This window comes from Lepisosteus oculatus, chromosome 13 (assembly GCF_040954835.1).
Source record: "Lepisosteus oculatus isolate fLepOcu1 chromosome 13, fLepOcu1.hap2, whole genome shotgun sequence".
Taxonomy (NCBI): Eukaryota; Metazoa; Chordata; class Actinopteri; order Semionotiformes; family Lepisosteidae; genus Lepisosteus; species Lepisosteus oculatus.
Genome location: NC_090708.1, coordinates 17555033 through 17627121, shown reverse-complemented (window position 1 = coordinate 17627121; position 72089 = coordinate 17555033).

The window sequence follows — 72089 nt, the reverse complement described above, 5'->3', positions numbered from 1 at the left end:
AAGTTTTCTTTCCATCTTCTCAATAATACCATATCCTTTCCCTTTGTCAGAGTGACAAGATGAAGCTTAGAAATACTGTAGATGACTTAGATGAGATGTTGGTCTGTAAAAACTCTTGTACATAAATTGTTTCTGAGATTTTTGGAATTGAAATCATTTTTGATTGTACAGAAATGATGTTAAAGGTTTGTGTTAAAGGATGCAGAAATGCTTTTAAAGGATTTCATTGCAATTCAACAAAAATGCACTGTTGGCACAAAGATGCATTTAACCAAATAAAAATCCTTGCACTAATTATCATATTGCTTTATTTAATTATCTTTGAGTGCTGAAGGTTCTGGCAAATAAGTGATTCATACTCTACCTTCTTCAAAGTCTTTGAAGTCGAGCTGTTATAAATAAAAAACATGGTCTTTCTTTGCATTTAATTTATGTACCACAGAAAAAGTGATATATCAAGTCAGCATTTGATGCAGAGATATTTTGTGCTAACTGGATGTATTTTCAGCATTTCTTCAATTGTCTCTTTGCTCACTGACTTTTAATATTTTAGAGGTTTCCTGTCTAATCTCAATATCAGATTCCAATCCACTGACCTCCTGCCCCACATTAAGTGATAACCTGTAGCAGGACAGGTAACTTTAAAGCAGCTGGTGGCAATGAAACCGTCTCTGCTTGTTACAGCACAGACAGGACAGGGGTGAGCACAGTGAGAGGGAAAAGGCAATTTGATAATAACTGATCAAGGTTGCTGTGAATCCAGGGGAAATACAGTGTACAGGAGAAGACATACTGTAAAAAACGCAAATTTTCCATGCAACTTTTTAATGCAGTTTAATTTTTATTTTATTACTGTGGAGCTCATGTCATTCCATTCCCCCACGTCGCACAGGACAGATACAGGCATGTGGGGGCCCAGACAAACAAATGGCCAGGGGCTCATGGCACAGGCATTGTCACATTCTTCTAGGACTCCTGCCACTCAGAAGCTACATGACAGGTAGACAGAGGCAGAGAATGACAGGTAGGAATGATTCAGCTTCTGCAGAACCTGGGGGCTTTTCCTAATAGGATAGCAGAGTCACTGGAAAAGCAGAGTGGCTTTAAAGTAGTGCCTTTCCCTTTTCTGACTGCTATGTCACTCGCACACCTGCAAACACGTGAAACCAGGTTAAAGACTGACTCATAGTGTGCAGAACATATATCTGACCATCCATAGCTCATTTGTTTGATATGTTCTGTTCACCTAATGATTTCTTCATCAGTACTATCTTGTCAATCTGGAAATGAATCGTGATTGGGAAGCTGTGTTTACTATGTCCACAATATAATTTAGGCAGCCCTGTCAGTAAATCACTGTTCTTTTTCCATAGTATATGACCCAGGCCTTATCCTCAAATACTAGAATCATTGTCCTTTGTCAAAGTATTGTTATAATCTTTGAGAGAGAAACTGCTTTTTCTAGAAAATAGAATACAATCCCTCACTTCAAGTGTTCCAGTTATCTTTCATGAAAGGCGGACATCTTTTCTGTGCCGGAGTTGCTTTTTTTTTAGTTCCACTGTCTTAATTATCTTATAGCATTAATAACCATAACCAGGTAAAGTCTCTGTAATTTATTTACTCTACAATACAAATTCTAAATTTGTAGTTAACCAGGAATACAAAGACAAGCTGGAAAGTATTCATTTACTGTATATTGTAAGGCACTCAAATGGAGCAATCTGAATGAAGTTCCAAACTCAAACTACAACAGCAGTGTCCAATCCAGTTTTTAAATCCTTCACCAAAAGGTCAAAACTTACAAACCTTAGCCACTAGCCCACACTAACGGGGTTCTTTGTAGAAATCTCTTTTCCTTAAAGCCTCTTCCTTAGGTTTACCTCCATTGTCTGTAACAGGAGATATGCTCTTATCTGTGCAGAGACTGCTTCCTATTCTCTGGGTTTGAGCAGAAAAGGCAATCAAACTTGGCATTGTTGTGCAGTGCTGCATTCATGTAGAAGCCTGATCACAATTAATGAAATGATACTCCCCCCGGTCAGCCTGTCTGGACAGAGGGCTCAGTGGCGATCTTGTTATGCTTGGCTCAGGAGTGCAAGGCAGTAGGAGTCAGAGCTTGCTGATTATCAAGTCCCCAGCAGGGGGCTGTCTGCAGACTTAGTGCTGACTCCCTCTGTTACTCAGGAATGAATGATCTCAGGAAAAGCAAAACCACAGAACACCTGGTCAGTCAAAAGGGAGGGGCTGCTTCCTGCCAAACTGAGAGCCCACTTTTCCTCAGGGAACGCCAGTCATGTAATTACAGAAGATTGTTTTTTTTCTCCTCATCTTAAATTCATTTTATTTTGCTTTCACCATGCTTTACTGTGGCAATACCACACTTTCATCCATCCGTTCATTTCCTGAGCACTTCTTCCAATTCAGTTTCACGGGGCAGCCAAAGCCTATCTCAGCACGTAATGGGCACAAGGCAAGGTACAGTACACCCTGAACAGGACATCAGTTCATCACAGGGCACATGCACACACTCACACACCTAGGGCCAATTTTACCAGAAACCAGAAACATTACCCTCCCAGTATGTTTTTGGACTGTAGGAGAAAAAACATACAAACTTGATGCAGAGAGCACTCATGTCTAGAACTGAACCCAGGGTTCCAGTGCTGTGAGGCAGCAATGTTAACTACTGTGCCACCATATCACACTTTCCATTTCTAAAATATTCAGCTAACAAAATACCTTGACATATTTTATAGCTGCACAGAAATGGTAAGCATTTATTATGGTAAGGTTTACTATTTTTGTGGAGAGACTGACTTCATGGAAACAGAAGATGCTTAAAACTGACCAGTGTAAACTCCCCCAACCACAAATACAACATGATTAATTCTTAAATCAGGCTTTTAATTTACCCCAATAACAATCCTCTCTCTCCCTGCAGCTGGGCTGTCGTGCATTTTTGAGGGTTTCATTTTTAATTTGCCGTCTGTGGGAACCCAGGCAGCGCAATAAAAGATTGGAAAATAAAACTCACTGGGGGAATCGATGGGAATATATTGTTGTGGAATTTGCTGAGCTTGACTAGAGCAAAGTGCTTTTTCTTCATATTAACTGAAATGAGAGAGAGAGATCCTTGAATGTTTTTTTTTTCTGTCAAGCTCCTACACCTTAAATAAAGCTGAGCTATTCCGTGTTCACTGCACTCTGTTAGGATTTTGTGTGATGCACTGTGTTGTTAAACTGTGCTTTGGTGAACTGTGGTGTGTCTGACTGTGCTGTGCAATGCTGCAGTATATTGCAGTGTAAGTGTACCTTAATGTGTTGTGTATTGTGTTGTGCTGAACCTTTAAACACACTCAGTCAAACATCTTCCAGATTATCCCTAGGCTTTGGATTCTAAGTACACTTTGAGATAGTAGAATGACAGTAGTAGTGATAACAGTAGTGGTAGTAACACGAATAGTGGTAGATTATAGTAGTATAGGGTAGTAGTAGATAATAGTGGTAATACTAATAGCAATAGCAGATAATAGAAATAGTGGTACACAGGGGTACATACTAGTAGTGATAACAGTAGTGGTAGGTAGTACAATTAATAAGATAAGATTACTTTATTAGCCATATACAATTTCTTGCATTAGGAATTTGTCTTTTTCACATACCTAGCTTGCTCCCCATGAGACACACAGAGAGAAGCTTGGGGTCAGAGCGCAGGGTCAGCCATTATACAGCACCCCTGGAGTAGTTGGGGTTAAGGGCCTTGCTCAGGAGCCCAATGGAGAAGGATTCCTCTGCCGGCTGTGGGATTTAAACCAGCAACCTTCCAGCCACAGGCAGTAATGGCAGAAATGGTAGATGATAGTAATAGAGGATAGAAGTACTGGTAGATACTGTAATTTCAGTTTTGTTTGATAACTGTAGTTGTGGTAGATACTAGTAATAATGGTAGATAATAACAGTAGCTGTAGATAACAGCAGTAATGGTAGATAACAGTAGTAGTGGTAGATAATTGCAGTTATGATAGATAATAGTAGTGGTAGTAGATAATGGTAGTTTTGGTAGATAGTAGTAGAAGTGGTGCACTGAATAGTAGTAGTGGCACTAGATAATAGCAACGGCGGTAGATAATAGCAGTAGTAGTAATAGTGTAGAAGTTATTAGTAGTGGCAGATGATATTAGTAGTGTGGGTTTCCCAAGCTTCTTCTAAACTCAAATCCATTGACCTTTCTTTAAGCTTCAGTCTGGCATTAGTGCTTTATCACATAGCAGTACTGTTACTAAAATACAATGTTTTGATAAGGAGTTAACCACAAAACAAAAGTGAGAACTGAGATTCTCATTATTTCTTTGTTTCCTTGTTTTTAATTCTTACACACATTATGGATTGACTGTCAACCTCCACACACAACTAGATTAACCCCGTCTACAAAGTTTTTTCCCCAGAAGTGACCAATCCCAGTCAGACGTTCACATGCTCAGATTGGTGGTTGGTGAGGATTAGGGGAGGAAACTAGATTGTGTTGAAACACATACTGTATTTCACACATCAGCTTCCATTTTAAAAGCACCGTGTCTCAAGGTCATACAGTCTTCTTAATCTGCAAGGGAAGAACCCTTTCAGTTTCCCTGCAATTTTTTTTCCATGAGTTTGAGCTAAACAGGTTTTTAAACAAATAGGAAGCACAGATGACAGAAAGGAAGGTATTCAAACTGTGTTAAGTACAGGATGACCCCTGCTACCATATTGTGTGTTTTCAGTCCACAGAGAAAGCAGGCGCTATGCGTGAACACTCAGCACAGCCATTTGTAGTCAAAGCACATTTGCTCTGTTGTTTTCACATCTGGGAAACTATTGCAAAACAAAACGTTCTTGGTGTAGTGACTAAGATTGCTTTGACTGAGTGTGAGCATCCAAAATAAAATGTAAAAGACGGCAGGAATCTCTGCAGCCTGCCAGCAGCGACGGATAATCACTCGAAAGTGTCTCCTGGAAATCTGAGTAAGACAGCTGCGCACTCTGTGCTAGTGTGCATGAAACTGTTTCTTTAGGCAATTAAGAAGCAAAGTTGTGCTGAACTTGAAATTTGATCTTATTCAAGTTCAGAGTCTGATCTATATGTGTGTCAATACTGCTGTGGCTCATAACTAAATTGGTACGCATTCATTCCAGCAACAAAAAAAATCATCCCTAGTAGATTCTGTGGCTCTTTTATTCCAATCATTGAAAAGACACTTTTGTTTTTATTAAGTGCACTTGTCCGCTATCGATAATGCAGAAACTGGCTAGATGCCATGAAGTTTAAATAATACTCAGTGGCTTTGAGCACGTTAAACAGAAACTTTTAATTTAAATCCATTTGGAAAAACTTAAACAGTTACATCCTGCTCTGTCTCGTAATCCCATTCTTTAGACATTTTGGAGCACTGAGTGAGAGAATAGGTTTTATTTCTCTGTCTCAGGGGTGTCTCCTGACTGGATCAGGTACTGAGCTATTCTGAGTGTCTTTCTGTGTCTGTGATTATGTGCCATATACTGAGCTATACTGAGTATACTGCATAACGTATAGGATAACAGACACAGAAGGAAACTCAGAAAGGCTCAGAATACTGTAAATGGTCAAACAAAAGAAATACTGATATATCATTGAGGCATCTCTAGTTCTTAAGCCCACTGGATATTTTGCTTAGATTACAATCTTCTTATATATTGTATCCAATATACTCAATTTGAAATACACTGATTTGATTCCTTTAATCTTTGGTCTTTTAGACTTAATACAAGCTATGTATGCTCTTACCTAAGTGTTATTTGGGAATCATAAAACTGTCACTTCATTCCTGGCAGCCTCACTCTGTGAAATTCACACCCCCTGCTTCTAGTGGACTGTGGGAAGGATACCAAAACCAACTCTGGTTCCACTCTGCCTCCCTCTCATTGATAAAGAAGTCCAGCTGTAATGGGAATGAAATCACTGCTGTGTATTATTGTGACCATACCGAATCATGCCAACAGACAAAGAGAGGAGCAGGCCTGTCTTCTCAGATCTGTGCAGACAGATCCACTCCCATTACACACCCAGACACCCGCTGCCTTCTTATGTTTTTCTGTACCAGGAGTGGAAAGGAGTTTTGTGCCGAGAGTACCGGCTGGTACATCCTGCGCCTCCTGCCATGTAATTAGCTCCTACCTCATTTTCACGCCTCTGCCAAGCAACCTACCCAGCACCAGCTGGTTGAAATATCTCCAGGTGTCTACAGACTGCCACAGCCAGATAATTACACAGTTTCTAAAGTGCAGGCAGCAGGCCCAAACATGTCTTCTTCCCCACATGTTGCAAATGACACACCTGTATTTTTTTCTCTCTGTAGTTCACATCCCCGCACTGTTTCTGCACTGAAAAGAGAAGGCTCCTTTCAAAGTCTCACTACGCATTCGCAACTCACTACTCTTTTCAAATCACTATGCACTTCCTCATGCCCTGTGCTGTATGTAGTATGCAGTATGGTGAGGGGAGTGACATGTCCCTCCAAAAGATTGAAAGTAAGATGACAGTTGTGGTGCTTCAACGGTTGCTTTTTGCTCTCCCAAAAACTTCTACAATTGCATCTCTGATTTTGCAGTTTGCTTTCTCTCTCTCCATCTCTCCCACCTCCTCTCTTTTAGTCTTCCCCCCTCCCTCTTGCATTCTCCATCTTCCTCTGTCCACAGCTGTGGAAGTTTCTGTTGTTTATTTTTCCCCTGGAGGCCATTGTTTTCTTTCTAAACACGACGACAATAACAAGCCAAAAGTGCGATGAGTTTGAACCCTGACCCAGGTGCCCCGGAGGTGGGGGGAGGGGACTGGAGGGAGATGATGCTCCATCTATCACCGGTGGACGAGTGTTGAAAGGAAGGGTGTGCTGATGAGGCCAGTGGCTAACCGGTGTGGGGTGGGCAAGGAGTCTACACAGGCTGGCAGGTGGCTGTTGTGTGAGTGTTTGTGTAACCCCTGTCCTCGCTCTGTGATGGAGAGGCCTGTCAGAGCCTTTCAAAGGGGCTGCTCCTCTTCCTCCTGCATCCTCCTCTCTCATCACAGCCTCGCCCGTTCCGGTGCCGTTCCCCTCTTCTATTCACACCCTTTCGACTCTTCAGAAACTCTCCTGGAGTGGCAGCCCATGTCACCCTTTGCTTTTGGTTGTAGTGCACTGTATCTCCTCATTAGTGGCTCTAGATGATCCCTTAATTTAACTGCTTTTTTTAATCAATCATGTCATCGAATCTTCAGTGATTTAAGACCTGGCTTTCCGGCAACAGCTCCTACACCTGCACAGGGAGAATGAGGACCTCTACAGAAGCTACTAGGACACACCTACTTGTCTGGCTCCAGAATGCCTCTACTTGCCTATCCTTCTTAATTCCTGTTTTGGGTTTTAATTTTCAATATAACCTGAGAAGAATTATACACAAAACTCTTGGCATCTACTCCTTAATTATCTTTTTGTTGTTTTTTTTTCCCCGCAAATAGGTCTGCTTTAGAATAATAAACATTTCTGATCCAACTATTTCATCCTGTTTTGGCAGGAGTGATAAATTTAATGACGATAGACGTTTGTCATTTTATAGACAAACTTGTTTCCAGGTCAGCGAGCTTTATTTTAAAGACGTCACCATGTTTATCTGACATTGATCACATGTTTATCTTGGCTCATTGGAACGTCTTCTCAAGCACAAAAACAGATTTAAAAATTGAAGAAAACACAAATCATAGAAAGCAGCTTGGGAAAGGATAAGGATGAGTAACTCTCTCTGCTGCTATCTCTCTGAGTGGCTCTGTCCCTGTGTCTCTTCAGGTGTGTCCGTAGTTCTGTGTATTGGATATGTGTGTCTGTGTCACTTTGTCTCTTGTATCTACATCCCTGTGACCCTGTCTCACTATATATCTGTCTTCATATCCGAATGACTCTATTTCTGTATTTCCATCTCTGTTTCCTCCCTTTCACTTTGCTTGTCCATATTTCTCTTCCTCTGTGTCATGTGTCATGAGGTATGTATTTGTCTCAATGTCTCTCTGAGTTGTGACATGAGTCATGAAGGTGTGTGTCTCTGTGTCTTTCTGGCTGTCTGTCTAAGATAATGTCAATCAGCACCTGAGGCATCTCTGCGTCTCTGACAATCTCAGAGCGGTCATTATGTATGTGAGATATGTACCAGTGAGCGCTGCCTGATTGGTTCCGACAGGTGAAGTGTGTTTATTGGAAGACATGAGCCACACCTGAATTCAGTGTCACTGTCCACACACAGCAAGTGCAACAAGGAGGAGGGACAACAACAAAAGCTACTTACAGTTCAGTACGTAAACACGGACCACAGCACGTAGCTTGCATTCAACAGAGCAAGCATCATTCAGATACAAAATAATTTACACATAGCTGTGGAGCCAACTATCTCATCAAGCTGTGCTATGGGATTTGCATGGGTTTTTCAATAACCACTTAGGCAAGTTTTTTGGGTTCATTTGCTGTGGAACACCGAAACGAAGAAAAAGGATTGTTCTGTTTTTGTCTAAAGCCTCTCTCATGTTTTTTTTCTGCTTTTAAATACAGCTGCCTGATCAGAACAGACTCTTCTTGTACCTCTGATGTATTGCTCTCAGTAGTTCAGCAAATAAAACCATCAGTAATGCTGGCTTTATGACGTAATGACACAATCGGGATGAAGTGTCACTTCAGTGTCAATTGGGATGAAATTCAAGAGGGTGCCGCAGAGGGACATTCTGTTTAAGGAACATAAGGTAAAGTGAAAGTAGGGAAATAGTAGTTAAGTGAAGTAATCAACAAATAAAACAAGATGAACTAGTGAAAGCAGAGTAAAGCATTGGGATGAGTACCATTAAGCAGAATGAGCCACAGAGAAAGCATAGTCAATCACTTTATCCTGAAAAACACAGTAGGTAAGGCACAGCATGAAGAGAATATCAGAACAAAAGAAGAGGTCCAAAGGTCATATATGGCCTGTCTTGCTCATTTGGTGGCTCTTAGCTTAGCATGATGGCTTGCAGCTGGCTTCACTGATCTGAGGATCTCGTTAAGTCATTTCATGAAGGCTCTTGGGGGATATGCTTCAGGAATTTGACTTGGGCACCTTGTTTTAGCCATCTATGACACCTGATTTCAGCCCAGAGCACACATCCACTTAAATTCCACTTGTGGCCTCAGGTCTTCATTTCACCAGTGCTTCAGAAATAGTAAAATTCAGGGTTGATTTTGTCAGTACCTTTCAAGTTTTGAAACACTTGTGTCAAACCACCTCTCAGTCTCACCAGATACTCTATGATCTCTAATCAGATTGATCCACTGGTACTTGGATTTTCAGGTCGTGGTTCAATCCTGTGACTTTACGGATTACAGTGCTGCACAGAATGCTCTAAAATAGATCTTGTTGTATGATCTTGACCACATTCTTTTGATTTTCACCTTATACCATTGAAACATTGCCTTGGTAAGAACTGTGAAACACCTAGTCTACTTAATCGTCTGTCTACAGGTTTTCTAGGTCTCTTCAGTGCCTGAAGAGTTGTGAGACATTGTTCAATTGGTTCCTTTAAACTGATATTGAGTTAATTGCAGCTGTTATGAGGTGATTTGGAATGAAAACCCAAACAAGCACCATCTGTCCAGAACCAGGATTACCCCTCCCTGAGCTTGATCCTTTCACGAATCTCATTTTCAAATTCATTTCTTTCTAGCCTGTTTTTAATATGTACTATATTTTTCATCTGCATGTAACTTAATTGACTACATGAAATTCATTTTTCAATTGCCCTAAATGGTTGCTAATTCTTTTTATAACATCTCTATGGCTGCTACAGTACTTACTAACTCCTCTGCACCAGGCCTAATACTGATTCCCCTACTTTACAGAGGATGATGAAGAGGTTAAAGCAGGTCTGCTCTTTAAAACGGGGTAGTAGGGCAATTTTCACACAACAAAGAGGTACAATTAATGGTGTGATTGCCTCAGAGCACTTTCAGATGAAACATTGCCAGAAGTGCGTGTGGCTCACTGAATCAGAACGTGATTGTTTAGTCTGTCTCTCTCTTTCATTAATAGCTTTATGTTTTCTTGGACAATTTATTTTCCCTTCACAGTACTATTTATAAAATAATTAATTCTGGTAAATCTGGTTTAGAGTTTTCTGACTGATTGATTCCCACATGAGCCATCCAACATGGACGACAGCTATCGGGAGCACATAGCGGTGATGATGAGATTTACTTATCATTACTCACAGTATTTATTCAATAAGAGGGCTGGGAGATTCGAAGGGACACAGTAAGTTGACTGTATGAACACTGTCATCCCCAACACATAGCATTTTAAAGTTTCTTCTGAAATGCATTAACCTAAATTCAGGCTTCGACCTCTGCTAAATTGATGCTTTGGATTCATAACAACCACTAGGAAAAACCACAGTCATGCATTAAAGTAATATGTAATAAAGTAAATGTACCATGGATATTTTTTTATACATACCCATAATTTAACATTTCTGCCTTCTTTTAATTAATAATATATTGCTCTAATTTTAGCTGAGCAGTCCGTTCTTCGCTAAATATTCAGCTGTTCATTCTGTCTGATAGGTTGCAGAAAAAAAATGGTTAGTGTGAACTAGGGCAATATAATATTAATTAATGGCAGATGATTTTTAAAACATTTTTAAAACTGTAGTTCCATAGTGGCTCAGCCAATAAATGCTTTGATGGAGTGCAAGTGGAGCCGTTTAGTTCACCTCTTGGATTATTCAATCCTTTATCTATTTGAATGTTCTATTTGGCCACCATGCCCAGAAATCTCCAAGAAGCAGCATAGTCTTGGTAAAATATGAATAGCACTGGGTGGGCTTAATTAGGGTATCCTGGGTTTGCTATCCAAGTGTGGCCCCAGGGTCCTGCTGGGCATCTGTGAACTTACCTTGCAGTGCAAAGATGCATCACTTTTCAAACAGTCACTTATTCTCCCATAAGGCTCCATGGCACTCATGCCAAATGGCCAGCAGCTAAACCTGTGAGTGATCCAGAGGAGAGAATACACAGTTTTTAGTTCCCCAGCTGTGGTTTCGGGACTGGAGCTCTGATTAATAACTAGTGATTCAAAATCAAGATGTTAAGATACATTTCTAATGCAACTGTGAAATAATTATGAGAATATGTTACCAAGGACAATAAAAACATTTACAAAACGTTCTTTTTAATGAAAATTGTGGTCTTGCTAGCTGACGGTAAACTGGGAATGAAACCCTGTGAACCCACAAGAACTGCTTTGTCAGTGAACCCTTTTAGAATGTTCCACGGCTGATTTTATGTCCGTCCATTTGGTGCTTATGTGCTGGTGTAGCTTTGATGTTCCTCCTCACCTGTCTGTCAGCACCAGCACCTGACTGTCTTCTTCCTTTGTCCGTCTCGCCCCAGGACACTTCTGTACCAGGAAACTGCCGCTGTGAGTGCACTGAGTGATGACTAAATCAGCGTGACGTCATCCGCACAGAAGCTGCTGGTGGCAAAACCGCAAGGAAAGCAGTCAGTGGCTGCTTCTGGTAAACAGGAGCTCGCCGTGAGGAATTCAGGTGACAGATTCACTTTGAAAAACTTACTGTGGCTGTTGTCATTAGACTGCTGCCACCCGAGCGGCCTCTTTTCATCTAGGTCCTTTCCTCTTCCCTGAGGTTCCCACACCCTGTCAACCAAGAAATAATTAGAAATGGTATCAGTTGTTTACATTTGTTAAAACACTGCCAAATATTATAAATATTCTTTTAGCTTAATCATTGTTGAGCTTGACTTAACATGTGCTTCCCTGTGCAAAATTACAGTCAAATGTTACAGTAGATTACAGTTGAATGTCTGTATCTATATAACATTTACAAAAGAGGCAGCCATTAGGCCCACTGTGTACATTTCAGTTACATATTCCCCCACATACACACCTGGAAGGGAAATTTTGGATTACCCAATCAAGCCTAAGTCTGCTACTGTTTAGGAGGAAACTATAGCACCAAAACACAAGGACAAAATGTAACAAACAGGTCCCAAAGACATAACTGACCACAGGGGTCAGAAGCTGCAAGGCAGGAGTGCTATAACCCACACCACCGTACCACCACGTGTCTGTCCTACAGCGGTATGGCTAAATTGAATCCAATAGTTGGCTGAATTAAGTGAACTATTACAACTGTGTACTGATCACCCTTAACAAAGTTTCAAGTGGTGAATTTGTCATGGGATTTTTGCATTTTGCCATGATTTCTACCCTGTGTTTTTCATGGGTTTCTATCTTTTTAAGGCACTTTCACCATGCTCTATTGAACTGGCACATAAGAATGTCACAGTGTACCACAGTAAACATGCCTTTGAAGATTAATCATGGTTTTTCCACCATCTTCGTGAACATACTGTATTCTGAAAACATAGGAAACCACCACCAACTAGTATAAGCTCATGGTACAGACTGTATGTGAAAACACAACTGCAAATTATTCAAGCTAAGCCTTTATCAGGGCAAGAGTCAGAGGAAAGGAAACCCATCAGACACACAGCCCTCAATGATCAGAGTTTGAAAAGACTCATAGTTTAGGAAATGCATGAATCTGAGAGCATTGTCATTGTGGTCACATTGAGGAAGGACACTGGGCCCGTCACTAACCACTTTCAAAGGTGTTAAGAGGATCCGAGGGATTCAGAGACAATTCGGCTGTCAGATATAAGGGGTCGCGATGGGTCGACATGAATGTTTCAAGCCTCTGATTGTGACTGACAGCAATGTTAACAAAAGCTCAGTAGCAATATTACTTGGGGGAGGGGTAGCAGTCAATGTTGTGGAAAATATTGTCACAGAGAAGTAAGACTGCCAAAACAAGCCAAAAACACTTAGTCACAACTTTTCCCTTCCTGGATCCCTATCTCCTGATGGAAGTTTTCAGGCTTGTTAGAGGTGCTTGCCATCTACTAGTGATTCTCCATAAACCAGAAATTCTCCAAAAACCTGTCCTTGGGGTCCTGATTTCTGAGGGGTTCAAAATGTAGTTTAATCAAAACTATCACAAGCAATACGACTTCTGATCGAATCATTAATTCTGCTTATGTGAGTTGTAATGAAAAATGTAAGTGTGTGTAAAAACATTTAACTGGCGCAGAGCCTCATTTGCAAAGTGGTGTAATCACTGAAACAGCCTATAATCACACCAGTGAGTTAATCGCCCTGGAGCAGTTCAACCTGTTTTGTAATGTCTTCACACCCCTGACCGATGACCCAAGCACTGCAGGTCCTGATGTCTGTTTGGTATTTTTAAAACAGCCCAGAGGGAAAATATTTATTCTTCCACTGTTTCTGTGAGATGCTTAACGCTTTTCTTTTGTTGTCATTGCTGTCCATTCATCATTCAGGCAATTAATGCCATCACTTTAATTTGTATTTCCAGTCTTTTCATGGCACATCTTCTAACTCATAAAACATGGCCTTATTTAACAGGGATTGCTGCAGGCCTACTGACATTTAGCTCAGCCTGAGAAATCATATCAGGACATGACACTGACTAACAGGACAGCTAAACATTATTAACTGTGTAGCCAGCATGTGGGGGCTGTGTGTGTATGAGGAACTGTTTGTGTGAGAGAGACTATGTATGCGAGAGACAGTGAAAGAAAGAGAGATGTCCTAACAATTGCCTTTAAGAAGAATAAAATATGTCATAAATCCTTCAAGTGAAAGCTATTGTCTGTCTCCTGGCACTAAGAGAGCTTGAGGCAGTGGTGACGTGGCATTTTAAGATGCCAATCTGCATGTCGACATCCGGGCTGTCTCTGGACACTCAGAAATGTATTTTTTTGTTTGTAGTATTAAATTACTTTTCTAGGAAAAAAAGAAGAAAAAATGTTTTGTTATGGAATGAGAAAGAAAAGGGTATGAAAGTTGACATGTAATTACTTTCATGGTGTCATTAATGTGTCTTATCAGGGATGTGTTGATATCCCCTAAAGACTTTATATAAGTGGACTTGCAAGGACACAGTGACACGTCACAGGTATGCTGTTACTGTATACAGTATGTGTGTTAGACCTGATGCAAAAGTGCAATCTGTTCTGCATTTGCTCTAACCACTGAGACATAACTTTGTAAAACACTCTGTAGCTTCTTCTTCTTTATTCCTGAAGGAAACCAACATACCGTACAGCACTGCTTGCAACTCAGCAAGCTATTGAACTCCAGTCTGATTTGAAAGCCAGTTTTGCCACTGGACTGCTTGCAAGTCAACTACAGTAGTGGGCAGATTTCTCAACGTTAACCCATTTGTCTTTATCCAGCCATAACAGTTTTCTCCCTAAACTCCCAGTAGCGGTAACCACCTTCAGTTCTGTCTCTTTTCAAAAACAGCCAGGCCAGTCTGACCTCCAGTCTCCTTTTAAAAAACTTGCTTGCTGGATTTTGCCTTCTGATCAGCTTTGGCTCTTACTGCTGACATAGAACCTGAATGGACCTTCATTGCAACCACCCAGTGTCACTACCTATGCCCATCACTTGTCCCTCTGGCTCTCATCTGGTCCCTTGTTCTCATTTCCTCCTCTCTTTTCTTTCAAGACTGGACCACCTGAGTCCCTTCCTACTTCCTAACCAGCTACTGTTGGTTACCCTGTGCCCAGCTGAGTTGCAGCTTAGTCTTTGTCTCCTCTTTCACAACCCTCACAGCCCCAAACAGCTGTCCCTCTCCAAGATGGTGATGTACACAATACTCCAGCAATAAATGCGCTTTCATCTCTATCACTTAATCCTCTGTTTCTCCTGGCCACATAGGAGCCCACTCCACCCCCTCTTACACTTTCTGCATCTTCCCTACTCTACGTAATCATTGACTGCACTATATCTGATCCTAGCAGCAGAGTGAAAGACTTTGCTTCTGACAACTGAGATCACTAATGCCGTTAAATTTATGCCTATCTTGACTATATCCCAGGAACCTTAGCGCAATGTTGAGATATTATTTCACAGACTGTTTTGGATTCAACAGCCACACCAGCCCAATGATTTTTAATAATATTAATTAATAGTTACTTACTAATAATATATTGATATAGCTCTTTTCTGGATACTTTACTCAAAGTGCTTCACAGAAGGCAGACAAATGGTACCAGTAAGCCCACCACACATCAGCTATCAGTGTGTGTGTGTGTGTGGGGGATTTCAGCAGGACTATAAACAATTAACGCCCCTTTTTAACACTTTCAGAAGCTCACTTCTCATTTTTTGGATAGTGTTCTCTCATTATGTTCCCTCTGCTAGTGCTCTGTTGACAATGACTTGGAGTTTTATAGATAAGTTATTTAGACAAGACCTTTTTTGTTTTTTGTGGGTTTTTTAACAAGTCTGTCTACACGGACAATGACTCATTCTGTGTCCTGGAAAGCGCTATATACAGTGCAGTAAGTGTAAGGAATTGTTATTAATTATTAATCTCCCGAGTCTTGTGAGGTGCCACACAATTCAATAGATATTTGTGATATCCATGTATGTCTTCAGGACATGACAGTTGTCCAGATAATATTAAGACAAGATAATAATATTAAGAGCCAGCCATTTTGTGCACACTTTGAAAGTTTATAGATTTGAATAATGATTATAATGTTTTTTAATTTATTTTTTATGCATATGTTTTTTTGGCATCTGCTGACTTGGAGAAAAGGGAAATCTTTGATTATATGGTATATCTCTGTATTTATCCACAGTATGTACTGTGGATAAATAATTAGGAATGAACCAGCAACGTTGTAGTTAATGTAAGCCATTTTTCTATTCTTTTCAGAATAAAATCTACTGTACATTTTGTATTTTGCAATGTGGGAGATAGCCTTCCTTTGTACAGGTTCTGACTATTTTTTCTATGACCCTGCCTGCAGATGTTTTTAACTTTGCAGATGTTTTTAACTTTGCAGATGTTTTTACCTTGTTAGATTTTCCACTGTTTGTTTTTACTGCTTTGCTCATTGTACACTGTATTTAATTGCAGTTATTTCAAGTAGCTCAGAGCTAACTATAATAGTTTTCAGCTTCTTTAAAGATTTCCATTTCAATTGGATAATAAAGACCTGAGTAATTCATATGCAGGATCCCTTTATGTGGAATACAAGGGAATGGGACAGAAAGGATGGGAGACGTGTGGATCAAAACTCTGTAAGGTTCAGGGAAGTATTACAGATGTTTTACAAGCTCTACGGTGGCAGATATCTATCTATCCATTTTATAACTGTTTAGTGCAATTCAGGGTCGTAGGGGGGCCGGAACCCCTCCCAGCAAGTAACAGATGCAAGGCAAGGCACATCCTGGACTGGATACCACTCCATCCCAGAGCAGACAGACATAAGACACAGACACACAGGCACTCACACCAGAGCCTGTTCTCCCAGACTTAACCCACTAGTATATTTTTGGACTGTGGGACGAAACCAAAGCACCCAGAGGAAACCCACACAAACACACTGAGAACATACAACGTCCGCACAGATAGCGTTCCAGGTCCAGTGCTGCCAGACAGCAACAATAACCACTGTGTCACCGTGCCCCCCAGTGTCATTGGTGTAATAGTTTATTATTACAGTGTCAGTGAAATAACAGTTTTACAAGCACTTCAGTGTCAGAGATATAATAGTTTATTTAACATTACAGTGTCACAGAAATAACAGTTGCACACTACAATGTAAGAGAAATAGTTGTTCTTCAAGCTTTATGTTGTATATGCTTACAGAATATGCCTCTGGGGTTGTGTCTCTCACAGTGTGTTGCCATACTAGGAGTAATCCTGCCTAAGCCCTGTAATAAATAAAAGGCATTCAGTCACTCACAACCAGCTGTGAGGTCAGTAAAGTGACTGTAGATCACCAACTCTAAAAAGAAATCTACTACCTGATTTGTTTTCAGCCATTCTTTTAATTCTTTTTTTGTGGCATGATAGTTAGTACTGCTCCATCACAGCTCTCAATTCTGGGATCATTGTGGTCTGTGTGAGTTTGGTTTCTGCGGGTGCCCTCCCATCTTTCAAAACAGTGATGGAAAGGTTAAATTATTGGTGTGTGTGAGCTTGTGTAAATTTGTGCGTGTGCCATGTGATAGACTAGCATCCTGTCGAGGGTGTAGTCCTTCCTTGTGCCCTGTGCTTCTGGGATGGACTCTTGGTTGTCTTGACCTTTGCAGGGATTATAATGAATAAATGGATGGGCTGATTTCCATTAAAGACCACAAAAAATAACCCCTTGTACATTTAAACTTTCATTTTTGAGAATCATAAATTCAGTTTAAAAGATATTGCTAAAGGGTTTGAAAATCAAATGCCACTTTGTTGTACCATTACAAAACACAATATTTCCAAAAAAATCTTGATGAATAATGGAATTGCAAAGAATACCATAAACAGAAACTGCAGAAAACTGTGGCAAAGCAAAGAATATGCAAGTTGAAGTACAGGAGGTGTTCAATGAAGTAAATAAAGAAGGAACAGTCCTGTGTTAGAGCTGGTTCTGCTCAGTGCCAGAGTACATTTTAACACATGTGCCAGGACACTAAATGAAATAAGGAAAGGTCAAGTATCTCAAATGAAAAAGAAATGTCAGTTCACAGAGGTTGTTTAGAAAAGCAAATATGGAGGAGGTGTATGTTGTGAGCCGTCAAACCTGTCTCTCAGATTGTTGACTCATCTGGACATTTTTAACATTGTGTCAGCATAATTTCAAAAAGGATTCCCTATAGCTGTGCAAATTTATATATAACCATACCAGTGCCAGGCATTTACTTTTATCTAGCTTCCATGCTTTCCCATGCTATAATTTCACTTTGTTGTATTACACTATACACTGAAGTGACAATAATATACCTCTGTTAGGTCTTAAGAACAATAACAAGAACAAGAGGTGCACATGAAGGTACAGTAACTGTATAACTTTTGTCAAACCTGCATTATAGCCTCAGTCCCTCCAGTTAATTAAATGTACCAACTGACCAAATCTTTAGGAGTACTTGCTTAGTAGCATTCCCTGCATGTTATCCATGGTGATATGAATGGACCAGGACCATGAGTGATGTAATCTTCCAGTTGCCAAATCAAGACTCTTCCTTTCCTTTGTCAAATCAACATTATTCCACTTCTTTCCTTTAGTGGTTTGCAGATGTTTGCAATGTCTGAAATTATTATATACTGCACGCATACACCAGAGAGAGTGTCACTTTTCCTGGCTGCTCCATGGTCATTGCTATCCACTAGTCAGGCTCGTACTGCAATCACCCTTTTGATAAGAAAGATAACTCTTTATTATTCTAGTATTATTGAGTCCCAGTGCTCTTTGCTTAGTTTAGCCATACTAGAGATCATCTGATGCAGTCATGTGACTTGATCAAATTTGTACTGCAGATTTAGTTTCAGCAGTTCCGTCAGACCCCAATTTAAGTATGATTTGAATTTCAACACTTTGTTGGCATAACTTCCTTAATGGATGAGAATGATGAGCTAGCGGTGGGGATGAGGCTTTCGGGATCCCCTCACACACACTTTTGGACTGCAACAATGGAAAAGATGGAGTAGAGGGAGGAATGTAAAACATACTGCAAGGGAGTAGCGTAGAAATATGACATTTATCCTTAAGTTGGCAAAAGTGGGGAACATCAGGATTTTACTTTTTCATAAACTCCATTAGAAGATTATATTGCATTTGTTGTGGATAGTATTTCAAATATTCTTGGCCAGTCAAACTATACCAACACAGGAAGAGAGGCTCCTGAATGGCATCCCTATTACAGAGATTCGCATTGAAGCAAAAGAATAAAATATACATGAAAATTAAATAGTTTTTTCTACTTGTCTGGGCCCTAACTTCTTATTTCAATGGTGCATAAACTTCAAAATAAAAAATTGCAGTTTGTCCACTTCAAAAGCAAATAGGAGATTCATATGCTGTCTTTTTAAACAACACTTTTTTTAACTTTATTTTACTTTATGTTTTTAAATCAAAAGCTGTATTTCCCACTTCCTGCCTCCCCCGCAGGGCAGTTTTCTGTTTTCATCTCTGGCTTTGGAGCTCACTCAATCTTACTTGGGCAGAACATCATTCTTTAAAGGTGTTTTTCTCACCTTATCTGCATGCCTTAATGGCCTGTAACTTGTCAAAACGCCATATTAATCATTCCCCTGACAGCCCTCTACGCACAGTCGCTGCCATTCCCCTGTGATCGATGGATCACTGGGTGCCGACTGACATAATTGCAGGTGGAAACCATTAGAACTCAGCCGCCGACTGATGGTGTATCGTCTTTTTTCTCTGTCTGTCTCACACTCTTCCTCTCACTCATCCTCTTTTCTTCAGTCTGTCTCACACTCTTTCTCTCACTCACCATCTTTCCATTGCTCTCTCTTTTTCTCTCACTGATGCTATCCACACTCTCCTCTTTGTCTCTCACTCTTTCCCTTGCTCTTTCTTATTCACTCTCCTTTTTTCTGTTTTTGTTCTACAAAACCATCAATTTTACATTTTGGGAGACTCTTCTCCAGAGAAAGAGTGCACTGATACAGTTCTCTAGTCACTGTAGAGCTAGGTCATGGAAAACAGGAGACCTCTCTACCTCACAATCTTACAGGGCTGTCCTGATTCCAGACTGTACCTGTGATTGTAGCAGGCTAAAATAAAGAAATATCTTTGTAGATACTATCCTGTTGATCCTCTATGATCCTAAGCAGAGACCCAGATAATATATATTGCACCCTTGTCCCACATCCCAGACAGTATGACAATAGTATGTCACCCTCACTGTGAAAGGAGTCCTGGAGGTGTCTCTACATTGATTTGTCTAGCTGGATGAGGATATGTTTTGATTTGCAGCACTGAAGTATAGCAAAAACCCAAGCAACACAGACAGGATCTAATAAATGCTCAGGATAAAAATATGAATGTTTATGAGTGCAAAAGTGGACTCACAAGTTGCTCCGGTGATGAATCAAGCTTAAATTCTTAGGGCGCAGCCCTGCTGAGATGGCTCTGTGAGAGACAGAAAGCAGAAGCCGTCTGCAACCTAAGAGCTATCTCTGATAACCTGTTACCCTCCCCCAGCCTCCACACATACTCTCCCGCCTCACTAGACGAGGTTAATCTGAGTTTGTAACGTTTTAACCCTGGTACAATAATTCTTCCCAATCTCACATCCTTTTTTAAAAATATATGTGTATACTGGGCACAGAAATATGGAGACCTTGGCATAAGTCCAAAGAATTTCCCACAATGTTAAGAAAAAAAGTAGAAAAACAGTACTCTCATGGCCTCACATTCTCTGACGCACACACATACTCAGTCTCACACACAGAGGCACTCTCTCTTTCACAAGCGCATACATGCACATTTGTATTAATGTATTGGTGGGGACTTCCAGGTGACTAATTCTGTTTTTATTTACTATTCCAGACTACTGAAATGAGAAAAATAGACCCAATGCAAATAATGTCAGATATTTTATCCCCTTCCTTATAGTAAGACTTGTCTATAAACATACACTATCATACACACACAGACCCTCATACAGTATACACACTGTCTCACACATTCTTCTACATACACACATGCACAAATATACACTCATACACATACACCTTTCTCACTTACAAACACATACCCTCTCTCACACACACACATACACACCTCTAGAGTTGAACAGAATACACTGAGGGATGTTATGCTTATGTTAAAGTATATGGGAGAACTGTTTATCAGATAAATCCCATATCAAAGCATTCCAGTCTGGATTTCTCATTGTGATGAATAATGTGCTGCCTGTTGATGTTCCTCTTTTTGTGCCTCATTCTCTCTCAGAAGCACAGGGGCAAGCAAGCACGTGTATTGAACTGCTATGGGAGCAGAAATGATAAGCGCAGTGTGGGTCAAAGGGACAGGGTGGGCTGTGCTCCATCCCCCCAGAACCTCCACTTCCTCAGTGTGTCAGAACTGCAGAGTGGGTTACCAGAGCCCTCTTCCAGAGCACCCTCCACTCCAACAGCCACATGATGGGCAGGGCATCACCTCCCTCCTACCACACAGTAGTAAAGACTATGCCACAATGGAGATGTAGTGTAAACTGGAAGTAAAACATAAAAAGTCATAGTTGAGTAAAGTATAATACATTTCACTATATAAACATGATCCAGCTGCAAAATTTACCACATTTTACATCTATGAAGACGAAATGCTCACATTATATCAACCATGCCATGTTCAGACCAGGCTTTAGATCTTGAAATTCTTGTTTTAATTCTTCAAACACCATTCACGTTTCAATAACAGTTCACAAAATCCTCTGAACTCTACTTCAGTTTGCAAAAAATACACATACAATTGGCAAAATGCTCTACCTTGCTCAATACATGTACTACATTTTGCAAAATCAATAAATCGCACCAAAATAGATTCATACTGTATGTCCTCTAGTAAAAAAGCTATCTTTATCAGAACTTGTACAATGGCCCTCTACATACTACCTACAACCATCAATATGACATGGTCAGCCCCCAGTGCTCCTCTTGTCTATAGTCCACTTGATATTGTAATCATTGACACAACTGAACGAGAAATATTTTATCTCATCAAGACCTCTAACCGATTTTGCTTAATTGACTTGACCCAAAAATAATCTTTCAATTAAACACAATGCTCTCAATACAATGCTTTATTGACACAAACATATTCATTTTGAAGTTTACCTTGAGATATAAAATGACATGCTCATAGTGTAAATTGGAAATGATAGAAATGTAATTAAGCACAAAAATATACAGTGCTCTACATATATTTTTCCCTGCTCTCCAGTTTTTCTTATAGGTCAGGCCTTATGTTGGCTGCTTCCTGAGGCACATCTGCTGTACTTTGCCTCTAAAAATTCCATCATATACAGTGCCTTGCGAAAGTATTCGGCCCCCTTGAACTTTTCAACCTTTTGCCACATTTCAGGCTTCAAACATAAAGATATAATTTTTTTATTTTATGTGAAGAATCACCAACAAGTGGGACACAATTGTGAAGTGGAACGAAATCTATTGGATTTTTGAAACTTTTTTAACTAATAAAAAAATGAAAAGTGGGGCGTGCAAAATTATTCGGCCCCCTTGCGTTAATACTTTGTAGAGCCACCTTTTGCTGCGATTACAGCTGCAAGTCGCTTGGGGTATGTCTCTATCAGTTTTGCACATCGAGAGACTGAAATTCTTGCCCATTCTTCCTTGCAAAACAGCTCGAGCTCAGTGAGGTTGGATGGAGAGCGTTTGTGAACAGCAGTTTTCAGCTCTTTCCACAGATTCTCGATTGGATTCAGGTCTGGACTTTGACTTGGCCATTCAAACACCTGGATACGTTTATTTGTGAACCATTCCTTTGTAGATTTTGCTGTATGTTTGGGATCATTGTCTTGTTGGAAGATAAATCTCCGTCCCAGTTTCAGGTCTTTTGCAGACTCCAACAGGTTTTCATCCAGAATGGTACTGTATTTGGCTGCATCCATCTTCCCCTCAATTTTAACCATCTTCCCTGTCCCTGCTGAAGAAAAGCAGGCCCAAACCATGATGCTGCCACCACCATGTTTGACAGTGGGGATGGTGTGTTGAGGGTGATGAGCTGTGTTGCTTTTACGCCAAACATATCGTTTTGCATTGTGGCCAAAAAGTTCGATTTTGGTTTCATCTGACCAGAGCACCTTCTTCCACATGTTTGGGGTGTCTCCCAGGTGGCTTGTGGCAAACTTTAGATGAGACTTTTTATGGATATCTTTGAGAAATGGCTTTCTTCTTGCCACTCTTCCATAAAGGCCAGATTTGTGCAGTGTAAGACTGATTGTTGTCCTATGGACAGACTCTCCCACCTCAGCTGTAGTTCTCTGCAGTTCATCCAGAGTGATCATGGGCCTCTTGGCTGCATCTCTGATCAGTCTTCTCCTTGTCTGAGCTGAAAGTTTAGAGGGACGGCCAGGTCTTGGTAGATTTGCAGTGGTCTGATACTCCTTCCATTTCAAGATGATCGCTTGCACAGTGCTCCTTGGGATGTTTGAAGCTTGGGAAATCTTTTTGTATCCAAATCCGGCTTTAAACTTCTCCACAACAGTATTACGGACCTGCCTGGTGTGTTCCTTGGTCTTCATGATGCTCTCTGCGCTTTCAACAGAACCTTGAGACTATCACAGAGCAGGTGCATTTATACAGAGACTTGATTACACACAGGTGGATTCTATTTATCACCATCAGTCATTTAGGACAACATTGGATCATTCAGAGATCCTCGCTGAACTTCTGGAGTGAGTTTGCTGCACTGAAAGTAAAGGGGCCGAATAATTTTGCACGCCCCACTTTTCATTTTTTTATTAGTTAAAAAAGTTTCAAAAATCCAATAGATTTCGTTCCACTTCACAATTGTGTCCCACTTGTTGGTGATTCTTCACATAAAATAAAAAATGTATATCTTTATGTTTGAAGCCTGAAATGTGGCAAAAGGTTGAAAAGTTCAAGGGGGCCGAATACTTTCGCAAGGCACTGTAGATGTAATGGTATTATGGTCTAATCATAGGGATGTTGGTGATGACACCACTCACAGAGATGGCCACACACATTGTTTCGTTTCACTCTCGTTGACCTGTCATATTGACATTATCTCTTAGATATTAGTTTTTTTATTCTCTCTTACTCTGCTTCGCACCAACACTGCCTCACTGTGTGAGGTGCCCTTCTTTATTTGTGATTTAGGACTGAATGTTGTTTGAACAAATAGCTCACCACTTTAAGGGAAGTTTTCTTTTTGCTGAAAAAGAAGTGTTTAGCTTGAAGAGACTCACATTATTGATTTTTGATTCTAATGCAGAGATCTGCATTCATTGTCTTGCAAAAGTGTGTGTAACATTTGCATTTTTGATGAAAGCAATCATCAATGATGAACTGTTTTGCCATACATGATAGAATTCAAAGAATTGTTTCAACTGTTTTGAAAATGAAAGAATGTTTCAAGATCATGTTCAACCAATTAAGAAAAGAGGTAAAAATGGTGTTAGTCAATGAACATGAATTCATTGCGTATATATTTTTATCTGATGACATATCCTTTCTTATTGTATTACATTCCTATAATGTATTGCATACTTCCATAGTTAACTCATGTTGTTGCTGTTTGCTTCTTTTATGTAACATCCTTTAAGACACGCTAGCATAAAAGGCACTACATAAAAGTGAGCAGGGATTTGATTATGGAAGGCTGTATGGCTCTATATCTCTTTATTATAGAAAGCTACAAGCTAACTGTAAGCTAATGTTAATTCTAAAAGGCAATACAACTAATTGCATACAGTCCATTGTTCCAGAATAATAACGCACAAGAAATCCTAATAGTAGTCATTAATCACTTCATTATTTATCCCATTAGTTATCTAAATCCTCCTTCTAGCTTTGGACTAATCCCTACCTCCTAAATTCCCTTTTTCCTCCTTAGTAAACAGCATTGTTGCACTGTTATTTTGTGTGACAACAGTGCCATACAGTCCAGGAGACTTAATTCTCTCTGAAGTCCACTTATGTTATTAAGGTTAATATGCAGATAATATGATTCCCAGTTTGAGCTCTGAAAGGTCACATCAAGCGCCTGGCGCAGGCAATGTGAGCAGGCGGGCTGCTCCTTTCTATGTCGTGAGATTGTAATCTCTCTCTCTCCGAAGTTATAAAACTGCTGCCTTGCATGTGACCAGGTCACTGTCTCACTAAATTCCTGATGCAGTGCGATACTTAACCCATTCAGGTACTGGCTATTGTAATTACTGGTATTATTAAACGGACTAAGTATTTTACTCATATCCTCATTACATGATGTTAAGTGCTTGATCAAGTTTCTAACACAGGTTAGGAGCACATTTGCAAAGTGTGAAAGACTTGTGTTGTCTTTTCTTAATTACCCTGCAATTAGTGCTAATGAAGCTACACAGCCCCCTGCGGGAAACAGCGCAGAAGCAGACGGTCGGAAATGCTGGGAAGAAGCTGTCAGCACAGGTGCACATTCCTGATGTGCCTGACTAAAAAGAAGAATCTCAGCGCATTTTTACAGGAAGCTCTAACACTTATTGCAACCCTTAACCACCAATCCAGTGGGCTCATGAAGGAAAATTCAGTTATTTGGATTTTTAGTTAACTGATTTATTTAACTTTCATTCTAAGAGATTCCTAGAGAATGGAGAGTAAATGACACATTAGCAAATGCTGCTGTAGAAAAGACACTGTCCAGGGCAATCCGTTTTGCATCTGTATAATAACCTGAATGCCCATAACTCATAGGGTGCATGTCAGAGACAGTTATCTCAGGGGCTGCAGCTTTTATTTCATTATTAAGAAGATAACTTTTTGGCAGCTTACTCCATGACTGACAAAATGCAGCCCACTAGCATAGTTTTTACTGTCTCTGCTGAGAAGATGTTTTGTCAGGTCACTGGGTGTGATACACAATGACTCCACGGTGGAAGTAGGGTGTGAACTAGAAACCTCTTATTAAACCTTGCCCCTGTATCTTAACACCTGGACCATCTGACTTCTCTTTTTAAAGTTTTTAAATGGCTTCTTGCAGCCAAGTTGTTAGATGACAATTCACGTGCCAGGTCTCCAGCCCCACACCCTAGCTCTCAGTGGGAGTCCTGTCCAGCTTGAAATTCTAGGTTTGCACAGAGACCTGAAGCAACTGTTTTGACTAGCTGTCATGCAACTCAACGAGCACAGTCAATCCTGTATGCGTTGCAAAGATCCCTAGACATCTTGCAAGGCAGCTAGACACCATTGGAAAATAAATCTACTGCCTAACTAGCCATGACACGCAGAGGGGGGGAGGAGTAAGAAAACATTTAATAATACATCCTCTCCATCATTTGAATGGGAAGGAAGCCCATGGGGGATTTTGCTTTGCACTGTTAAACATTGGATGTCTTTGTTTGCTGGTAACACTAGGTACTATGCATTACGAAGCGAGTTGTGCAAGGGGCTGATTAATCAGGCAAGGGCTGACACTAGCTGGCAGTGGATCCAGCAGGGAATGTGTTTACTTTGCACAGAGTAGATAAATGGCCTGAACAAGGAAAGTCGGGAGTAAACGTGTCTCTCCAGATCACTCTTTCCTTCCCTTAACTTGGGAAATCAAAGTTTCATGATTGAATACTCAGAGGCAGCTGCAGTTTCTTTTTAAAAGGCATTCTGGATCTGAAGTGTTGGTTAAATCCTGTATGTAAAATCCTCCTGGCTTCACACTCACCTCAATGAGCACTTAGCTGCTCTCCCTTACACCTACAGTACAAAGTGCAGAGGGGAGGTTAACATTTTGCTCCTCTTGCTCATGTGAACTTATTGATCTGAGAATCTCATTCAGACACCTTCTTGAAAGATTGGCGCTTCATCAACATGGCTTGTTCCAGTCACCTACCGCTTTTTGCATGAAAAGTGCTTCCTCTTGATAGTCCTAAATGAGCTACCTCTCAAATTCTTTTGTGTCCTCAGATCCTTTTCCTCTGGATTTTGCATACTAACAAGTCCCCTCATAATCTCCTCTGTTAAATACTAAAGCTATTAGTTCCCTTTAGCATAGCTATGCATGACATGCCTTTCAGACCAGACATTAATTGGGTCGCAACTCTGTAAAGGCTGCAATGCCTCTTTTATAATCTTGGTCTTATTTTTGTCGCAAAACCTGAATACAATTTTCTAAATGAGGTCCTTCTAATTTACTGCATATTTTGACATTATTTCCCTAGATTTGAATCCCGAGTTTACATTACTGTGGTAATTAGTCATCTGTTGACCTTTTTAATGCTTCCCCCATTATCTAGTAATAATACTGTGAGCAGTGTCTTTTAGCTTCTGTTCTGTACCCAGCCAACACATACTTCACTGATTTGTTTACATACCTGAAATACTTTACTTTTCTTTTCAGATCTGTTCTTAAACCATTACATTTTCTGAAATAAAACTTTGAGAATACTGTCTTTGTCCTTCAGAGCCTATAATAACCCTAGTGTACATACAGGTGCTCTAATGTGCAGTGAGTGCAGTGAGGTTCCCCTCTAGGCCAGAGACAGTCAGCCAGGCTTAAAGTGAAAGACTCTCTCACAGGTGCTGGCACTGACAGGGACACCATATCGTCTCTTGGCAACAAGTCCCAGACTCAGTATTGTATTTCTCTCCTCTGCACAACAAGGTTCTTCTCAAGACAAAGGCTGTGTATTGTCTGGGCAGGCTGAGAGCTGGGTGACAGGTGACAGCACAGACATTGGGCTTGATTCGTTAAGAGCTTCCTGACTCTCTAACTTCATCATGCTTTTTTCCTTATACAAGCTTAAAGGTCGTGATACAACATTGCAAATGGAACACTTACTTTTTCTTAATGCCAAAAGCCATGAAAATGGAAAAGAAACCCATTATTACACTGCTAGTTTAAAGCCTTGTTTTGGGTTGTGTTTATTATGTATATGTTTGCAAATTCATGCAAATGTAATTTTCTTTAAAGTTAAAAGGGTACGATCCTCATCTTAAGGTTTTCTGATGTGTGATATCAATGCCATGGAGAGTAGAGGTCAATATAACTGAGCAGCAGAGCTCAGGCAGCCCATGCCATCATGATGTGTACTTCTATATCAAGACAGTAGAACAATCCCACATACCCAAAGTAACCCACTGTACAGTTAATCTAATGGAAAGCTATTGATACAGTAGATCACACTGTCCTGCCTGTCTGAGTTTCCTGCTTTGCAAAACTGTTGCGTTGTCTGTTCCCACACCTTGAGGTTCAGCTTTTCAGTTTAATGTGACCGCTTTCATAGACAAACATCCCCACCTTTCCATGTGATCCAATGCTAATGGTACATGTAACTCCATTTGAAGAAAATGGCAACAGTGGGGTCTCCTGTCTGGCTTGACTCGTGAAGGTGGTCCTCTGCAGAGCAGGTGGAGCCATGTGTTCCTTGTGTCACAAGTAGCATTGACAGACAAAGGCATGCTGGAAGAGCAAGTCCTCATTCCTTTATTTTCCAAGCATGCAGCAGGCTTTATAGCAGTGTGCCAAGCTGATGAATAGTGGAAGTCCTCAAATTGGCACAGTAAAAAACAAGATAGCAAGAAGATCAATTAACAAATATATAAAATAATTAGCAAGATGAAGCAACACTACTTACTTAACTTCATGGTGCAACTTATTTATAGTCACACTGCCTGTAGCTGTACATTCATAAAAAATAAACCTTACCTTTGTATACTGCAGTGAAATTCCTAACAATGTCTCAAATTATCATACAACAAAACGAATAAATACAACAGACAAAATGGCAAAGTTAAACAAATTAAAATTGTGGTGGCTTTAACTATTGAGATAGACCACAGGATAGTTTTAGGTCTATATTTAAAGTCCAGTCATGTTTTAAAAACATCAGTGTTGTCCAAGTCTCAGATAACCTTGGGAAATGTTCCTCAGCAGAATGCCTGATCACCCCCATAGCACACTGTAGATTTGAGGACACAGAGCATTCCAGAGGCCACAGACTGGAGTTTAGATATAGATCCCTGCAGCATGACTGTCAGATGGCATGGAACAGGGATATTTAAAGCAACTACATTTCAAAATCAGTCCTGTCCTTAAACTGTGATTGGTATAAGAGAACTAAAAGCAGGAACTATTTATTAATATGATTTTATTTCAACTAAAAAACAGGAAACCAAAGCTCACCTGGATGGTATACATACTTGTTACACAATAGCACATAACAAAAAAGGACAATTTCAAAATAAATGTAAAAGAATCCAGTGTTTCAGCATTCCTAATGGCATTCCACTCCTAGATAGCATGACATTTGGAAGGTTTAGCACCATAAGAAAGTTCCAGCCACTATGCCACACTGCAGCTTTGATATTTCTAACATACAGTATATACTAAGCAATTCATGGTACATGAAGGACTCTAGTCTGTGTTCTAATTTTTATTTTAAAAGCAGTTCAAAAGTTCACTGGTAACCAGTACAGGGATGTGTGCACTGGGGTGATCATAGAGACATAGAGACAAATATGGGCAAGTCATTAAACAGCTACATTCTGAAAAAGATGGAGCCTGTTGAGTTTAATGTTAAATATGACAGAGAATAGCCAGTTGTGACAGCTGTTTTGCACCCTATATGGTATTACAGAATTTTATAGCATTTGTACATTAAATAAATGGATTGTAATGGACTTCTTTTTTAGTGCAGAAATGTCTGAAAACCCATCATTCAGACTGGGACTACATGAGGTTGGTATGAGCCCATCAGACATTGGAAGCTCTTCTACGGGTTCATATTTTATGCCCACCCCTAACAAATAGCAGTATTTTTGTATGTGATATTCAAATTCAAATTTATTCTGAAAAACAGTTATTTTTATTCACAGTAAATAACTTTATGATTTATTATAGAAGGCTAAGTAAATCATAATAAATTGAGTTTTTAGAGAAGAGCTTCTAGAATACTCTTCATCTTAAATAATTAAATTAAGATTATTGTTACTTAAATACTGTATGTGCATCACAGATATGGTGACGCTTTTATTTGTCTAGCTCCTGTACAGGCAATTTCAACCTGCTGAAAAACTGAACAGCAGTGGTATTTCTTTTCTACTTTAAGCAGAGGCTTTGTTTATTTAAATACAACATAGCCCATTGGAAAGCTTCTTATCAAAATAGACATTATGTTCTATTATGACTGTAGAAATAGCAAACACATTTTTGCTGCTCCGCCATCCTTTGGACTTTGGACTGTCTGCAACACTTTTAAACTTGAGAGTCTGTGTACTAGTCCTTTCTCTGAGTTATGGAGTGGGATGCATGCTGTCTAGGTGCATGATGACTTTGAATATGTCTCTAGAATTAAGAAAGGGGACATTGGGTCAGCTTGAATAAATGTAATAGGACTGTTTGCCCCACAGAGTTTAATGGACTTTATTAGGGTGTGCTTAATATTATATATGCTTAAATAATATACACCATCAGTAGGGCAGCAAAGAAACAAGTAAAGGTTTGTTCCATGCTAAAAAGAGAAGAAAGGAACCACAATGTTTCGGCTATGGTGTCTTCTTCGGTTTTGAATGGGGTAGTACTGTATTCCCCATCCAGATGGAGGATTCATTCACCTGCAAGTCACTCAACACCTCTAATAATTCAGTCGTTCAGTCAAACTCTAATTTTAAGCATAGCAGATGTGTGATATGAAATAGTTTGCTTTATTAGTGTTACTCGCCTGCTTGAGGAGAATGACAAGCTTTCTACATGAGATTGTCTGAACCCCGCTTCCTCCCATTAAGAGAGATACAGAATAAGAAGGGGGAATAGGATTTGACCTCCCGAAAACTTGTTTAAGACCCTATGAACTACCATGCAAGACTTTAGTCAGACAGGTGCACAGATCATGTTTCCTGGCCACCAGGAGTATTTGTTTCAGAAGCCTTGTGGTTGAAATGTACTCAAACTATTCATTGATTCTGATATTGTTTCTTGGGAGAAGGTTAAATGAAGTAATTCACACTTAAAACTATTCTCTAGACTCTGTGGAAAGTGATGAAATGGTGAGAGAACAGAGAAACAGAGGTCTGGCACCAGCCTACATTTGTGGATTTTATCTGAGGGTCCTAATCAACCTCAAATGTGTTTTTAATTAAAAGAGCAATTTTTGCTCATTTGCTTAATTGGAGTAACTGACAGCTCATACATAGAAGAATCTGTGCATAAACACTCCCCAATCTGTCATTCTTCACTATTTTTTTGTGAAACCAATTTGAATAATCGAATAATGTTATTTCTTTGCAGACCAGAAATAAACAAAGGTGTTGCAATACAGCCCATTTCTAACACTGGAGCTGCATAGTCATGTCTGTGTCACACAATGGAGCTGTGAGTCAGCCTCTGTATCCTCTGTTATCTCGTTTACTTGCAGCATACCTAATGTGCATAATAATACAATATTGCTGCATACATGCAGAATACTTCATTGCTCCAAAGATGTTTATCAGGTTGGTCTCTGACCTTTTATTACATTACACTTTTTATTTTTCAGAGAGAAAAGGGCATATTTTGGTGTAACTGGACTGCTTCATATTCCCCCACAGCAATACTATCTTATTGTGGACGTTTTCTCAACACATGGAAATAATTGGAGGCATCGCTAACTCTGTCCATTTCTGCCCAGCTGTGTTCAGATCAGGCCACACATTCTGAGCTGCCCTTTCATCATGATCTTGCTATTTATTCCTCCATGAATAAATAGAAGGGGAGAAGAGGGTGCAGGGCCTGCTCGTCTGTTTTTTTTCTTCTACCTTTGCAGCGTGGGTGGAGCATCATGTCTGATCCCAGCCATCTGGCAGTTTACCACCGCAGTACTATCTACATTTGCCCTGGAAACTTGTTGCGCCATGCATTCATATTGTTTTCCCATAATTACCACGCATCTACATGATTTACAATAATAATTTTCTTTCTGTATATGTGTTGGCATGATTTGTACAGTTACAATGCTATGTTCAAGGAATCTAATATGAATGCAACATTCTGGTCAGGGGTCCAGGCTCATGCCTTTTTGTGCTTTGTCATGGTTTTACTATCATTCCGTAGTGCTTTACTTTACCTTTCTGTTTTTTACCCGGCTTAAAGCTCCACAAGTTCAGAAAAAGCTCAACTGCTATTGTCAGTTCCTGTCACACTGATGCTGGACTCTCAGCAAGACCTGAAACATATCACTCTTGTGTGGGCCACATGCTGACTTTCAGTGAGGCTCAGGTGTGACTTCCCAGTTTCCTGTTGACATTATATGAATCCCAGAATGACACAATACCTAAAGATGCTCAAAGTTGTCTATTGATGTCTGCATGTCCCCTCAGAACCGTGCATGCAGTGCTGATTATACCTTCAGTGACAAAGGGGGCAGAGTTTCCATCTCCAGTGCTTTGGAGCTGCAGAATAACCTGTTAAATTCATACTGGAGGCAATGTCATTGGACACATACCGTATAAGTCAAGAGTAAATTAATGTCTAGAACAAAGCATGTCCATTCTAGATTTGAGATACCTTGTTTTGTATTCATTTTTAAGGACGGATGAAAGGAAAATGGCTAATATAGTAAAATAAATATTTCACTCATGTCTTTATCAAGAAATCAAAAACATGCCTCAGGCAGTAGAAAGAGAAGTTTCTCCATTAAATAGTATTAGCATAGAAGAGGCAGAATTGTTACAGATACAGTATTAGACACACTTAAATAAACAAATCTAACGTGTCTGATGGTTCTTACCAATTGTGCTTAAGGGAACAAGATGTTATTCATAGATCATTAGCAGAACTCTTCCACCTGTCACTCAGGGCACTGATGTTAACTATTGAATAAAAAAATGCTAATATAGCAGTCACCCTAATAGGATGACAAAACAATAGGTCTGATATATGTTGGTCTGTTATAGAAAAAATCCTAAGAACTGAATTAGGGGACCATCTGTATGGCAGTTGGATTCTAGGGAATATCAATATGGATTTAGAAAAGGTAGCTTTTACTCACCTAACATGTTATAGTTCTTTGAACCAACAATAACAGTAGTGGTGGTATAATTTACATTATTCACCAAATTAATTAATCTCTGACCCACATGGTGAACATACTCTAACACAGTAAAAATCATTAAAAACACAGTGACTCCGAAATTATATCTTCAATAGCATTTTTTTACTTGATAAGTCTTATTTTATATAATGAACACGTTCTTATTTTTATTCATAGATCTCGTGAATGAGATGCTGTCTGTAGTTTTTAATGGTATTCATTTTGTTTCTGTAAAAAGCTGAAAGGAGCTACACTGCGAAACCATTATGAATTCAAGAATGAATTGATCAATTGGTTGAATCTTCTCAGTCACACATTCCCTTTCTTCCTCAAAAGAACACAGATCTGCTGCTCAAGCTGCTATGCTGTCTGCTGTCTCCAATGAACTGAACTGTCAAGTCAACTCTCTGCTGTAATAAACAGGAGCAGGTAGTTTTTTTTTATGAATAACTTGTTTGTTAATGTCATTCGTTAACGGTACCCCTTTACCTCAGAGACCATGGGAAATCTTGGAACCATGTTTACGTCTATATTCCTTTTTAAGGAGACATTCTGGTATGCAGGAGCCTGTCTGTGTCCTGCTGTCTCTAAACCACTAGACAGCTGGATTGTGGATAGAATGACATATATTGCCTGCTTCTCTTGTTGATACACAGTAATTTTGAAGTAGTTCTGTTTGGCTATGGAAGCATCTTTAAAGAGATCTTAAATATTCCATATGGATAGCATGCTTTGAAAATTACGTAAACAGATGGCAAATAAATAGATCTGTCACGTCAGCAAAGATTGGTTCAGAGAGAGGAGTAAAGATGACAGTTCTGTTTTTATAGAGAAAAGAGGATCCAACCACTTACACTTGTGTGGGGCTGACCTGTCTGTCTCTAAGAGAGGTGGAGGAAAGTTTGGGGCTGACCTGTCTGTCTCACAGAGAGGTACAAGTATGTGTGGGGTTGTCCTGTCTCTCTCAGAGAGGTATAGGTACAGTATGTGTGGGGGTGACACCTACAGGTGTTTGTAGGGCTGTCTCATAGAGAGAGAGGAACATTTTTCCATGCTTGTGTATATTTGCCCTGTATTTGTATCTGTCTGTTGTGTTAGAAATATTATTTATGTGAGCTCCCGTCTGTTTCTCATTGCCTCTGCTGTCTGCTCTGTGCTGCTGTTTTTGTGGCTGCACAAGGCTGCCTGATCTTTTGTGCCCAGTGTGTGTGCATGTCTGGACCTGTGAACACTAACAGCAAACGGGTTTTTCTGCTTTCTACATCTTGCTGTCTGTCTCTCTGTGCTGCTTGCCTGTTGGAAAATGAATTTATTTTTATCCAAGTAACTCAAAGTGGTGAAGTTGGTATTCTGCCTGTTTCCTGTTGGTGTCTGCTTGTCTCTCAGGCCGTCATCTCTCCATGCTCTCTTGGTGCATTTGTGTGTGAGAGAGAGAAAAGAGGGCGGGAGGGCGAGAAAATCTCAGTGTTGTACTGCCTGGAGCAATACACTTCCCATGAGACGTACCTGCTTCTACACTGACACTGTCAGAGAGAGAGGGGAGAGAAAGGAGGAGGAGAGAAAGATATTGGTCTGATAAAGGGAACTGCTCACACTGTATCACTGAAGAAGGAAGAGAAGGTGGGAGAGGGAGATAGAAGCAGAGAGAAAGAAAAATATGCTCTCCGGTTGACATTGTCTGCAAAAAAGAGAAAACAAGAAAGAAAGGAGAAAGGAGGGAGAGAGAGTAGGAGGCGTGAGAGATAAGGAAAGATACCTGCCCACACAGTGACACTGCAGGAGAGAAGGAGGGCAATAGAGAATGACAGTAAGAGAGAAAGAAGGAGATAAAAGAGAGGTTTTTCTCAATTCCCTTATTATGTCAGAGGGAGAGGATGGTGTGAGCTGTTGGTAGAACAGATACTACAAAAACTTTTACTAAGGTGTTAAATAGAAAGCAAGGCAGTCCAATGATTAAGACAGAGACTCGTTACCAGGAAATTCCACTCTGAAGCCCCAGATCTGCCCCTGACTCATATTGTGTCATTTTGAGCACGTTCCTGAGCCTCTTTGTACTCCAGTCAAATCGCTGTGACTCCACAGCAACTGGTGATAAAGAACCACCTGGACATCTACAGTCCCATTTACATTTACATTACTGCTCAGTTTTTAAAGTTTCAGAAAAATACACAATCTTTCTATCACATTGTTCGCTGTTGAGTGAGCACAAATGAAAAGAAAACCAACAAACAACTCCCAAAAGGATCAATCAGCCCGGAGCACCAGGTGAACTCTACACTGCAAAGGTAACAGGTTGGAATGTGTCTCATGTCATTAACAGACTGTGACCAGGATTCCCCAGATGACGGCACACAATTAACAGTGGGCCACTGAGATAAAGTTGGGAGTCGTCTAGGGATCTCCAAGCTTTCCAGCAAACAACAGCTGCTTACCAGGAGCCCATAGACTTTTAGTGGTGTCAGTTGGAGAGGAGTAGCCTCTCCAGTTGGTGCCATGTCTGCTGTCAGGTCCTGTGCAGTTGGCAGGAGACTAAAATATAGATGGCTGAGGAAAGAGATGAACACACTGGAGCACACACACTGCCAGTTGCTACTTCTAAATATATTTTGCTCAGTGCAAAGCCACTGGCAGCACAACAGTCTAGAGTACTGCTGGCAGTAACAGGGACTTAAAGGTAGAGGTCAAGCAATCTCCTTTGAGGCTGGACCTGGCATCACCCAGGAGAGCTGCCAGCCATGTCCATGGATTCTCCTGAAAACTCTTAGAATTTTGATTCTGGTGCAGGTATCCGAATGCCCTATCAAAAGCCTGAAACTCTCTGAACCTCCTCTATTATTCTATCTCTCTTGTGCCAATGTCCTCCTTTCTTACTCTCCCAACTCTCTTTCACTCCTTGAGTTCATACACTCCCATCAAGTCCAAGTCATGTGAAAGCGGAAACATTAGGATAATGAGAGCAGCCATTCGAGACTCCCAGGTACGGTCAAACCATCAGGGAAGATCTGAACCTGACATAATGCACCGTTTCCATAAAGTGCTGCAGGGAGTCCTTTGAAACCTCTATTACCAATGCCACTGTATGGCTGTCACAGGGTTAGGACTGACTGTGGGCTGATTGGCTGACCTGAATGACTATACTTGTTGAAATTCATATAGTTTTCTATTCACATACTCCTCATGCTCCACTTTGATTATACAGTTGAATGCCCTTATTCTTTTATTTTATCAGGACAGACAAAGGTAGGAAACAGGATTTTCTTAGAGAGATGTGACCAAATGGCTTGTTTAATACACAGAAGTGAATTTCAATATGTATAGTTGTAGTGCTTTTGGATTTTCTTTCCTTCAAGTATTACCGAGTCTGTACTATTCAAACTGTTGATGAGCTTTTGTATCTAAGGAGAATTAAACTCCTGCAGTTTAAGCCATTTTGTCTTAAGAGTTCTGTACACATTGAGCCTGCACACAGTGTATGTTATGTTAATATGTTAAAACTGCAAATACTAAACTTAATTACATGGTGGGGTGTTCACTGGTTCTTCTGTTAGTTTGGAGACCCCTCACCTTCATCTCTTTTCTGTTCCCTGACTTGTCTTCCTCTGCTTCTCAGTTCTGATCAGGTGATTAACATGCCCATGCTTGTAAAAGGACATACAGTAGAAAACAAAATAGATATCTGGGATGAAGGCAGATCACATACAGGTTTATATTGTTTAGTTCATTAGCTTAGAGTGAACCATTTAAATTCACTGCAATTAACTTAATTTTTTCAATTGCATTGCACCTGAAAATGATGCAAATGGTCACCGTAAGACCCTACTGGTTTGTTCAATAAAAACTTGGAATAGCCCACATTCTGCAGGTCTTTTTATTATCATTAAAATTTAACCAATGCCTTCATCAAGAATAAATGATCCGAAATAATTACTGAACTGAAGAGCAATTAATCTGTTCCACCTACACTGTATTTTATTACCTAATTGTCTTTAATTACTTAATTGGCCCTATTGCTGGAGATCACTTAAATAATTAAGGGTTTGCTGAGAAAAAAGACACTGGAATGAAAAGAAAGAGCAGAGACATCCACACCAGTACCTCATCCCACTCTGTATCCCTCCCTTATTACCTTCTTTCTAATCCTCTCCCTCTATCCATTCTCATCCAGCCTGTCCTCTTTGTCCATCACGCAGGAGGTCTGTCAGGCACAGAGAGCTGTGAGCAGATGTGGGACACACTTATTCAGGGACAGGCAACCTCTTTGTCTTTGTTCCAGCTAATTTTAAAGTAATTATTGCAATCATTTTCATGTCCTGCACTTACATACCAATTCACCAATTAATATATTGAACAAATCAAAGTACAACAATGACTTGGATTGGAGGGGGTTGGAAAGCTGCCTGCTCCTGTGCTTATTAACCTGTCAGCACTAATAGTGGCTACACAGACATTTATATTCAACAGAACACTTTGTGTACATGCTCATATACACTCTGTGACACACAAACGAACAGACACTGACACACTGACAACCACATATCGGCACACAGATAATCATGGATAGACAAGCATATACATACAGTGACACCATCACTGGTACACAAACATTAATCGAAAACCAACCTCTGGCTTGGTTTGCAGTTCATAATTATAGCTAGCAATAATTGCTAGTAGGCAAATTGCCTAGTGTAACAGAGTGAGCACGATTATTTTCAGTTTGAATCACTGAAGGGTAAGTGAAAAAATCTGTCCACTTACAGTTAAATACATTTTGAATTGCCTTGGAATTACTTGGAATTGGAAAGTGAGGTAATATTCTGAACAATAAACTGACAAGTTTAGAGAAAGTGAGGGCAATGTATTAATTGCTACCAATCATTGATGTGTATTATATATAATTGCACAGAGTGCAAGAAGGGGTATTAAAAGGGTGGAGAAGATAGGCAGGGATCTTAAAAGTTAACTAGAGAACAGACATCACACATAGCAACCTCTGAACATCCACACCTGCTGGGAGCTGTTATCGCATCATTTGGTAAGTGTTTCCCAACATCTCCAATGTCTGATAAATACAACCATACAAACTCCTCTCACACCCCTAATACTAGCTGGTAGTACTTGTTAGAAATGAATTGCCAGAATTATTTTTTTCTGATGAGTGTGTGTCAGCTTATTGTTGGCTGTATTGCCAGTAATTTCATAGCAATTCAAGAGTTATTTAAAACAGGAAAGGAGGTGATTTTGAAAAATTTTCCGCTGGGGTTTTAGTGATTCAATTAAAATAGAAGCAGACTTTAACTGAGACACTCTAAACACCATAAATATCAATAGCCTCCCTTTCAATATCTCTGTACCCTTGCCAAGTGATCTTTGCCTCTCTGCTGTAACACCCGGCAATTTGTCTACAGCAGTGATGGAGTGTACTAAATTCCCCTTAAGGCACAGCTGTAATCTGATCACACTTCCCAATTAAATGGCAAATGTAAAGATTCATTTTGAAACAGCTCATGAAAGATGGGAACAAATTATATTTGTGTCTCATTTCCTTATATTTCTAAAAACCATCTATTGCAAGAGCAGGTGTTTGAAACTCTGGTTGCTGAGGACACAAGAAATGTTTTATTTTAATTGCCATATAAAGGGGGGAATCAACAGCAGGGCAGCTACAGCTACAAAAGCTTCAATACAAAATGACTAGGTACAAAATGCAGTCTGGTAGGCATGTCGTGAAACCGCTTAGTTCTGCTATCAACCCTGGGAGGACACTAAATTAGTATTTTTAGTTTCAGTCTTTGTTAACTTGTCACCATGCTTAGCTTCTGTTTAGTTGCATTCAACCTGAAACTTAATAGATCATTTTTTATAAAAAAAAATAGAACAGTAACTTCATCACCACTTCCATCCCCACAATGAAGTACAGATCCTGTATTGGAGGGAGGGTTCTCCTTGAGAGGAAATCAATTTACAACAACCTGGTCAGGAGTTTTAGAGTGTGGCCTTATTGCTCTGCTGATGGAGTGTGAGAGGAATCAACCTTGACAACAATGTTGTAGTTAAAGGGCAAGGAGAGCTCAGCCCCTCTGAGGAAGACAGGAGAGGAACTCAGCACCTACCCTGGAGTTTTGAAATGCAATTGTCTCTGATGGCTGTTAGAAAGGTCACAGATGCACATTGGCCTCAGATTGAGCTTTAATGAATTGTAGATGTGTGGCATTGGTTCACAGAGAGCTTCCATCCATTAGACAGCTCTGTAGCCAAGGTGACTCTCATTCAGTCCCTTCTCACTATTTGGAGGATAAACCTCCAGCAGCCCCGGATAAAGGGAATTCTCACATTTGATTTAGGACATAAGTGTCAATATCTGAAAGTAAAAAGGAAAGGTATCAAATCTATTTATGTAGAGACTATTCTGCCCATCTAGCAAGTTTTACAGTTATTAACTAATCGATTCCATTATCTTATCTTATCCTCTCTTGAAAGAAGCTAGGATATCAGCTTCAACAACACGGCTGGGTAGCATGTTACATCAACCTTTCACAACATAGTGCATAAGGAAGTGCCTCCTGTTCTTGGGGTTAAATGCTCTTCAACCTACCTTTTCTGCTGCGTCGACACTTTCTACTTGTTTTTTGTATTTTGTGTTTCCCTATTTATTCTGCAGTCCACTGTGTTGACTTTGTCAATACCCTTGAGGAGAAGGTAGAGCAATGTTTCATTTTTAATGCTTACATGCCATTTTCCATCTATGTTGCCGTATACTGTGCATGTCTTGCAAAACCACATGCTCCAGCTTGCAACTTTGAGCACCTTGAATGAGTGACACAAGCACCTTTTGCAGTCACACTTGCTGAGATGATGCAAACCAGACCTGGAGAGACACAGGGTATTAGACTGATATCTATTAGTTGAAACATACAATTACAGTTCTCTTAACAGGAGCTTTTGCTGTTACAACCCAGAGCAACAGAAGATAGAATGGCATGTGACAGTTGACATACAGTAAGCGTTAATATTAACACAAGTTCTGGTGAGTAGCCATCTGTGTTATGAGCTCAAAGATCCTCGATCCTAATTGTCAATATTTCTGAATGATGTTACCAATGACTTAGAATGCAAACCATAAACTGAGCAATTTGTTCCACTTTAATTTTCACTTCTGACATCTGCTGCACTTGAGTTCCATTCATGCCCATCCATTCCTACTCTCTTTGATGAGTTCATCACTAAACTTAAAGATGTCAAAGCATAGTTGAAATGGTGCAACCAGGCACAGATGTGCATCTTCTAAATTTCAATACATCACCAGCGTAATGATGGCAGCAGTACAGTAATACCTGGTTCCTGCTGTTACATGTGACCCTTCCTGTACAATATCAAGGGGAGCTACTCTTTGGAGAATTACTGCTCTGTTGTTGTAATTAATGTTCAGGTCTGATTCCACCCAAATGGTGTCACAAATGGTGTAAATGGTTTTCTTTTCTCATTGGCTCCTGCAGGCACAGTGTATTTCGGAACATTAATTTAACAACCCAGAGCCAGTATGTGCTTGGGAAGAGAAGGTAATGACACACTGAAAAAGCTTCCGAAGACCTGGCTCAGATTATGACAGGAATTACTCTCTCCTCTGCACCTGAAGACATGAACTGTACCCGCCACACTGCTTTTCTGCCTTTAAGCTGCCTCTCAGCCCTTAACAAGCAAACTGGCAATTATGCTGTTTTCAGGTAGATCAAGGTGCTTCAGTGAGGCTCCTTTTCAGGAGAATACTTGGATGTGCTTAAATCTGGCAGAGGCAGCTGGCGACACTTGTCACACATAACCATTAGCAACTCATTGCCAGCACTTCTATTCTAGCTTTCAACCTCTAGTCCACTTTTTTACTGGTAATGCAATTTGTTTGTTGTCATTATTTATTCTTGTTTATTTATATTTCTACAAACATAAAACAATGTCTAAACAAACAGAACACATTCTCTCTGAGTTACAGAAGACTTACGCAAATTTCACTGTACATTAAAACCTCCTATGACTCCCATACTAACATTTTCTAGGTAAGGAGAGTTAACGTTGCACACATGAAGAGTAATCTGCATGGCAAACTCCTTTCACGGACACATAACACAGAGCTTTACTTCTGTGCATGTGCAGTAACCTTGGCAGACTAGAGTTTTTTCTTTGAAAATTGTGAGTAATCTGTTGTACAATAAAGTCATAGAAGCAACCAAGTGGTATTTTATTTTATTAATTTTCTGAAGTTTTATTTTTTAAAATTAATTTAAATTAATTTGCTGAATCTCTGCAACATCATGAATGGTAATTCTCTAAATATATTCATGCAACTGTTGAAAAAGGGTCACTTTCAACTTACACAACATTCAGGTTACGTCAAGACTTGTAACCCAATGTATGTAACCCAGTGAGTGAGTATATACTGTACCAGAACATCAGTTCTCCAAGTCATCAGTTGTGGTATCCCTAAAAAAGTATCAGCTAAGAAAGAAGCACCATATAAGAAGGATTTGACCATGGCAGGAGATGTATTCCCAAACACCCACCATGTCTTCTCTGAGTCATAGAGAATACCACATCAATTATATGAAGATTAGACAGGATCCATGACGCCACAGAAGGGAATGTGTAGACTCCCATCACAACACATACATATTTTTAGTTGTGGTCAGACCAGCTATCCAGATCTTTCTCTGGCCCTGTGAGAGGCACAGATTAGAATCATCATTCAGCAAAAGTACCAAGTGAGAGTGGGAAATACCCAAGTTTAAAATAGTGGAAAAGGTTGAAGAGAACCTTCTCCCAAAATGCAACCACATCTAGACAGCAGTAACAGCTGCCATGGATTTGTATGAATAATTCAGCTTTTTCTACATTTTGTAATTCTGTTTACTTCTAGATTTATACAGATGAAAAATGGAAAAGACAAATGTTCCATTCCCTTTCGGTTTTCAGCTGGAAACAGTGATGAGGACATTAATTAATATCTGTATTGTCTCATACAATATTGTAAGTAGTCTTCTAACTCTTAGCAATCAGCGTTTCTCCCAGCAGTTACTGTTATTGCTAGGAGCATAGAGAAACCATATCTGGCTTGAAACAGGTGCCCCTCGGCCGTTTCTCTTCGATTTCTCTTCGTCTCATGCAAATGAACCCTTTACTGCTCTGCACCATCTCCTGCTGCTTTAGAGCAGGAAACAATTAAAAAGCTCCATTTAACCAAATTGCTAGTTCAAGCTAAGGATTCAAGTTAATTAACTGGGTGAAAACCCCGAAGACACAGGAGGTCTTTAGGAACATGATCGAAAGTACCTTCCTTTAAGCAGAGGAGAACCGAATACTAAAGTTTCAACTAGGGGTTTCTGGTACAATCATCTCTTTAATTATTTAATTAGATTAATAATCAACTAATCAACGAGTCACAGAGCATGTGGTGCCACAATAATGCAATGGAGGAGCTGTGAAGAGCTGGTATTTGTCTGTATCTGTAGTAATGGAAAGGTTCAGCAAAGCTCTGTAGGGCCTGGGGCTAACTATAAACTACTCCTCTATCTTCTTAGGAGCTTCATTCCAGGTGAATTATCAGTTTCCTCACTCAACTTTTAACTGCATTTGTAGTTTGCTAATTTATACCCTCCCAACGTAAATTCAACTTCTGACCTTCACTGTCCCAGCGAGATGGCAAACCACATTCAAAGATACAGGCCCATCACCAGGTTGGACTGGAAAGAGTGACCAAAGTTACCAAATCAGGTGCTGGCTGAGGTTTCACTTACAGTATGTGTTTTCAATCTCTGGAGCAGGTGGTGTGGGTTACATGTGTTCTTTTCCATTGTGTGGCCAATACAGAAGGAGGGCTTCTCCATTAGGGCTTCCTGTTTCTGTTGACAAACAGTGGAAAGAGTGCAACAATATTACAGATAATGGTGCCCTGTCTTAATGAGTAAATATTGTACTCATTGTTACATTAGAATTTATTAAGTATATTTATGGCATTTTGATTGAATTCAGTTTGTAAAGCTGCTTTGAGCACCATCTTAAAATTCTGAAAATATTGAAGGGCTGATGATCAAAATTGGGCCATAGATAGTCATAGTCCTTAAATGTAAACAAAATCAACAGATTTCTGTGATGAAGCAGTAAGGATATGAGAAAATAATTTCTACCCCTTTGTACTGTGTTCAAAATATCAGACTGTACTGCTTTTATCCTCTTTCTCAAGATAGCTGCCCAATATTGACCAGCTCATAGGCTGAGATGTACTGACCTTGTCATTGATTTTTACTTAATGGAGTTGCTGTATCATGTTGAGGACAATCTTAAAGCTCTTTAAAAAGAGTTACACCAGAGTGTTGTCATAACATCTATACTGGAATCAAACCAGCTACCCCAGCAGGGGGCGCTCACCCTGCTGTCCATGTGGGTCTTAATGCCCCAGTATGGTGATGGGGACACTGTACTGTAAACAGGCGCCGTCCCTCGGATGAGACGTAAAACCGAGGTCCTGACTCTCTGTGGTCATTAAAAATCCCAGGGTGTTTCTCGAAAAGAGTAGGGGTGTAACCCCGGCATCCTGGCCAAATTTCCCATTGGCCCTTACCAATCATGGCCTCCTAATAATCCCCATCTATGAATTGGCTTCATTACTTTGCTCTCCTCCCCACTGATAGCTGATGTGTGGTGAGCGTTCTGGCGCACTATGGCTGCTGTCGCATCATCCAGGTGGATGCTGCACATTAGTGGTGGTGGAGGGGAGTCCCCATTACCTGTAAAGTGCTTTGAGTGGAGTGTCCAGAAAAGCGCTATATAAGTGTAAGCAATTATTATTATTATTATTATTATTATTAATAAGCTGTAGATTGCAAGAAACACAACACTTCTCATTTCAGGCATTAGAACAGAATTTAAACTTTTCCTGTAAGCTAAGCATACCAAGAACCTATATCTTCCAAGTGGCATCCAATGTGTGTGGCTTGGTCTGGACATGTGACATACAGTACTTACAAAGTGAGAGACAGTCAGTGACAGTGTCACACCTTAAACGATGCCGTGAACCTGATGGGGGGTGCAGGTAAGGAGTGAGAGTTAATATGATCCTAAGGTTTCAGTGCATGTTTTAGGCAGCCTTCACAAAATAAGAAGGGAAATGTCCATACACCGTAACAACCCCTTAGAACTGCCATTAAATGATGGAGGTCCACTCTGAAAAGTAGAAAGAACGCAACATTTCAGCTGTTGAGCCTTCTTCGGGTGTTAGCTCAACTTCTCTGTAGCTACCCATCATCATTTGGACTGTCCTAATCCCAGTCACACTTGCAGACAATCAAGGTGGGAGCTGCATCAGCAAATGCTGACTGCAAAAGAAAAACTAAAGTTTTATTCCACACTGAAAAGCAGAAAGGAAAAAATATTTTAGCTGTTGAGTCTTCTTCCACTCAGAATCTGTCCATATACTGTACATTCAGTTGTAACAAATAGACATATCAGGCAAGAAGTTTTTCAAGATTTGTTTGCTCCTTACAAGTCTCTTTTTTCTTGTTAATCCTTTTGCTTTTCTCAGTCATTCCATCCATTCACTGACAAGCATCAGCAAGTGGTTACTCATTACCAGTTCTTACACCACTGACAGTTCTGCACCACAGCTTCAGATGACTCCTTCCGGGTTGGCACAGCATTGTGTGATCCCAGTCTCTTCCAATCAAAGCCTAGATCATTATTCCTCCGAAACCTGTCATAGCTAAACCAACCCAATCAACCAAAATCTTGCAGAAAAATATCTCATCATTGAAGAACTCTGCATCTGTTTTAAGGGGTTCCTTTGATCTGTTTTGGGGGTATTGTCAGTCTCGACCTTGGGGGTAAAGCTGTTTTATCTCAGCCAACTGATTTTAATTTTTTATATGCTATCCCTGCCCTGCAATAGACTGGCATCCTGTCCAAAGTGTACGCAATTTTCCGTTGCTTGCAGAGATTAACTCTGGCTCCCCCATGACCCTGAATTGGAAGAACTGGTTAGAAAATGAGTGGATGGATATGCTATCTCTATAAATTATTTTGTATGATTACATTAAATAAACAGAAGTTTGGAAGTAGAAAAAATGATCTGTTCATCTACACATAAATGTCCTGTCTCCTGAACCCTCTCTACCTTTGCAGCAGCTCCCTGGCTCATTCCAGGCAAACGAAGGGCTTCTTGTCAGGCTTGACCTCACTATTATGCTTTAATTTCCTCAGCCAGGCAAGTAACACCAAATTCTTATATACTATCCTTATAAATTCTATCATCTCATCTTAGAATTTGACAGAGCTACTGAACTGTAGTCTTGATTAATTCTTTCAATGTGGATAAAGTGCATTTTCATAATTATAACCTTTAGATAAACATGTGAGCCAAATAATAATAGCAAGAAGTCTGGAAATCATATTAAACTACTGAAATTAACTGGTGTCATATTGGAGAGCCACAGAAAGTAATTCAGCTGAAAGAATTAACGGTGAGATCCTGTTAAACATCATATTGACTGACAGGGAAGTTTGTTTCCAAAATCTATAAATTATATTGATTTTTTGTTAGTTTTCAAAAGTGTTTATATCGTATATGATTATAATGTCATATATGACATATATGTTGGGGGATCCTGTAAGGTTAAGCTTTTTAGCCACTGATTTCTAAGGGGCTAAACTCAAGCACATATATAAATGGTACTGCCAAAGAAAAGTCTTTCACAAGAGGCAAGCAGGAAGGTCTGCCAGGTAATGATTTGTAAGGAACTGTCATGTTAATTTAGTGCCAAGAGGGCAGCCAAATGAGCTCCAGCTTTATTAAAGAAAGAAAAAAAATACAATAATCTCAGTCAAAACAAAGGAAAACAAACATGTCTTCCAAATCCTGCAGACATCACTTAATGAGCTGTCAGTTCGGCAAGTACTTGCAGTTTGGAATCAAAGCTGGACTCCAGAGCCCAGAGCAAACAACTCCACACAGATCTGTCATATCCGCTACCTTCTGTAGACAAGTACACAGATAGGCCCAGCGACACACCTCCCCTAATGGAAGTGTAACATTCCATTTTATGCATTTTCTGCAGCATCAGTTCAGTGCCTAACATTCACATAGACGGGCCAAATGGCTTCCTCTCATTTGAAATCTTTCTTATGTTCTTATTTATTGATATTGAAAGGGTAGGAGCTTGAGAGAACTACAGACTAATTAAAATATGTTGATGTAGAACACTTCCTGGAACTCCAGTGCATTCATACTTAAGGGAGAGAGACACGGAGAGAAAGAGACAAGGGTCAATACAGAAATATTCGTTGGACAGTACTGTGCATTAACAATGTACCGAGATAGAGTGATACAAAGAAACTGTACCAGAATACTTATCTTCAGCAGTGGCACAATCCCCTGCCATCTGAATTTGAATTAACATGTACCTTTGCTGTGCTGTTTACAACAGGTCTTTCTGACAGTCCAGAGCCTAGAAAGACTTTAATTTAGGATAGTGTGTTCATTTCTGGTCACCACATTGCAAACAGGATAAGGGTGCCCTAGAAAAAGTTCACCAAATAGCTGTCACTTTAAAGCCTTTTCCCTTTCCACCTGCCATTAAAGCTGAATCTCTTTGGTTTTCAGCACAGGGAATTGTAAAAGGGATTTGATACATGTTTTTAGAACCCTCAGAGGAACTGAGAAAGCCAGCTCAGAGAAATCAGGCTTTACATTACACTAAACTCAAGATAATGTGGAAGAAACATTCCCAACTATGATATTAGAACAGATTCTCGGGATCAAGGATTATTACCCATTTATCTGACTGTCCAAGGCAACAAAAAGTGAATACATCAATTACCTCATTTTATGTACCAGTATTATTATCAAAATGTTAAACTGTTTTTTTGGGGAGGTAACGTATCAAGTTCAATGGTACAGTAGCAGTGTCACCATCCAAAATTTGAATACACAACCTTCTCATCAAGCATCCAAAGTATTAAACACTGTTCCACATTGCTGCCCTCACCAAGAGCAGTTGGAGATGAGACTGTGAGGTGTTAAGGACCAGTAGCTACGTGCAGGCACATAACAAGGGCCAAATGATTTGTGATCTTGAGTACATACTCGAGAGTCTGCACACATTGGGAACAGACAGTAAGGGAGTACCTCAGTGGAGTTCATGGGTTCTCCACTGAGCCTGTGCTTCTGGACCTTGAGAGGGAGAACACGGACAACAGAGAGGCATTCCGTCCATTTCCTTCCCTACCTCAATCCCCTCCACCATCTGTAATCTTCAGGCTTCTCCATGGCAAATTTGACTTCCCTTTTAACTCCATGTAAACAGCTGAGGTTTACTGAAAGAAAAATGATAATTCTGCACCATAGAGACTGCAAATTCATGTATAAAGCCCTTATACAACCCCCATATATACATTATGAAGAGAACATTAATAACTTGCGTCAACAATCTGATGACCCTTAACTGTAAAGTGGTAATTGTTATTTTTAAATACTTGTTTAATGGCAGCTTTACCATTTACCACAGTGTTAGGCACTTCAAAAAGGGTTTTGCGCCTTCTAAATGAAGGTGTTACCAAAGATATAAATATACCATTAACCTTTTTCTTAATGTTATTTTTTTAATGTTTTGGATTTTTTAAATTCTACACCTCTTTTTAGTTAAACATGTTCACCTGAAGGGAAAATTAAAATATTAGAATAATTCAAAAAGAATATTTTTGGGAACACTTCTCCAAACCTTTTTTGTACATAAAGGAAAAAGCATTTCAAATTACTTCCTTACCAGCTGGCTGAAAACGTGAACAATAAATAATTAAAGAAACTGAGACCTTCGCAGTGCAAAGCGTGAAAGGAGTGAATGACAGCAGTGTTACTCCAGAAATCTCCTCAGGGAGTAGAGATGTTAGGATTTGGAGACTGTTGCTGCCATACTAAGGCTTCTTCTTTCAGCTAGGCCAGAAGAAAAACTGAGATATCAGAGCAGCACTGAAAAATATAGCACGCTGAAAAGTATGGCACACTAAAAAGACAAAATACAGAGACATAGACTAACAGTGGCTAACAAAAGCCACCACAGCCACTAATAAAGCCAACAATGTTGCTGGGCGGACATTGACTCTTGACAATTAAGCTCAAGCAGTGCTGCTGTACACAGTCACAGCTGGCATGAAATTGCTCTCTGGAGAGGCCGGGTGATAAGTGTTCCTCTCTCCCCAGGATCTGATGTCCTCTCGCAACAGGCAGGACCTGTCTTTTACCAAGGAGTCACTCTGAAACTCTCAAGAAAAAAAAGCGGCCTGTCTTCTCACCCCCTTTCTTCATCTTTCTGCCTTCTGTCGCCATGACAACTATATTGGGCCAGGAAAAGGAAGAGATATTAAGCCTCTAGAAGACAGTTAGAAGCTCTAATCTCTCTCTTTCACTTCTTCACTGGTGCTCTGCCATTCTTTTCTCTCCTTTTTTTAGCCCTGCATAGCAGAATGTACAACCACTCTCTGGTCTGATCTAGCTTTGTTTGGCCTGCAAAAAACAAACTGAAATAAATGAAAACAAATTCCATTAATTCAATGTGTCTCTGGGTCTCACCTGCCCTTCAGTCTCTCTGTGAAAGACTTGCAGTCTCAGTGGTGTGGGGCTGGAGAGGTGGGAGGCTGTTTGTCTGAGAAGCACCTGTGGGTGGGTCTCACTGAATGCCATTTAGTGTTGTTATTGTCATCATGACTCTTGAAAATGTAATAAAATGCCCGAGGCCAGCACAGTCAGGCTGTGAAAACAATCCATGTGGACCTGTAAGACTGAAACAGAAGTGTGAGAATGAGCATGAGTTCCAGGGCAACAGATAATGAAATTTATTCGGGTGGTGAGCGGTACAATGATCTACAAGGCGGAATCTGGATCACAGAACAAGAAGAAAGCCTTGGAGAGAATATGCAGGAGTGAAGAAGCGATCAAAGGAGATCAAAGGGAGAGAAGGAAGGTAAAAGGAATAAAAAAAGAGAGAGAGTGTCTATCTGGTGTGTCACTTTTTATCCTGCCGCTGTCTGCATTGCCTTTCGTTCTCTTGTGTTGTTGTTTTTACGCCTGCTGTCAAAAGCAGATAAAAAGCCAACAGTGTGCACGCCACCTCCCTACAGCATCCTGACTGCTCTACTCAGAGTCTCTGCACACACTCACAAGCCCGTGCAGGCACTCTCTCTGTCACTCACACACTTACGCACACTGGCACCTTTACACTTTCCTTATCTTGCTCACCTTCTCTAGCACAAGCATACAGTTAATCTCTCCAGCATACGTACACTGACAAACAAAGGCAAATTGACCAACACATACACATTTTTTACACATGTTGTGTAAGAGACAGAAAATCAGATTATTCTTGTAAAGTGAGGCTGCAAAACGTAATGGCCTAAAAGGTACAAATTCACTAAAGAGATTAAAACAGCAACAGAGACTAATATGGGCAAGTATCTCTCAGAATTCCACCGGTCATTCAACACCACACTGTGAAAACACACCACGTGAGGTGACAGGGAGGAAGGGAGGCAGGAGATGAACAAATAGAAATACAAGGCATATGAGAGAGAGCAGGAGGGTATTGTGGTGATAAAAGAAAAGAGTAGGAGTGAGAAGAGAGACAAAGAATCAGAGAGGTAGACAGACAATAAAAAGTCACAGAGGCTTTGGGAGAGTAATGACAAATGGCAAATGGGTGGGAAAGCAGAGGGTCCTGACAGATTGACAGATTAATGTAAAACGACCGGATACTAAAGACACACAGAGAACAGGCCATATACTGTAGGCACAGCAACACCAGACATATCTCGGCAGAGTGTAACAGAAAACACTGCAGGAATGTCACAAAATGTCTCTTTCTAAGCAGTTCAGGGCTTTGGATTATAGGACTGGTATCACAGTTTTCTGAGTAACAAAAGCTATTCACACAATGAACAAAATGGTACTGTACTTTTAAACACTGCATAGAAATTCACCATATTAAATTATAGGTTCAAATCCTGAATTACTCATTGTTAAACAGAATATTTGCAACTGAAATGTGAGATGCCCTGTAAAAGGCATTTAGGTTCACATTCAAAAGGAAATAAAGGCTTTGTTTTAAAATATTCACTTCAAGTCAAAAATGTGCATCATCACACATTTTTACAGATGGAATTTAAACTCAGAAAATTTTATATTACTGTTAGGTGGCATATGTATATATATGTTACAGAAACATACACACTATATATAGCACGAATATGAATTCCAATGTTCATGTACATATGGCACTAAACATCTCTACTCTCTACTCTACTAAATGTTATTGTAAGCAAATGAAAGGCTGACTCAAATCTGGAAGCCTCTTATTTCCATTCTGGCCAAATTCTTCAATCAACATCATAGAGAATATGTACCTGAAAGGCATTGGAGAACAGCCAGCCATGTCTCCCATGTCTCAGATCCATCCCTGACATGATAAAACCCTGATGATACAAAGTGCTGTGGTCTGGAGAAATATGACCTTTTCACAGGGATGTCAGTCTTGCGCCTTAAATAGAAAAGCAGATAAAAACTCTATGTTTCAGTTAAGAGTCTGGATGTGTGGTTAAAGGAGAACCTTACAAGAGCTTGGACCTGCATCAGCACAACATGATGGGAAATGACAGCAGGGCTGTGGAAGACATTTCTCTTATGTGAGGTGGGAATGCACATATTGGAATTTCCCTCATTTCCAGTGGGGACATCCACTGTAGCACGTGGAAGGTGCTGAATTAGATATAGTTATCTAAAAATCACCAAATTACTGTCACAAGAATAAAAATATACAGTATGCGATATTCCATCTATGCTGTATATACAGTATGATGCAATACATTAATGCAGGACAGGTCTGCCACCCAGACAGAATGCCTGCCTATCCATTGCAGGGAAAACACATGCAATCCAAGATTCGTAACACGTCCACAATCACTGCTTGAATTGTATTTGAATCTGCCATGGTGTTGTCCCATTCATGCTGGCTGTCTCCTCTGTGACGCCTGGTGAGCAATGTCACCAGGACCTTTTTCACTAGCATTTTGGTAAAAAAAACTTATGAGGACATCTGGGGTACATTCACAATTACAATCTTTGATCATGTGCACTTGGAATGTTAACTCAATGTAATAGAAATGGACTGATATTCATAGTTGAAAACAAGATCACAAATATTGCAAGAAAGGTGTAATATTTTGCTAAATTACAGTAATCCTACAGTATATTATTGCAACTGCTATACAAGTTTTCATTTATACAAGATGTAGAAATTCCTTCCAGTTTTTTCATTTTAAAAGCAGACTTTCACTATTATGAGCTGGACTCTCCTTAGGCATTGCCAAGATTCTTCATTTTTTGCATCTTTTCGAATGAGGAATTTACTTTTTTTTATTCCATATTAACTTTTATTCGAATAGACATATGTGTGTGTTAAGTGCATATAGTGCAAGCTAGTATCTAATGTTTTGTGCATTTGACAATGACAGTAACAATGTAAATAATGCACTGTGCAGTAAATGAGCAGGAGTGTTATTGTTCAGTGCTGTATTAAGGTGAAGTTTGTGTGTTTTAGGGAACATTTATGACTTCTGGAACCAGTCAGAGATTATAACATGTAAAGTTATGGGAATTTCTTTTTCATCTTCTGAGCCGTTTTCGAGGAATGAATTAAACTTATATAACATTCATGAATTTTATGTTTGAGCTACTTGTTTTGGTGTCAGTGACAAAAGTCAAGACAGATAAACTCTAAACATAGTGTAAAGCATAGATTTTAAAATAAATTGTCCAAGTTGATAAGCAGGTCAAAGAACAGAAGCAAAGCACCAAAGTGTCCGTGACCTGTACCTGTGTACACTATCACAGGGTCATTGTGTTATCTTTCTCACTCTTCCATGTAGCACCCACAAAAAAACTATCACACTCATACACAATTAATTTTGTTCCTTGCAACTCAGGGCCTGCATGTTTTTGCACAGTCAGCATTTGTTTAGAGCAGCACAGCAACTCAAACCTGCTGTACGTGCTGCCGCTGATTTGTCTGTTGCACATGTTCAACTCATCTACTCAGAAACATTGGCATGACTGGGGTGTGCAACTCCTCTTGGGGATCCAAACCCCTCCTCTTCATCCTTTTCCTCCTCTTCTCTCCCACTGAATTAATCTGACCTCCTCAGAAAAGTAGTGCTTTTCTCTCTAGAAATCCTTGGGGCATAAAATGACAAGCTGAGAATTTAACAAAACATTAAGGAATGGGAAATTATTGCTAGTAATTAATCATCAGCAAATTATTCTACACTCTTCTCAAGGTAACATCTTAATAACAGATTTTTCTGCACGGTCGTCAGTGAGACCTCTCTAGACAGAGGTGGGGACTTTGGATAAGAGTTAAAGTTGATACAGCAGAATTACAAGGGTGTGTCTGCACATGAGGTAACAGGAGTACCAATGACAATACATAGTACAGAGCTCTTGGAACACTCAAAAGAAATACAAGAATACACACCAGTTGTCCACCATTTCCAAACCAGATTAGCCATATATCCTTGGATGACACTAACACATTGAGCCTGACTTACTATAAGTCTGTGGCAAGTTATTGGAACCAAAACTTCACTTCCTGGTGTTTGTTGCAACAGGGTACAGTCTGCAGGACAGGTGCTTCTGTATGGGACTTACAGAATTAAAATCACTCAATTCTAGTTCAGCTATGGAGTGGGTTGGTCCAGTATATCCAACCTATGAAAAAATAATAACAGACAGATACGAATGGCAGTTTGCATCCTGATGTAATCAAGCAGCAGGATGACTCCCTGAGGTGGCTGTAACCAGGACGTTATGTGACAGCAGCAGTCAGCGTTTGATCACGTTTGCACAAGCTTTCTGTAAGCTGATACTTAATGTGCCCACAGACAAGTGGCATATACCCATGGGGTCAGAACAAAGTAGAAAAGGGCATTACACCTGTTCAAACCCAAAAAACAAAAAAGGTGGCTCTACATTTTATACATTTTATAGACTCCCTGGCCCAAATCTTAAACAATAAGAGTCTAATAAATAGACCCTCGCATTGGCACACTTTATATTTGTTTGTTTAAGGAGCATGATACAGACTTCCATCACCTTCCAATGTCCGAATAATCTCCAGATCTCCATTCAATCATATAAAAAATGATTAATATGCAATATTTTGTGATATACATGCAATATTCTGCTTTAACTGTTCACAGAAGCCCAAAATGTTATTTGGTTTGGGTGGAGTGGCTAATATTGATGAGAGTAAATTGATTTTACTACTGTTAACCATTGTGAGTTGAGCCATCAAATAGAAATGAATGTTAGAGATGTAACAAGAAAATGCATGCATAGCAACAATGCATTATCTACACAACATACAATGTTGGCTAAAACAATACAATCACTACATTTTATGTGCTCAATTATTTGACTGAAGGTTTATTTGTGGAGATTCACATTTGTTTATCACCAACTATATTTTGTTGTCTATTCTGTTACCCACCCTATAGATGGTAGAAAAGAAAGGGAGAGTGGGAAATAGCAGTTGTAAAGTAGTGATGCTGGTTTAACTTAATTTAATTGCTGTAATGAGGCCAAGCTATGTAATTAGCATTTTGTACACCCCAGGCCCCTCTCTGCAAATGATCTTTCTGGAACAGAGTAACCAAAAATGAATTCCTTCCCCTTTATTATAACCTGACACTGAAGACACCCCAACTTAATGACTTGAATTAATTAACCATTCCACACAAATTAGTGCTTTCTTCTCATTGCCCTGAAATAGAAAACTCAGGAGGGGTGAATTCAAGTTGAATTCAGAAGAATGAACCAAATTTGTGATTTAAGTTTGAGGAGACTTAACACGTACAGTAGTAGAGTGTCATAACCAGAGTAAGAATACAGAATACAAAAGATACAATAGTAGGTCAACTTAGGAACCTGACAAAATTTGCAAAGAAGAGGAGGCCAATTTGTCCATCATTTGATTTCCAATAGGTGATTGGTGTGAGGTTCATATACAATAGTTTGATGAAGGGAGTCGAGCGTGGGATGATGAGTGAAGGAGATGGACTTGGTGATATTTTCAATGTTTGAAAAGAACTGTAAGAATAGAACGTTATGGAGATATCCATTTTGGAGGAATTTGTCCACATTAAGGAAAAGGTCATGGGTGTGAATATTTGATTCTGCCCAAATATTCATACTTCCAGTCACCAACAACGCCATAACAATACTCATGGCCTATGAATCTGTCTTTCAGTCATTCACAGTTAACAAGCCATGGATGTTCATTCTGGAACAGTTGAAAAAGCAATTATTTCAGTTTTGTCATTAAATCAGCTTGGACTGAAGAAAGGAAAAACTATGGCCCTATTTAACCTCTACTATAATTGAAGGTGATAGCTGCTATAAAGAGGAAAAATTACTTTATGTAATATATTGCTAACCTGCTGCATGTGGTTTTTGAAATTGTCATTCTGCTACTTTTACATTCTCCAGCTCAATTGCTGGGAGAAAGAAAATCACCACAAATTACCAGCCAGTTCTGTAGAAGCTACAGTACTGCAAAGGGATTTGGTGAAGAAACAGCTCAATGTTGCAAGAAACTATGTTTGATGGGCTGCGTGGCCTATTCTCATGACAGAATTCATCTAGTATTATTATGTAACCCTGGCTGCAATAGCCTTTTAGACAAAATTCCAAGCACAATACAAATTGAGCAATACCTGGTAAAACTGTTCGGTCATAAAGTCAGGCATGCTGTCTGCAGGTTGGATACTGTAAGTCTCTTCATCCCTATCTCTTGATCTTGGTATTTCAGTATTAACTTATCCACTCCTTAAAACTGTTTCACATATTATTTCTTTCAAATAACCAGTGAATAAAAAATATGTGTCATATGTAAAGAATGTTTACACTACAATGCCCTCCCAATGAAATAGGAACAAAACATCATATAACAGAAAGATTTACAGATTAGATCATGAGTCTAGTTTAAAAGAATTCTAAAAATGTGATACCTTAATCTTAATTGCATTGCACAGAACAAAGTCATATTTGTTACAAATACAGTCCTTTAAACATAAGAGTCACATTTATTTTCATGCCTGTTGTTAGTACTCTGTTAATCCTCCTCAGGCAGGGATAATATTGAAAACATGCATTCTGTAGTGTGCTATGAGGCTCTGGCATTTTAGATGGTAGATATTTGACAGTTTCTCCTGGTAGAATTGTTCTGTGTATTTCTGAACTTGTGTTTCCATTTATGAACTGCTTTCTTGAGTACACAAAGTTTCTATTGGACTAAAGTCTGAACATTGTGTCTGTCCAGTCGGGGACATTTATTTTGTTTGCAGCTAACCACTTTTTTGATGATTTGTATCATTGTAAAGCTGGAATATCTATGTTCAGCCAAACTTGAGCTTCGTGTCAGGGGGAACCAGGAGTGTTGACAAAATGTCCTGGTACTTGTTGAAGTTCATAATTTCTTATCAAAAGCTCCCAGAAACTCTACATTTAAAACAATTGTAACTGCATGATGGACTGGATTCATGTGAAAGGTATTGTACTACAGTTTGTCACCACAGAATCTCTCTATATGATCAAGAGGCTGTGAATAAGGGATGGAACTATTTCCAGGGATGGGAACTGTTAATATTGTATTGACATGAGTTTGCTTCACAGAGCTCAGCTAGTCTGGAGTACAAAGGGCAGTGAGCTGATCTCTGAGGAATCCTCATATTGTCATATTGAAACACGAAGTGAAAACTGAGACTACGGTAGCTGGGAAAGCACTGCACTCTCACACCCTGTATTTCCACCTGAAGAGTGATATTCCCCCTGTCAGGACAAACCCACGCAGCCTGATCTGTAAGAGCATTCTGCCCTCTCTGAAAACAAAGAAAACAATGTTCTTTTTTATAGATGGCTTTCTTTTGTTTGTTTAGGCCAAACTGTTGTGCATTGTTAGGCGGCTTTCCTCATGTATCACGGGAAAAGTAGCTCACAAAGAGAAACATGAAACAGTAGGATGCACACCTGGTTTTTTATGTATCTTTCTTCAGAATGCAAAGAAAGTTAAAAGAAGGGGATATCTGTAGCCTTGTTTCGACACTGAAATCAGAATGGCACACCCTTGCATACACATGCCAACAAATGCGCATGCACATACAGATTCTCTTTATCACGAACAGGGTCAGAGAAGATAGCTCTTACAAAACTGTAACATAGACATACATCCATGGTAAAGCCCAATAGGATTGTGGTAAAGACATGGTGAAGTGTACTAAAATATATTGTCACAGTGGTAAAAGCACAGTAATATGTAGTAAACATAAGTGGAATTATGGTTAAGGCTTGGCAGATTGTAGTAAAACCCACTGGAATTGTGGTAAAAGATTTTAGTAAAGTGAGATCATGGTAAAGCCAAATAATGCTGATTTAATATTTGGGGCTAGCATGGTAAAGCCAAGAGGAAAGTGCAGAATGGGGACATTTACTATAGTAATTATTCATAGGCCTCTGACCTTCCGGCCTTTGTGTTTCTGTTGCCGTGCTCCATTCAGCCACTGTCAAGTCATATGCCACATCTCCACTGTGATGCTAAAGTCCAGTGAGTATTGTTTCGCTTTTTGCTCAGAGGCACCATGTACAGGAGGGAAAGGAATCTCATGAATTCTTAATCGTCAAAAACAAACACTTCATACACACCCCCATCCATCACACCTGATGGGTTTTAATGAGTCCAAGAGCATTAGCACTGTGAACAAAAATAAACAGCAAAAGCAAATCAAGGGGAGGACAGCTGAAGCCAGGCTTGAGTGTTTTACAGAAAATACACTGCAGTCTGAAAATCATACCTAAGAATCACAACAGAATAAAATGGAATAAACCGGGTCGAATTTTATGGCATGGGAGATCCTTACCTATCTTTATTTCACCTAACCTCAGGTCTCTTCTTTGTGTCAAGAGATTGACATGATGAATAGGTTAATGGCCTCTACTACCTCAAATTTGTAGAGAGCTCTGGTTTGCAGTTGAAGACTGCAGAGTACATGTTTTTACCCACTCGCCAACAGCTATAAATGAAACTAGCCAAAATCGGTCATCTCAGGCCTTTAGACTGGACCCCCAGTTGACAATTACAAGTTCTGAATAATTTATTTTTCAGTTAGACCCTTTTCCAAGTGAAGGTTATGGCACGTGAAGCCTGTCTGATTTCCCTTGACAAGACACTTGTCCATTGTAAAGCCATGGAGAAGGGGACAATTTGGAATAGGCAATCACACCCAGCCAGAATGTCTCCTTGGAAGGCAGGAGGGAATCATAGCAACTGAAGGAAAAGCTGACCAAAGCCAAAATCAAGCCCAGGGTTCTGAAGCTGGAAGGCAGCAGTGTTAACTGCCATGTGCCCATGTCTCCCTTTACATTTGAACTACATTCAAGCCAGTTTGGATTGTTTTATTATACAGAATCATAAGAAGATGTATCTTGAAAGGACTTACATAAAATAAAGGTTATTAGGTTTATGTACTGACAATCTTGTCACTTCAGCCTGCAGCCATATTACCCTGCAACTCACAACTGATAACCCACTGAAGCTAAACAGGTGTGAGCCTGGTCAGTACCTGGATGGGAGACCTCCTGGGCAAAACTAAGGTACTGGAAGTGGTGTTAATGGGATCAGTAGGAAGTGCTCACCCTGTGGTCTGTGTGGGTCCTAATGTCCCAGTATAGTGATGGGGACATTATACTGTAAAAAGGCACCATCTTTGGGATGAGAAGTAAAACTGAGGTCCTGACTCTCTGTGGTCATTTCTTGAAAAGACTTGGGTTTGCTGGGTGTAAGTGTTACCCCAACACCCTGGCCAAATAACCCATTGGCCTTTACCAATCATGGCATCCTAATAATCCCCATCTATGAATTGGCTTCATCACTCTGTGTTCCTCCCCACTAATAGCTGGTGTGTGGTGAGTGTACTGGAGCACTATGGCTGCCATCGCATCACCTAAGAGGGTGTTGTGCAAAGTGCTTTGAGTGGAGTGTCCAGAAAAGCGCTATAGAAGTGTAATGAATTCTTCTTCTTCTTCTTCTTCTTCTTCTTCTGCTTCTGCTTTTTCTTATTATTATTATGAGAAGGGGATGAGAATGCTACATGAATAGCGTGTACACAAAAGAGCTTAGCATCAGCTGATAAAAAACATAGTCATTTATTGCAAGACAGTCACTGCAACACATCTGTACCAGCCTTTAAAGAAAAGCTTTTGCTCTTAATCAGCTCCCAAGTGCTGCTGCGTGGTTCAGTATTTGACACATTCCTTCTGCTTACATATCTCAGCAGACTGTGCCAGGTATTTGGCTTTGTACAGAAATATCTGGAAATATTTCCTTCAGCAAACCAGGATCTCCTACCTTACATGTTTCCATGGCTCTATTAATTTTTTGTGTTCTATCCTAGAGATATCACGCTAGAGTATCAGGATATCAGGGTAAACTAGGAAATTTGAAACTACCTAATTTATCTTTTTTTTGCAGGGTGTAAGTTTTGTTTTATTAACGTCATTGAAATTTAACTTCATTTCTACTCCCATACAAACATGAACTATGATAATGTTACTAAAGTATTTTCATGGTAGTTTCACCATAGTAGTACCCTGGTTTCATGTTACTTTACTATATCAGTCCATAGAAATGCAATAGCAAATGTTGATAATGTTTATATAAGACAAAATCGTATTCCTGTGTATCAGAGTAAGAGAGTAAGACATCATGTGAAATGTGTGAAAGCTTAATTTATCAAGGGACAGTTTCATGAGGGATGTTCCCTTTCAAACTATACACTTTAGGACTGAGAGAGAAACATTGTCCAGGGAACTGTCTTGGCTAAAGGATGCAGGGAAAAGTAAAGTCCTGATTGAAAGGAACAGCAGGCAGGTGTGGATGAGCAAAGACAGTAGTTTTCTAGACTGCTGTGAACTGTATTTGTTGATGGTCATGAAGAAGATGAACTATTCATTTATACTTTCCAGTTATGGATTGCACACATAATAGACACAGTATGCTGGGAGAGCAAGACTCCTTCCTTGGCATCATAGCAGGAGGAGAGGCACAGAGCCTACAGGGAAGAGAGGATTTTCGCATTCCTCTGTAGGCTTCCAGGCATCCTTTCTAGGCATCTTCTCTAGAATTGTTACAATTGGACCTATAGAATTTAAAGTATCCACACTTCTACACTGAAACCCATGCTTCAGGCTAAACCCTAAAATGCTGTCTTTTACTGCAAACCATCTCCAATGCCTGCTCCTAACAAAACCCCGCCCCTTTGAGAAAAATACAAAGCCTGACTTAATCTTAATCCACAAGCCCAACCCTAACCTGAGATAAAACTATTTTAAATTCAAACATCTTAATTGGATTGACCAATGAATCACAGTGTAGTCAAAGCAGAAACAAAATTCTCAAAACGCTTACACATATTTAAAATAGTAACATACTGTTAATGAGGAGGCTGACTCTGTTTCTCAGACAGGAGATCACATAATAAACTCCAGCGCTGTTGAGTGTTCTCCTGTCTGCACCAGTGGGATTGATAGCTGCTCTGCTTCTGGCAGGTGTGCAGATTCTGGAATTTGATTTGACATTTTGTTAACCCTTAAATAAACCCTAATCCCTAAGATTAAATTTAAAGTATCTGGCATGTACAGACTGCGGGAGTTATAGGTGTGCTGACACTTCAAGAGGAAGTTAGTGGATGGTAGAGAAGTCTTCTGGTGTTGTGCTGGACGTGTTGGGAGACGCTGTACTCTCACCTGGTGTTGTCGTCTGGAGCTGCTTCCCACCCATTTCCCCATTTCATAATTCAAAGCCTTCTGCGTCCCACGGAGGGGGAGCTGCCACGCTCCTCCAGGGACACACTCTCCTGCTCTTTGTTCTATCGAGCCTCTGAATTACTTAATTGGACTAATTATTCGCCTAATCAGGGCCAATTTAGCGGCTTAAGAGGCTGATCATTTACAGAGACCTATTGTATTAAAAATGCCCTTGAGGAATGGAGCGTTTGAGGAACATTTGTATGAGGTACTAAAGCTGTTGACGGAGCTGTGTGTGAGTGCATCCTGTCAGAGCTCGATATTGAAAGCATTTTTTTAGGCAGAAAAGACAATGTTAGTGCAGTGAAATTCCTGAAATACTGACAAATCAAGGACTCATCGGATGAGATCGAATTGAGCAAGTGAATTCAGGGCTAATAGGTAATGCACCGCCAAAGTAAACAATGTGAAAAGGACCAAATTTTAAAAAGCCTTAAAATTAAAAAAATATAAACTGTATTTAACTATTTCATTACAAGTCCTTCTGCTTCTAATTTCTTCATACAGCCGAAAAATATACCAGGAAAGCAGACACTGCTGAATGTGAGATCAGATGTGGGCAAAGAGCTGATCAGGGTTTAGTTTCCATCTTTTGTATTACTGGACAAACAACTGATTACAGAGGATAAATCAAATCCTCCTATACCTGAAATATAAGATCTCGTATGCAACAGGTCAGAACAAAAAGAAATTCATTTTACGGACACAATCTGGAACATCAGCTAATTGCAGCCAAAGGTGATCTGAAGTTGTGGTGTGATGGTAATAGGGTGGTTGGGTGGTGGCTGAGTGGAGGCAGGGCAGTAAGGGCCAACTTTTCCCTCCTGTTCACATCTGTGTCGTTGTGTGTCTGAGGTTGCAAGGCCTGGGCTGTAGCGCTAAGCCTGTTAATCATGCCGGCCAGCAAGCCCCCAGATGGCTAATCTACCCTTTGTTTTTCCATGTGCAAACAGAGCAACCATTGGCTGTCCATTCAGATACACGTTAATTACCTCATTCTGAAAAAACTTAATCCTGTTTAGCAACACTCTCTGAGCCCCGCATGACCTTCTCTTTCTCTTCTTTTTCATTGTTTTTGGAAATAATGTGGGAAGGACAGCTAGCAGAGGAGGTAGTTCTTATCCCTTGTCCCCTGCTGTGCACACAGGGGTTTGGAAGTTGGGGAGGCTTTTCTGGGGGGGTCTTACCCAGCTATTAAAAACAACTAATAGAATAGAACTGTCTTCAATAATTGCACTGCCTGGTGATATTAGGGAGGGCATGTCCAGCGCATCATCATGCTTCCCTGATACATTTTCGTAGCTCTGATAGCCACACTTTAGAAATATTTTTTTTTTCAGTGCAAAATGTTCTGCCTTCCGTGAGGGAGTATACAGTAGGTCTGATCCACTTATGGGGAGGCAGCATAGATGTAACCAAGGCCCTTACTACACCCTCCCCTCTCTCCCAATCCTTGTGCTCCAACCAATAACCCACACATCCTCCCTCCCAGTCTCTCAACTCTAACTGCTACCCACACTGCCTCACTCCATCTCCAGCAGCCATATCACCCTGCAACTCACAACTGGCAACCCACTGAAGCTAAGCAGGTGTGAGCCTGGTCAGTACCTGGATGGGAGACCTCCTGGGAAAAACTAAGGTTGCTGCTGGAAGAGGCGTTAGTGGGGCCAGCAGGGGGCGCTCACCCTGCGGCTCATGTGGGTCCTAATGCCCCAGTGTAGTGACGGGGACACTATACTGTAAACAGGCGCCGTCCTTCGGATGAGACGTAAAACCGAGGTCCTGACTCTCTGTGGTCATTAAAAATCCCAGGGTGTTTCTCGAAAAGAGTAGGGGTGTAACCCCGGCATCCTGGCCAAATTTCCCCATCGGCTGTTATCAATCATGGCCTCCTAACAATCCCCCTCTGTGAATTGGCTTCATTACTCTGCTCTCCTCCCCACTGATAGCTGATGTGTGGTGAGCGTTCTGGCGCACTATGGCTGCCGTCGCATCATCCAGGTGGATGCTGCACATTGGTGGTGGTGGAGGGGAGTCCCCATTACCTGTAAAGCGCTTTGAGTGGAGTGTCCAGAAAAAGCGCTATATAAGTGTAAGCAATTATTATTATTATTATTATTATCTCTCCAAGTCTCTCAGCCCTAAGAGCTCGCCCACAATGCCTCTCTCTCCAGGTCCTACCCATCAATATATTAAGGAAGACTTTTTTCCCAGTATTGCAGAGGCATCTGCCACAGTATAATTCCAAAGGGTCCCTGTATATTCTCACTCTCTCACTCCAGGAATGTTTAAACCCACACACAGCGGACACCCTTGTTTCAACCTGAGGAATGTGCGTTGTATATTTTATGTTTGTTTTCTGTTGTTTAATTTCACTTGTCTTTTTATTCCCAAATCAAAGAGTGATCCTCATTCTATTTGCGCTGTTCTGAATAAGTGGATAATGAAAGGGGAGCTGAGCTGATGGTGTTGCATGGGAACCCTTTGCCTCTGTGAAGAAAAGGACATTGTTACTCCACTGAGTCTAAGCTGTGTGGGATATATCTGGTGTTTTTGGCGAAGGGAGCTTATGCGGACACTTTAATCAGCTTAGTGATTTGGTGATTTGGTTACAATTCTTCTTTTCATTTTCTTTCTTTTCATTTGGGAGGGGGTTGCAGGACATAGTGATGTGTTATTCTGCAAATCTGGTCCACCCAGGTATTGAGATGACGAACTTCAAACAGCTGCTCCACTCTTTGAAGTCTTGCTTGAAAAGAGACACCTGCTTTCTTTAATTATTCACGGTCTCTCTGCTCCTCCAGCTCTGTTGCTGTATGGACACCTAATTCTCTCTGCTTCACATTTTTTCCACCTGCCCCTCCCTCCACACCTTACTCACACACCTTCACTGTCCGTCAGATATCTCAGGGCTTCATGCTCCTCTCCACGTGTCCCTCTGTCTCTCTGTCCAGGTTTCTTCCTCTCCTGTCCTCTGCCATGTCACCCAATATCAACAAATCAACAGATTTGAGAAGAATAGATAAGACTTTATTAATCCCGTAGGGAAATTGATGCAACCTAAGTTAAGCAACCTGTTTATTCAAAACCACACTCTTCTCAGAATGATCCTCAAATTAAACATTTTTTGTTATTCTATCAAATTTTTAATTTTGTAATTTAATGTACTTTTTGTGATTTTATGTGACTTTTATGTTTTGCTTGTGTGATTTGTACTTTGGAAAAGACCAATTTCCACTGTAGTGGACAATGAAGAATCTATCTAATTGCAAACCTTCTATTTTATGAGGCCATCTCTACAGGAATAATCAGTACTTCACTGCTGGACATTGAACGTTGAAGCTTTCCTTTAGAATCTGCCAATAAGTTTAATTATTACTTGTCACAGAGTTTCACAAACACTTGTTGAGTATTAGTGTGGGAAAGCTTGTTCTGTCAGACTACTGAACTGAACAGTGTATCCTTAACTCTGCACAAAATGGGAAAACATCAATAAAAGAGCCTTTAAAATAGCTCTGATTTAAGACAACAATAGGTGTGCTGCCTGTGGCTTTTCTGCCATACATTTGTTGGCGCTCTAGCAATAAACGGAGATCCGGTGTAAATCATTGCTCTTTAAAAGTCCTTGAAAACTAATGAACTGCACTGTGCTACTGCCCAATCTTACAGCTGTAAATATAAGCAGGCTCTGTGTAATTGGAGGCATTCATCGTTTGTGTCTGAGCACGATTGCTATGGCTCTGCTGGCTGCGATGGAGTCAGAATGTATTACAGATACACACATGAGGTCCAGAGACACACCTTGTTAAAGTGTTCACTTCCAAAAGAAAAAGACTCAAGACAGATTTCTCCATGAGTGCTTGCATCAGACTTTCTGAACGATGCTTGAGGCTGAGCATTACCCAATCTCTCCGTGTTTGTGTTGGCTCTGTTTTATGCTAAGTGGTATGTCTCTATGTATAAAATGGTTTTATTATTACTGTGTCATGACTGAGCCCTTACAAAATGCATATCCAGCTGGGAAATTGTGAGCCAACACATTATATGGGGAGGAAAGGGAGAGGAGCCTGCATGCTGTGACAAGGGGTAGGTGGGCTTTTGTCTGATACAATGGGTCAACACAGCTGAGATTCTGTGATTCAATCAGAGATTCTGTGTTAATGACACAGCTCTGCTGTGGGTATGAAATGAGCACAAGCTTTACAGCAACGTAAGCTTTCCTTTACAGGACTTAATAGTGGTCTATCACACATACAGTATAGGGAACAACCATCAGACTACCTCTGACACATGACATGTTTCCTTTGACTGACAACAAATATAACCAAGCCCCAGCCAGCATTGGTGATCCAGGCTGTCTCCTGTGATTCTGTGCTAGGACTGCAGATCTGAATTTTCTTCATTACTACATTTCCCTACTTGATCAGGCCAAGAAGTCCCTTGTTTGTAAAACATCCACAGATGTGGATCAAATGAGATTTTGGGTGATTTGCTCCTGCCTTGAATTTCTCTGTAAGTAATTGTGCCTGTGTATATGTCTCTTTGTGGACATTACAATCAATGTGTTGACAGAATTTGAGTAAACATCTCCGCAGGGATAGTAACAGACAATATGGGAGATGTTCCCAGAATGGAAATGACTATATGCCATCTTTTTAAAATCTAAGAATTCCAATATTTGTTTCAGGTCTGTTTTCTGTTTTTGAAGTAGGAATTAAAAACAGAGTTAGAATGAACAAGAAGCCCCCACAAGGATAAATGTCTGTGCACAAGACAGACAACAGATGACTTTGTACAAAGAGAGAACAAGACATTTGTATAACTCTGAAGTTCATCACCCTCTGTAACTATTAGCTATACACTGTCCTATTTACACTAAAAAAACAATTGAATGTGATCCTGCCTGATTGTAAAGCTTTTCACCTGATATTGTCCCAATTTGGACATAACTTCACCCTCAGCTTGTAGTAAGCAGTCTCAGTAGCCCTACAGGGAACTGCATTTTTTAAAAACCCAGTTTGTTTGTCCAAAACGTTCTTGCAATGGTTTAAAGTAAGGACACTTCATCATCTAAAGACATCCACAAAGCACAAGACTGTTATTATTAATATGTTATTATTAAAATGCAATTTAGATATATATATATAGGAGACACTCTTTGATTGTATTTATGGGGCATATTCTCCAATTATATTTGTTAATGCAGGAGGCAAAGGACCACGTACATCAATCAAGTGATCAGTCATGTCTTGGAGTTTTTCCAAGGTCATCAACAAATTAGTTTGGGCCCATAATAGAATCATCCCCATCGCTTAAACCAATTCATGTTTTTTCTTCCATTGCAGAAGAAAAGATGATTAAATTAGCACTTAAAGCCCAGGCTGGAAGTACAGTGTAGGTTCCTGCAGGTGAGCAAAGCTGTGCATTGCAGTGTGCAGACTGGCTTCTTCATGCAGACAGACTCCTCCTTTGCAAGTTTGCAATCTCCTTTTGTTCAAATGCCCCCAAGATGCAATTTCCTCTGCCAGCAATTAGATAATGAAACCCATCCCGAAAGGTGCGTGAACTCACTTTAGCACGCTGATTGAAACCAATTTATCACTAGAGCTTCTATCTTTTCAGAATTCTGCTGAAAATCACACTGGATACTGGTGTTACATACAGACTCACCTGCTTTGTACTCCACCAAAGTTACTATGAAGAGAAGGGGCATTGTGCTGCCATAGTACATTAATACTATAGTCTTCCTATCTCTACAAAGCAGATGCCAGTTTTGTTTTCCTTTTTAATTAGGGCAATCAGTTATTTTCTGTTTTTAGCACCTTCAAGTTGGATGCACTGATTAGCTTAATTAGCTTGGCTCATTGCATTGGCGTCTCATCAGTATATGTAATGCATGCATTGCATGCCCTAGAATAAAAAGCAACATTGATAATCTTTTTTGAGTGCTCAAATATTAATTAACAGCTATACCTGTTAATCAACATGTAGTTACAGACATTGACCAAATTTTACAAAATTCAATCAGATTTACCATCTTCTTGTTTCCTATTCATGCAATACTAAACATTTGCAGCTTGTTGCCTAGGTAATGCTATTCTGTGCAGGCACAGTGCAGACTTATCGTGCTGTAAACATATTACCCAAGGCATGGAACTTCAGAATTTAATAATCAATGATAGAGCAAAGCAAGTGGTGAACTCCTTGCTGCCATCTGCTGGAACTCAGATAATAAATAAGTAGGTCCAGTGATTTTCGAAAATTGCTGAAATTATCCTATTATTCAAACATGACCTATGGCTTATGGATTTTTTTATTTTTAGCTCAACCCAATACAAGAACAATAAAGACAAAACACACACATCTTAGGCATCTCCAACAGTGAGCCAGGCAAGGGATTGATATGGTTTCTGCTGACAACGCTGCTTAGGAAACTTAGCAAAACCTCACCAACATCAAACACATCCCCTCTTTACAGGGTTTAGTTAACACTTTTCTAACCTTTATAGAATCCCAGTCTCAGTTGGATAATGCCAAGGTCCACATTGGAGACAGAGCCCAACAATGTCTGGACCACCATGTCCTACTTGTTGTCTGAGTGAAAGACCGCAGAGGCAGAGGTTGAATCAATTGAGAATTGCTCTATTACAATATTTACATTAGGTAACAATACTAACCTGGCAAAAGAGTAGATGTATTCTTCTTCAATTATAACCCTGTCAAAACCCATCTTATCTCAACTTTTCAAGGATGTGAGAAAGTTTGTCCCTCCTCCAACAGAATTCCCAGTAACAAGTGTTTCTCCCTCCTGGATAGAGAGGTTGTGGTCGTCTGTTTATTCCCATTATTCAGTAGTGCTCCACCTCCAACTCAGCCTAGGCAGAGCTGATAGTAAGGTGGGGGCCACAGACTGTGGGGTTAACTTTCAGAGAATCGGTGAATCTTGGGTAAGGGCGTTAGTTCAGTGAATGCACTGTGTAGTTGAAAAGAAACACAAATTCATTGTGGTTTTAGGGGACAAACAAGAAGAACTCTTCTGAAAATCAAGAATGGCCTTTCAACTTATTTTCATGTTGTATCCAAAGTGTTTTTTTATTTATTTTTATATACCCTGTTTTCTATATCTCACATCAAATCCTTCTTTCGTTTCCTTTGTATTTTGAAGAGGGTTTTTTTAGCTGCTGAAGAGCAGATTAAATATCAGCATGTCCCTCAACCTTGAGGCCTGAGATTTTCCAGGTGTGTGAAACCTGTCCACCATCGCACTAAATGTAGGGGTTCACCTTCTCTGGCACTGCACAATGTCACTAAGAATTCAATAGCTCAACACCAAGGACATACACATTTTCAGAGCTATCAAGATACTGGAGAGATGATAAAAACAATGTAGTATAACATTGCATTAGGTTAATAAGGATCAAGCACTTTCAAGAGGCATGCTGTTCCAAGATAATTTTGATTCTTTATTTTGGCTGTATTGGACTATCTTCCTGTAAAACATTAGTATATCTCTGCAAATCCGTATAGGAAATCTCACTGCAGACTACATTTAGGGACCTGTGGGACAGGAGGACAGCTCAGCATAAAGGTGTATTAGGAAGAGACAAAGACAGAGAGAGAGTGAGCAGAAATATTATGAGGATTCCTCGCTGGCTGCACATCAGCGATTCGCTCAAATAAAAACAGACCTGACCTCGTCTCCCAGGCAGATGGCAAACTGGATTAGTAGGTAATGGGCGTAGAGTATAAAATAGAAAAAGCAAGAAATTAGCTTTCCTTAACAGCCCATTTCCATTGCACGAAAAGGCATTAACATAATCACTGCCACTCTGCTGCCAAATAAATCCAATTGCACACTATTCCAGAGTGGGCGACCTCATTACCTGCCTGTTCAAGGTGATTCAGAGAATACAGAGCCCATGGATAAACTATATGGATTTGGTAAAGGCAACAAAGTAGAGAGGCTAGAGCTGAGAGACAGAGGGAGTAGGAGAAAGGAGGAAGGCCTCATGGCCTAAAGATTTGAGCTAAGGGACCAGGAGAAATAGAATGAAATAGTCTGGACTACTGCTAAGGGACTGGAGGGAGAAGGAGGCAGTGTGGGCAAGCACAGCAGAGCGATAGAGAGGGAGGGAAGCAGTGTAGGGCTTTGTTTCCATTAAGCTCTGGAAAACAAAACAAAGAGGTAAAGCAGGAAATTAAGAATAACAACAAAAACAGCAGAAAATAGAGGACATGTACACGCCAGTACTTTCTCCTGCTTTAGAAGGTTCATTTCCTGGTGAAATAATGAAAATGCCAATTACCTTTTATGAAGAACCCCACAAAATAAATTCTCCCTGTTGTGATTCTTGAGAAATATTTTTTTGTAATTAAAGAATGCTAAGTGCTGAAGAGCCCTGCAAGTCTTTCCTCCTTAGTGAACTGGGAGGCGGCAGTGTCCCCATCTTGCTCTATCGACATTTGTGGTGACATTGAGAGATGAATGTGAGAGGAGACGGAGCGGCCTGGCGGAGGCGGAGGAATGCTGGTCTTTGTGTTCTTTCTTTTCTTGTTTGCTGAAGAGATTCCCAATGTGCGTCGTTTCACCTGGGCTTTAAATAGAGGTGGGTGGCGCAGGGGGAGAGCAGGAAGAGGAGCTTAGAGGAGAACAGAAAGAAAGTGGGTGAGTAAATGAAGGGAGAGAAAGAGGACAGATTTTACAAGAGAAATGGACATTGAAACTCTCATCTCTGCAGCTCTTCTCTTTGCAAGAGATGCCAAAGTTGCTGCCATTTAGAATGTAATAACCCCTCTACCCCATCCCACTCCATCCCCAAAAGAATAGTCCTACCCCTCTTGGGACAGACTCCAGTCCAGCTGTGCAGGCTGGACATGGAGATACAGCTGGACATGGAGACATCTGTGGCAGTGGAGCTGTGAGGAGACAAAGGGAGAGACGGAAGAAGAAGGAGTGGATGAGATGTACTATGAGAGATTGATTGCAGTTTACCTGCCTGAGTTAGGAAGCACACAAGAAAGAGGCTCAGACCCTGAGAGTGCAATGGCTTTAATTTTCCAAGGCAAGCAGGATCCAAGCTGGTCCCAGAAACACAGATTATCAGAGGGAAAGAGAAGCATGCAGAACCTGAGACAGAGAATCAAACACAGGGGCAGACCCTCAGTCAGTGAAGTAGTTAGGCAGTCTAAGGCAGACTAGAAGGGCAGGCAGATTGTATTAATTGTATCTGCTTTGCCAGCACTGTAATTAATTAGCCACGCATATAAAGCTTTTTGAATTTGAATTGGATAGATAGCTAAAGCCTTGGACAGACAGACACAGGCGACATCTTTCACTGTTGATGATCAAGAGCACGTAGACACACAACCAGAGAGTTGTGCAGTGCATGTCTCTTCATGCTGTGGAGAAAGAGAGAGAGAGGAGGCTGTTGAGGAGAGACAGAGCACACACACCCACTCACACACTCCGCCCCTAGAGACTTCCAGCTCTGGTAGATTAAATTACAGCTTATTGTTTCCTATTAATAACTGGTTATGCTTCAGTGGCCCAGGTTTGCAAAATATGACTTAATTGATAAAGCGGGTCCCTTGCTGAGCTGCTACAAGGCACTGGCTGCTGCTCTGTCTCCTTGCGCCTGCACACCTGTCCAGGCTGCTGCTGTTGTTTCTTTACCTCCTGGCGCAGGAGGAGCGGCACTGTTCACACACTGAAAGACTCGCTGATCAGCCTGGTGTTAGAGCAAACCTGTTTGTACTTGGAGACAGTACATGCAAAGTGCAGTTTATAATAAAACAAGATTAGAGTACTAATAGTATTGTGCTACCAGCATTAGTATTATTATTAACCCAACCTTGTAGACCGCTGCAAAAACAACTAACTGGTTTGGTTCCATGAAACATTGTATCTCTGATAATAGCTAGCCTGTAAATTGCAGAAATGTAAAGAAGAGCCTCAGGATTAGCGGCATTAGTAAAAGTAGTAATCGCTGTATAATGTTTATCTATTTCATGCACCTTGCTTTTGGCTCACAAGCTTTGAAGTCTATGGTGTGTAATTTTTTCATACCTCCCTTCACACTAAAATGATTTTTATCTTAAAGTGCCTGAGCTGAGCAGTTCTGTGCCTCCTGAGGATCCCGAGTAAGCAGTGCCTCCCCCCCACCACAAACACACACCTGCCCAGGTCCAGCATTCAGCAGTAGCCTGAACATGAACGTGCGGGGCAGCAGGGGAAGAATGAGAAGTTCTGTTCTCAAGATAAAATGAAAAATAAATAACAGAGAAGAGCCTAGAGTGTCAGGGCCAGTGCACAGGGGACCCAGGGGGTCACTCTGCTGTTGAGATCCTTCTAGAAGAGAAGGTTGTGGTCTCACTGAATGTTTGCTCAATCCAGACAGCGTCCTGTTTATGTCTGGTCTGTTTTGCTGCAAGCTGTGTTATGCATTTCTGGCAATACTTGTTCGGGTTTGGAAATCACTTATTACTACGAACCGGAGAGGAGTCATAGGCCAGTTACATGGCTAGGTTCTACAAGAAATCCTTCTCATATTATTGCAAAGACAGACAGAAAGCACTAGAGCAAGATATCTCGTGTGCCCACCGGGCTTACTCACCCTTTCTCTCTGCCTAACCCCTTTCTCCTTCTCACAGACTGACGTCAACTCTGTGCAATCCCAGCAGGCTATGCACCGCGCTTGTCCCCTGTTTGACCCCTCGCTCTGCACCGCAGTGATGTCACGTCTGTCTCGAGATCGCCGCGGGCGGGGTCGTCCGGCGGTCAGGGCCGTCCACTCCATTTTCTTCATCGGCGTAGACCAGGGGGCAGGGCCTCCTCATGTCGTTTCCTATCTGGTGGACCAATAGCAACGCACAGAACCAAAGAACTGGAACAAACATCCGCACACAAAGTTTTAGATGTATTTATATTCACCCACCGAGCTTCTTCGCCGAGGGACAACTGAAGAGTGACCCACTTTTGCGTTTTGCTTTTGTCTGCGTGACAATTTGTTGGCTTCCACACTGAACGCCTGGTGCTCGCAGGTCACCAGCAGAAGAGGAGTTGGAGCAGAGTCATAATTGCTTCACGCGTTGTCTTCCCCCAGTGTGCACACAGCTGTGGAAAGCGCAGAAATTTTAACACGATGCCCACTCCCCGCCTAACCCTCCTATTGTTTGCCTGTCGCCTAAAATTAGGACTTCTAACACTCTTCTTAATCGCAGTCTCACCCTGTTCGCTATAGATTGTGCTCAACAAAGCAAACTTACTCTCTACTGTAGAATGGTGTGCAACATGAAGAGAGACAGACATTATTCATCTCAATCGTCAGTTTCGTAGGTTCTGTGTGAGCTCAAGCTCACTTAATATTTTTGATTATATTATTTTGTAAGTATTGTTGAACTCATTATTTTGTACGTTTGGGAAATTATCATAGGATTGCACATAAACAATCTTAGATAACAATTAATTCGTGTACTCTGTAGTCAGCTTATCTGACTGTTACTTCTGATTCAGTTGATTCATCATTTAATATCGTTGCTGCCAATGAGCAAACCTAAGAGAGTAATATATTTCAGAATATAAGGAAAACATAAGAAAGACTCGACATTTCAGCATAAACAGGCATCACCATTCATGTGGCTTTTTACAAAAATTAAGATGAAAAATGTATCTGTTTATTGGGATTGAATTTGACATATTTCATCACACAACAGAAAGGTTTCGAAAACATGAATGATCTGACCGTCACAATAAAGTGTCAATGACTGTGTAATGAAACAAAATTTTTGTAATGAAAAAAAAGCTTTTCAGTTTCCTATATTCTTGGGATACTCTCTTTCACTGGACACTGAAGACACTTTACATAGGGAAGGAGAGAGAGAAGGACGACATTCTACTTAACATGTTCTTAATAGTAACACAGCCTGGATTAATAGTAAACGGTGTTTTATTTTTCAGTTAATGTGAGAGGAGGAAAGAGAAATGCTTTGTTAATGTGAATGATGAGCACATCCAATAGTGTGCAATAGTGAAAAGTTGGCACCTATGGAGACAGATGGAAAGACTGAGAGGAGGGAACAGGAGAAAAAGAGGACCTGAAAAAAAGACAAGGGAGAAAAGATAAAAAGGGAGAGAACTGGGAAACAAAAGAGGAAAAGTAGAAGGGAAAGGAGAGAGGCAACAGAACAAGAGAGAGAGAAAGAGATGAAAGAGGTGAAAGGAGGAGAAAAAGAGCAGAAGAAACTTGAAAGAAGAGAAGAAAAACAAAATTATCCTTTATCTTCTCTGTAAGCATGCGGGTGTGGATCACAGTGCTTAAGATGAAATTGTCTTCGCAGAAAATTAGAATTTGTGGCATATGGCAGAATTCTGCCTGTTGGTCTGTTATGTGCTTTATGGGGAAGTAACACAGTCAGATCCTGAAACTCCATGCTGGGCCCTCAGTCTGTTTAAGGAGAAGAAACAGTCTCAAAACACGGTGTAGCTAGTAGGTGACAG